A 71,578-nucleotide genomic window follows, 5' to 3' on the forward strand; every position below is an offset into this window, starting at 1 on the left:
TCACCCTCCTCCTTGCGATCCTGGAACTTAAATACTATTATGTAAAGTGAATCCATCTTACGTTACATAATAAAGGATGAGAGAGGGAGGAGAAGACACACACACACACAAGCATGTTCATCACAAAATGTTGAAGAACCTCCCATAACAATTAGTCTTTGTTTCTTTAGCCGTCACAGGGTCATACTGCTATCTATAACTACCTTCTTCTACTACCCATTTGGTATTTTCTTTGCCTGCAGCAAGCACCTCAGCTGCTGTGGATCTTTGCTCGAGAGGGTGACTCAAACTTTCATTCCTCAAGGGTCTGACCATTAGTAATCCTGCCTAAATTGATGTATTTTTCTATTGACTTTAATCCCAGGGCGTGGTCATACTGAGGTACCCCTAAAGGACCTCCTGTATTCCAGGCACCTTCTTCCTTACCGCCACTGTGGAGCAGAGGTCTGGTTCTCTCCTGATAACTAGGCTCAGTGGTGCCCAACCCACCAGCACAGTAACACACCACTTTTGTTGGTTGGGAGGTCTGAGGAACCCGCGTTGGCCATGTGGCTGTTTAACTTGCTCCTGTTGAGACCTGGAGAGGAGCAGAACGTGAGGTGGCAGGGGCAAAAGCAGAAACTTTGTTAATGGTGCTTGAAAGGAAAGTGACCACAACACTCGGAGCGACCAAAAGATCTTTATTGCAGCAGTGCAACAAAGAGAAAAGAAGGAAGGAAAGAGAGAGAGAGAGAGAAAGAAGAGAAGAGATGAACAGGGAGAGAGCAAGAGCAAGACAGAGACGGAGAGTGCGCGCAAGAAAGATAAAGAGCAAGAGAGAGAGAGCAAGAGAGAGGGGGGCCTGGCAGGAGGGAGTTTTTATAGCCCAAACATAATGGGGCCTCTGGGTCTGCAAGCTGCCTTGTTGGCCCAAGGGGGGTTGAGTGCTCAGCTTTGAGCAGGACTTGACACAAACAGGTGATAAAGGACCAGATAGAGGGGGGTTTGAGTGCGTGGGCTATCTTGCAGCCAGCATCTGTTCAGCCTGCCCTGCAGACAACACAGTTCAGCCTGCTCTGCACCCAACAGTGCTCCCTTTTTGTTTTTCTAAGTGACATGGGGGACAGCGTAAAGTCCTCTGGCTACTTCGTGCTTAATGGTGGGCGGCGTTAGACCTAGAAGGGGAAGCGGAGGAATGTTCAGGGGACAGGTCTGAGAACACCTGGGCAGCCAGAAATAACACTCAGTGGCTACAGACAACTACTGTGGTAGGGGTAAAGTCCATAAAAGTTCCTTGAAACCACAAGTCCTCGATGGCATCAAACCAGTCCTGGATGGAGGAGATTCTTGGTATCAGCCACTGGTCCTGTAGCAGGGACTCTAGGAAGTATTGGAGGTGGCTTGGTTGAATCCAGTAATGTTAAGGGTGACAGACTGATTGCAGCCAGTGGAAGGGCAATCGCCTTGACCCATAAACTGGGAGTGGGTGGTGTCATCCTGGTGTCATGTCACTTGGATGTAGAAGCAGTATCTGTGGTTTGAGATAAAAACTTGAGAGAGAGTAATGATTAGTAAAAGAAGAAGAGGGTTGGCGAGAAATTTTGAGTTTGGTGGGCATGGTGGAAGTCCAGGACTGGACATTTGGAACAAGTGCCTTTTTAAGACATGGTGGTACCAGGGGGAGTTTAGGTACGATGCTTCCTTGTGGGGATACTGTAGAGCAGACAGAATAAGCAGAGTGGACCTGCTGGAGAGTAGTTCTCATTCCTATGAAGTGAAAGAGGGGTTGTGAAAACTGGAAAAAGGGGTTAGAAAGGGTTTTAGAAGGGCACAGAGTCTCTGGAGCCAGAGGAGTTGGTCATGAGTTGCAGGTCTCCATCTTGGGCACCAGGGCTGGTAGTCTTAAAGAAGTAGTTGATTGACCAGCTTGTTGGTGAATTTGTGTATCTGATCTTGCAGGAACTTCTGTAGGCAATTTAATAGACATGGTCCTATTAGGAGAAACAGAGAGAGGACTAATAGGGGTCCTGTGAGGGGGGGAGCCAAGGCCATACTTGACTGAACATTCCCCATGGAGCCTGTTGGCTTAGTTGCTGTCTCCTCTTTTCTAACTGTTCTTGTCCTTCATTACTCCCAGGAATGACTGTGTTTTGGCTTAACTGTTTTGGGTAGGTATTTAAGATCAAGTTGGTCAAAATTGACTTTATTTCTATCTATTGTTAAGAGTCAGCCGAGTTCCCATAGGGGTCACTCGTGGGGAAACTTGAGAGCAGCTTCTCAGTTCTACTAGTGCCATTTGCGCTAGGATGGGTCCAGGTCTTGCTTGACCATGTGGCTTCCCTTGGAAGCATCAGGGATGTCTCCTGTCTCCAATGACCCTCCTATTCACAGCAAGTGCACTGATTGGCTTTTCATTCTCCAGTGGTCTCAATAATCTCCCTGATCAGGAGGTTATGTGGCCCAGAGTTGCAAAGCTCTTTAGAGAAGTTCCCTGTTCCCTGGATTCAGACTGACTCAGAGGGCCAGAGCCAAATATTGGTTTTCTTGGCCATTTTAATTTAACTTTAAGTCTTGATCATAAACACCCAGCAAAGCCAATTTCACCCTAAATTAAGAGTACTGGGCTTTAGCTGAAGTCTGGCCTACTTTGTAGTCATTCTGACATGTAGTAAGATGGGAAGAACAGCCTTATCTCAGGTAAGGCTAAGATTTATAAATCTTAGGTAAGATGTTCTAGTATTGAAGCTGATCTTTTTTTTAAAAAAATATTATTTTATAAAGTTTACATATATGTTGTTGCTTGATGTCACATGAATACTAGGTAATACAGTATATTACATTTAAATTGTACCCAGTGTATAGAACTTTATATTAATCTTATTGATAACAGGTCCAGTTATAGAACATTAAATGATATGAATAAATCTTCAATAAGTTATTTTTATAAGCCTAAAATAACCATGCAACCTTTTGGAGAACACCAGCTTGATATAGTTTTTTAAAGCTTCTATCTTTTTTTTTTTTTAAGAGAGAGTGAGAGAGGAGAGAGAGAGAGAGAATTTTTAATATTTATTTTTTAGTTCTCGGCGGACACAACATCTTTGTTGGTATGTGGTGCTGAGGATCGAACCCGGGCCGCACGCATGCCAGGCGAGCGTGCTACCGCTTGAGCCACATCCCCAGCCCTAAAGCTTCTATCTTAATGACTTATATACCTGGAAAATATGAACACATTTAATATACAAAGAAGAGTAATAGTACCACAATTACTATTGATGTTTTTATATTAATCAAGTTTAGCTTTTAAAGAAATAACATATTACAATATTGCAAAATAACAGTTGTTGTTTAGCCATAGTTGTATATACAGACCTTCTTTAGCACTTAAACTCTCTTATTTAGTTAATAGACTCTCTTATCCAGAAACACATTTTCCTTCTATTAAATCCATAGCTAGAACCTTCTCATTTCTCTTTCCTATCTGTAAACTCTTTTTTTATTCACACTTTGAAACAATCCTTGTAAATTTCTGAATTTAGGCAAATTATTCCATTTTAACAAGAGATATCTTGTTATTTGCAACACACAATTAATCACATCTGTTGACCATTTCGTGAAAACATGAACAATGTTTAGGTATATAGAATTGGAGGGACAGACAAGGCGAGGCACCTAAGATAGCACCCAAGATAGGGAAACAGTCTTATTTGGTTGCAGCCAGATTCAGAGGGCACTGCTTCTGTTGTAATCAATTAATCCCCTGAACCCCAAGTTTAGGTTGTTTCAGAATTTTGTACCCAACATGTAAGGGAAGGGGCTCAGAAGTCCACAGTCTGCAGAAGTTCACAAAAAGCAGTTTTTTTTTCCTCTCTCTGTTCTGGGCAAGTTAACCCTTCAAGGACACTTGGGAGGGGGAGAGCTTTGTCTTCCCTTTCTCTCCTCTTCCCCCCACCCTCCCCACCCCTGCCAGCTGTTATCATGGAGCCCAGTTGGGCTTCCTTATCTTAGACATGTAGCCTTCTCTGTGAAGCCCCAGCTCAAGGCCAGAGGCCTTGTTTTACATATTTTGTGAAAAACTAGTAAGGGGGTGTCCAGCTTTTCGAGTGCTGACTTTTCCAGCCAGTGACCAAGTAAAACAGGGCAACAGGAAAATAGGAAGTTTATCTACATTTGCCGCAGTCTTGGCTGGGCACAGAATCACGAGCCACTCAAGCAGGAACAAAACTTTATTTTTGAAAAAGCCGCCAATCGTCTGTAGGCGCTGGCAAGCCGCAAGCGGTTTTCCCACGCGTCTGTTCACCGGAACCGGAGGGCGCGGACCTCCCCCGGAATTTCCTCCTACTATCCTTCCCCAACCAATGAGAACTCTCCAGGAGTCCCGTAACATGAGTCCGGTAGCAGGCCCACGTGAACAGCAGGAGTCCAATTTCCATATGAATGTAAATCTTAACATAATCAAATCATCTCAGTGGCTAGCTGGCGTTACCTAACAACCAAAAGTGCCATGCATCATATTATTTGCTTGTGGCTCCTAGCATACATTCAACTTTTTTTGTAGAGATTCTTTTGCTGAAAGTCCTAAAATCAGCCATGGTGAAGATTTCTGGAGAAGATCAGTTAAGCCTTTTCTGTGGGCCTGGGTAGGGAGGGGGAAGACGGGAAGGCGGGGCTGAGAGCAGCTATGGATCTGAGAATGAGGAAGGAGTGATGTAAAAAAATAGGATTTTCCCTAGCAAGCAAAACTTGAGCAGCAGAACAGGTAGAGCAGAGGGGAGGATGGGAGTGAATATCCCAAAAGCCTGTAAGGGACAATTCTTAGTAACCTGTTTTCGGTGATGACAAAGCAACTTTAAAGGCCATTTTCACCAGATCTCTGATAGGGGTCCAAGGGCTCTCAGCTTGTTTGAGCTTTGGGTTAGCTGGTAAGAGGACCTGGTGGGACCTGGTGTGGGCGCTGACAGAAGAAGAGAGGAGTGAGTGGGTGAAGGGATTTCTTCAGTACCTGCTACCTCAAAAAAGAGGCAATGGTTTGAGGAAAGGCGGTTGTTTAGTTTTTGATCTAGTGAGTGGAGAGGAGAAGTCAGGTTGTTCAGGTGAGGGAGACAGTGGAGGGGCTGGGGCAGAAGGTTGAGGGTGAGGACCTATTTGAGCCAGGCCATAGGGTGGAAATTCATCAGTAGGGTCAAAAGTAGTGGATGAGTCTGGAGGAGGAGAAGATTGGGGATCAGTGGTTGTGGGTGTTGGTTTGCAAGCTAGAAAAATTTGCAGAGGTCTGCAAGAGGTGCAGAGAGCACAAGCAAGAAGAAAGCTTTGATGTAGCAGCCTTTTACCCATTTTTTCAAATGCTCACAGTAATTGTAGAGATCCCTTAGAATGGAGGGATCGAGGCACCCAAAAGGGAGGCCATCTGCTTTGGTTGTCTAAGGGATAAGTGGGCCAGGCCTGGGTGCTATATTTGATCAATTTTGGGGGTTTGATGTCTGGTGTCAAGGAGAGAGCTTTGAGGTTATCCAAGAGGCATTGTAGGGGAGAGTCGCCCGGCAGAGAGGACACATTACCCATGTTGCAAAGTAGTATAAGGAGGAGGGAAGGGGACGCAAACTTGGTATAGAGGAGAAGGAAGGAGACGCAACTGTAGTATAAGAGAGAAGGAGGAAACTGATTTATTGGCAAAAGGGGCGTCCCCACTAGAGCCAAAAATCAGGAGTGCCTTAGTGGCAGGTTCGAGCTGCAGAGATTGGTTGTCACCGAATCCTAGTCGAAGCTCTCGTCCTGGACGGAGCCGGAGCAGTGGGAGACCTTGGCCAAGGCTTTTCTTTTCAGGACCCCTCCTGGAGAGGCCGGAGACTCGCAGGGCCACAGGGCCGGAAAGAGGGGAAAGAAAGAGACAGGGGAAGAGGGAGGAGGGGGAGGGTAAGCGTCTCTCTGGCGGCTGAGTCTTGAAGGTGTGAGGACTAGGACTTTAGGAGAGCCACCAAGATGGTGAAGGTCTGGGTGGGGTGTGATGTTCAGTTCTCTGTTATGTGTTCCTGGAGGTTACACAGTCCTTCGAGGGAGACCTACAAAGCCTATGCTGGGAAATTACCAGCTGGGAAGGGAAGGGAATAATTTTGAACCCAGGAGTCTAATCTGCCCTAGGAAGGAGTCCCTGAGGGCCACCGTGGCCTTGAAGGCTGTGGTGGGGTGTTTTCCTCCCCGCAGGTGGGCAAAGAGGTTTGCCGGACAATCAACGGTCAAATCCTCCTGACATCACCTTTGGGTTTAGGACTCCAGGAAGAGGAAACTCACCAATCGAAGGTCGGTGGTGGATGGAGTTCTGGCAGTCGAGAAAATGGGTTCAGGCCTGGGTTCAGGCCATCCGGTGAGTGGCACTTCCGAAGGAAGAGGGACCCAAAAGTGGGTTTTAACCCTCTCCCGGGTTTCGGCACCAATGAAAGGAAAGTGACCACAACACTCAGAGCGACCAAAAGATCTTTATTGCAGCAGTGCAACAAAGAGAAAAGAAGGAAGGAAAGAGAGAGAGAGAGAGAAAGAAGAGAAGAGATGAACAGGGAGAGAGCAAGAGCAAGACAGAGACGGAGAGCGCGCGCAAGAAAGATAAAGAGCAAGAGAGAGAGAGCAAGAGAGAATGAGCAAGAGAGAGGGGGGCCTGGCAGGAGGGAGTTTTTATAGCCCAAATCTAATGGGGCCTCTGGGTCTGCAAGCTGCCTTGTTGGCCCAAGGGGGGTTGAGTGCTCAGCTTTGAGCAGGACTTGACACAAACAGGTGATAAAGGACCAGATAGAGGGGGGTTTGAGTGCGTGGGCTATCTTGCAGCCAACATCTGTTCAGCCTGCCCTGCAGACAACACAGTTCAGCCTGCTCTGCACCCAACAGTGCTCCCATGCCCACCCTTGAGTCCTGGCCAGGGGAGAAACAGTGTCATGCACTAGTGCTGACTCACAGCAGTACAGCCTTCTCAGGAGGCTGGCCTCAGCCCTGCCCAGGAGGTGCTCTAACTGAGTTGGCTAAAGCTGTTCCACTCTTTGGTTGAGCCAGATGCTGCAGGGTGGTAAGAACTGAATTTCACAAACATAGGCCCAAAGCTACCTTCACCTGATGCTAAGTGATCAGAAGGCCCTGTGGAACATGGTGGTGTAGAAAGTATTGCCTGAGAAGTCGTGCACGCGGGGAAGGCGAGTCCGTGTCCAGAGCAGGTGTCTGTTCCAGATTAGGTGTTTATTCAGGACTGAAGTAGCCCAGTATTATTGGGCTGCCACTAGCGAGGTGACAAATCACTCCAGGGAATCACCCGTACTGGGTGGGCACTCCGGGCTGGTCTCGGCTGCTGGCAGACTGGGTGTCAGCAATGACAGCAGCTAGGGCTGACTTGGTGACTCAAAGTCCACCTTTCTGAGCTCATGCATAACCTTCTCCTTGCCACATGACTCACATTTTTTTTTTTTGCTCATTCAGAGAGTCTGTCCGCATACCTCTTCTCCAGACCTCTCTGTCACTAGTTTTACAACCATGTCCCTTCTGAGTCTCTCACCATCCAGCCTCCGCCCGTGCATGGGTACACTAGCACATGCTTCACCATCTTTCCTTCTTGTGGTTTTTTTGGTACCAGGAATTGAACCCAGAGGCCCTTAACCACTGAACCGCATCCCCAGCCTTTTGTATTTTTTATTTTGAGACAGGGTCCTGCTGAGTTGCTCAGGGCCTCTCTAAGTTGCTGAGGCTGGCTTTGAACTTGCAATCCTCCTCCCTCAGTCTCTTGAGATGCTGGGATGACAGGCGTGTGCCATTGTGCCTGGCCACCATTTTTCCTTCTAAGTGAAATGAATAAGCGATCTCATTTAAGAAGTCCCTACAGGGAGGATACCCTTCAAAGACATCCTGGAGAGGGCTGGGTGGCTGCGGCTCACTTATAGGCGGCACTGGCATGCTAAGCAGAACCCTCTAAGATCAGGCCCAGATTTTCTTGTTCTCATTCAACTGATGATGGAGAACTGCCCACGAGACCATAGCTGCAGATGAGAGAAAGTCTCACCCAGCAGGAATGGGAACCGTGGGCATTAGGTCACTTCCTCCTGTCACTTACCCTGCCTCGGGGGCCTGTGAGGACTGATCTCATGTATTTCACTTCCATTGGATAACGAAGCGCTGCTGTGTAAGCCCGATTTTATGACTTGGTGAGTCAGAGAGCGCCCAGTTCATGACGGGCAGCTCAGGTGGCAAGGTAACAATGTGGCTCATGATGAAGCATTCAGATTCTACTGAGGCCCAGGAGCAAACCCAGAGCTGTTTCTCAGAGGGAGAACAGTTAGCTGAAGCCTTTGCTGGCATGAAGCCTCTCAAGGCTCTTAAGGGCCCGCGTGGCAGTTCACTCACAGGAGCCTACAGAAAGCTCGGAACTCAGCCGTACCTGCATGGGAAGCTTCAGCACCCTTGAGTCTGCTAGACCATGTGACCCAAGTGACAGCAGCTTGCCTAGCAGCCTGGGGCTGTTACAGATCTGTTTCTTATTTTGTGAGCCTCTCTAAATTAACAACTCTGTGTGACATTGGTAAATGTGTTGGAGTAGCACATGCAGATGAGGCACATATTATCTCCAGAATCCAGAGGCCCAGAGGTGTTGGGCTGGTTTTCTGGATGCAGGAGAGGCCAGACACAGCAACTTAAGCTTCTCCTTAGAAGGAAGGTCTCAATCATTGGACCCTTAAAAAATGAACTGGGTAGAAGGTCCCTGAACTTCTTTTGGGTGCTGGGGATAGAACCCAAGGCCTTGTGCACCCTAGGCATGTGCTCTACCCATGAGCTACACCCCAGTTCAGGGCCCCTGAATTTCTGTCAGATTTATTTCCCATTCTCTGACATGAAATTGTCCTGCCAATGAGTCCAGAGTCATCACCCACCAGCATAAGGTCATCAATGTAGTGGGCCCCTTCGATGTCATATGGGAAGGAATGCAATCAAGATCCCTGCAAACTAAATTGTGACCCGGAGCTAGAGAGTTGATATTCCTAAAGCAGGGTGGTGAAGGTGTGTTGTTGGCCTCTTCAGCTAAATACAGACTGCTTCCGACTGTCTTTAGAAACAGATAGGGAGAGAAAAGTGTTTGTCACACCAGTTGCTGCATGGAAAGTACCAGGCGATAGGTTAATTTGCCCAAGTAGTGAAACCACATCTGGTAGGCAGCAGCTGTGGGAATCACTACTGGGTTAAACTCATGACCTTCTCTTTTCTGCACAAGTCAAATAGGTGGGTTCAGTGGGATCTGGTGGGGATCCTCCTTTCATCTCTCATGTCTCTGGTGGTGACACTGGTCTGTATAATCTCTCCAGCTATATTGCTTTGGGTGACTATTTTCCCAGGTAGAGGCAGTTCCAGTGGCTTCCTCTGGGCCTTTTCCACTATAATAAACCTCAGCTTACAGGTCAGGGTGCCCAGGTGGAGATTCTGCCATTTGCTGAGTAAGCAACTGATTCAGTGGGTCACAAGTCATTACCACTCTTGTGAAAGACGACGAGTTCTTTGGAAAAGGCAGAGATTAACAGTATCAAGTTTGGGCAATGCAGCAAACTCCTTCCTGAAGAGGTGCCTCTTCTTTATTCCAGGAGCTGTAAATCTGTAAATGGCCTCAAGCCTGGGAATTGATCATGGGACTGGGACTGTTTTTTTTTTTTTTTTCCTATTCAAGTTGGATTTTTGCTCATGTACAGAAATCCAGTAAAATTTTGCTTCTAGATCTCCCATCTTCAAGGAATGGGCTGACCAACCTGCAGTGTCCCAGGTCTGTCGGTTATGGTGACCATGAACACCTGGTCTCTAGTGAGTAATGCCATCGTTTGTTCAATGGCCCACCTTCCCTCCCTCGTGCCGTCCCTGTTCCGACTGTCAGGATCCCATTTCTTCTCCATCGGTGCCTTCGCTTTAATAGCACAAACCCCATGAAGTTGGGGATTTAACTTGTGATGTCATTAGCCAGTTGCAGAATGAGACTCTGCATTTGATTTTCAGCCATCTTAGCCCTGTGGCTGCAGGATAGGAGGGTTTCTGGGAGGTAAATAGAAAATTTTCAGCTTAATTATGTGGCCCAAAGCTGACCCTTTTTGCCCCCCATTTTTGTTTAGCTCCCTTAGGAGCAAGGAGCAGATTTCATTATACTCACTAGTTTGACAAAAGTGACCTGATGTATTAAATACACAGTCACCGTGTACTTTGCCTCTTATAAGTATGCAATTAAGAGTACTGCACGGTGACATCATGTGTCTCTAGTGCCATATCATGAAGTCACACTCTTTCCTATCGGAAATAGTCTTTAGCACCTTTAAGTCTAATCAGATTAGAGAACAATTCCAGAAAATCCAGAATCCATTCATAAAGTTCATTCTTAAGATTCTGTTCCTATAGAACCATTTTTGGTTCCCAAGTCTGTATTTTAGTTCTTGAAAGAAATGAAGCCATTAGGGAGTGTGTGTGTGTGTGTGTGTGTGTGTGTGTGTGTGTGAGTGTGTGCAACAGTCCTGGGTCTGAGAGCCGGCTGGAGGTGATCCTCAGTCCTCTTAAGGCTGATTAGATGAGCCCCCCCCACCTCCCCATGCTGTGGAAGGTATTCTACTTAAAGTCTCAAAGTTACATGTTTATCACATCTAAAAACTACCTTCACACAGCTCAGGAGGCTGAAGCAGGAGGATTGCAAGTTTGAGGACAGTCTTGGCAACTTAATGAGACCCTGCTCAAAATAAAAGAGCCTGGGGGTGTAGCTCAGTGGCAGAGCAGCCCTGGGTTCAGTCCCCAGCACTGAAAACAAAACAAAACCAAAACAAAAATACCTGTCTTCACAGCAACATCTACTCTGGTATGTGACCAAGCAACTAGACCTCTATCAGTCAGGATTCTCCAGAAAAGAGAATCAATTGTGTGTGTGTGTGTGTGTGTGTGTGTGTGTGTGTGTGTGTCTTAGTACAAATTGTGCTGTACGGCAGAATAATGCAGACATAGTAATGAAGAAAGATTTATTTGGTACAGTTCTGGGTAGTAGCAAGCAGCAAACAGTGACAGGCCTGGCAAGGTCCCAGGTGTTCTTTAAATCAGGGTCTTCTTTAAACTACTGTCAAAGTAGACAGAGAGCAAAGGGTGGTAGTTAATTGGTAGAAAATAAACAGAAGCAAAGGAGCTAACGGGAAAATACATCAAAAGAAAAGGAGTCATGAGACTAACTCTTGACAGGTCCGTTGATGTTGACGTGAAGCTAGGAACTGTGGCTGAAGTTGTCATCATGGGTCTGGGAAGGAAGGTCCCTATCATAGTGCAGGTGCACTAAGGTGACTTGTCACCAGCTATGGACCCCAGTGCCCACATTAACATGGGCCTGACTTGTAGAGGAAGCCCCCTTAAACAGGATGGCCATCAGGACAGTTCCAGAGAGGACCAGCTAAGGTCAAAATCTCCACTGCCCGACGTGAAGAAGGAGGAGGTGACCAAACACCTTACTGGCCAAGAGTACAGAAGGGGGTCCCCAGCTCTCCTGGTAAACATCCAAGAGTAATAAAACTGGGGACCGCGTTGTCTCCTTTGTTGTTCTCTGCTCAGAGATAGCACGCTCTCTCTCTCTGTCTCTCTCTACCCCTCTTTCTTTCTTGTGCTCTCTGCTTGAACCTCAATTTGCTTTTACTCTACTTTCACTTATAAAGTTCTCCTGCATGGCTTTTGGCATCTGACTTTAAACTTTCTTTTGTTGGAACACAGAACCGAGGTTTCAGCTCCCTGCTTTCCTGTGACATATTACTTGGTGCCTCTACTTAGACGGAGAGCCAACTATAGGAGCCTCGCTCATCTCCCAGCCTTGGTTGGGATGATGTCTAACTTGACGTCTTGCCTTTTGCCTTGGACTTCTCTGTGCATTTTCTTCTGCTCAAAGCTCCCCAGTTTGTGGTACCCATAGGCTCTGTCTGTCATGTGTCATTTTGTTGCATTTGCTCAGCTTTTTATGCAGTCAACAGCTGCAGCGACGTTTTATCTGTTCTGGGGGCATGTAGGCTTCTGCTCTCTCTTGCTTCTTGCCGCATTTTTATGATTTTGAGCAGGGCCACTACGGAGGCGAGGGGCCATCTCCACCACTTGGCTGCTGCCTTATGGTGTCCACCTGACTCGCTTTGGGAATGGGCATTGTACAGGCTTATGTGAGAAGCTACATTCAGAATCTGGAGGGTACGTAACCCGTCACCTCTATCTACTATGATCCTAGTTCTTTGTTATGGCATTTGTCCTGTGGTCATTTGCTCTGTTTCCAACATAGTGACACAAAAGCCTCCCCCCCCACTTTCATTGTCCAGTCTAAACTACTCTTAAAATGCAACCAGAAGGATTAAGGAGCACTTCCCCAAGTTATTGAAGATGTTTCTCAAATTAGATTACAAGCCTGAGTGACAGAGGGTTCAGCAGGTGAGCCATGAGTCGCGGAGCTTGGACAGGCATGCCGCACCACATTCTCGGGAACCAAGGCAGGGACACCTCCTGGTTCTGGGTTCAGAATGGAGTGTAGGGGAGGGACACCTTCCTATGTCCATCTCTCTTGGACGTCCGTACTGCTGAGGGATGTCTGGGGTATGGACAGACTCTGGCTTCATCTTACAGAGGGGAAATACTCCTGCACAGGGTTTTAAGCCACAGTGGTTAGCGCAGATAGTCCGGCAGGCTTCAACCTTGTTCCATGGCCACTCGTGGAACAAATTACTAGGAGACCAGGAAAATAATGGCCAAATTATCCGAGGATAAACTTTTTGCCTCTCACTATCAAAACAGCAGTTTCTCTGCTCCTTATCTGCCTGTCTGATACCCATCTGGAATGTAAGCTGCATAAGCAAGTGTCCACATCAATTTGAGACCAGAGGGGGAAAAAAAATGTCACCTTCGATTCCAAGCTGCTGTGGGACAAATCATACTGTTTTCTTTTTTCTTGTACTCGGGGATTTTTGCTCTTTCAATCAATTCCTCCCTAAATGATTTTCTCTTCTCTCCAGATGGGCACAGGGAAGAAAAATGGAAAAATCCTGTGTGTACAAGTCTTATTTAAAAAAAAAAACAAACCTTTTGCCTGAGGACTTCCCAGGCTCCCACATTCTTTAAGTATTTGGGCTAACTCTTACCCTCTCCTTAACCCTAGGGCATGATCCATTCTCTCAGATGGAGTCCTTACCCTTTACCAAGGGTGAGCACGGAGCCTTCTCCTGTCTGTCAGTCCTCGTGGCTCTCAGCGAGAGCATCTGCTGTAGCAATTTCTTTCTCAGTTTCATAGCAGACAACCTCTGGGCCTCATGAAATATTTTTCCTGTGTGATTAGACTTTTGCCCACTCCAGATTCCATGTTAAATTCCGTGGTATTTATATATTTGGTCTTTGTCCCTAGTTCCTGGAAGTTTCTAAAACCTTTGGGCTTCCCTGAGGGACAGGAGTGCCTTTTGCTATTCATTATGGGTCTTTCCTCATACTTGAGTTTGGCTCAGGTGGCGGCCCTAATTCCAGAATTAGCCAAGAGAAAGACCAAGGGTCCAGAGGCTGGGAACCTCCAGCCCCACCTACCAGCTACCAGGGATGGAGGTGTGGGCAGCTGGAGACTGAATTCTCTGTAATGAGACTCAGAGCTTTCGGGTTGGGAAGTAAATGCACTGGCCTGATGAGAGGGTGACAGTCTTCGAGAAGCTCTGCGTACTTTCTACACCTTCCTTACGCATCTCTTCAGTTCCTGAGTTTTTCCTTTCAAATAACTAGTAAACACGAAATAAGGTGCTCTCCTGAGTTCTGTGAGCTGTTGTAGCAAATTATCATACTTGAAAGGGGCCAGGTATTTTTGAGACTCCCCTGATTTGTAGCCAACCCAGACGGAAATGTTGCTTCCTTGGGGACCCAAGGCTTTGGGTGGCATCTGAAGTGAAGGCAGTCTTGTGGGACTGAGCCTGTGCCTGTGGAGTCTGATGCCAACTACCTCTAGTTAGTGTCAGAATTTAATTAAACTCTAGGACACTCATTTGGTGTTGGAAGGTTGGATCATCAATTGGTGTAAGAAAAAACCCCACGCATTCGGTATCCAAAGTGTTGTGAATGAAAACAGCACAGAACCCAAGCAAACCTTTGACACACATCTCTTCCCCACGTGCTAGAGATTCCATTCCTTGAATGTCCTGGGCCAAGTTCCAGTTAGCTCAAGACCACTGCTGTCTTTGAACTTAACCTGCAGGAAGATGTTCCTAGAACAGAAAGATAGAGGATGGAGGGATGGCAATCTTGTAGCCCTCTTCCCTCGAGCGTCAGTCTCCTGAAGGACTGCTGCCCATATAAGCCTGTTGTGCAATGCCTGGAAATGGCTGCTTCACAGTTTTGTTGATTTTTACTACAGTTGTTCTTTTGGCTGAAGGCAGCCGGGCCTGCTACTAAGTTGGGCAGAGTGGAAGTTCCAGGTACTGAGCCCTGAACAATCACTGTGGCTATTGTGCAGAAGTTAGCAGACTTCTCAACCAGAAGCCCACTCAGGGGGGTCTAACGAATGGGGTCTGGCCACTGGCACCAAACAAAAAATGGGAAAAGTAATGGTGTAAAGCAGGAAAGGAACTTTAACCAGCATGGCTATCCCGGGTTGACGAAGAGAGATCTGTGCCCTTTGGAAGGGCTGACAGTGACTGAAAGGGGAATGGCAGGGGAAGGGGTGAGGGCTAGCATTCCTGCCGGTGTCCTTCATTGTTGTCATCCCAGGATAAGACAGGCAGGGCTTCTTCTGTGATAAGAAAGCAGCTGTTGCCAGGGAGTAGTTTCAACTCATCACTAGATGTTTATGGATCAGGCCTGTTTTTCCTGGAATTTCAGGTGACTCATAGCTAAGGGAATAGATGCAAAATAGAGGCTGACTGCTAAATCCTCAAGCCTGCAGGTGGCTGCCCCTTGGATACCTGCCGGTGAAAGTGAGAGTAAGTCCCTGTTGCATAGACAGTGGACCAAAGGACATATGACAGAGGCAGGGAAGAGGGTTCTGAGTGAGTCCTGGAGTTGCTGGAATAAGCTCATGGCCTCACGGATAGGAGAAGGAGGGACATGTGTTGGTTATCTAGGGGTTAAAAGGGAAAAGAGCCAGCCTTCCTTTGGGGGATCTGGGGCAAAGAGTTAAGGATGACTTCTATGGTTCCTGCTTGAGCATCCTGAGTTGGTAGCCAGAGATAAGGTCAAAGTCTAAAGTGTGTTCACATGTGCTTTTTATAATAATAATAATAATAATAATAATAATACTGCATTTACAAAGCGAGCAGAACTCTATTCAATAAAGATCTTGAGGAGCCTACTCAGTGTGTGATCGTATGCCCACAAGTGGTGCTCAACAGGCCCTGAGGACACATACATCAGCATACGCAGGATGTACGCACTGCTGTACTCAGTGAACACACACAGAACAGAGGAACCAACATTTCAAAGCTGACCTTGACTTGAACACCCCCTCCCAATCCTCTCAAGGTGCAGGTCTAGACAGGTGGGGTCATGTCAGGGTCCTTCATCTATGTCTGGAAAGCTTCAGCCTAGACCCATCTCACCGACACCCAGGGGGAATAGTGAGGAGCAGAGTCCACATGGAGGAGAGAGCGCCAAGTGGGGCTTGCAGAGCCTGTTTTTTTAAGGGAGGAAAACCACAGAGGTACAATGACATTCTTATCCCTTGTATGATATGATGATAAGCAAGGTGCACGCCGTCAACTTGACTGACCACTGTTGGTATTGACTTTGGTCACCAGAGAAAACGTTCATCTTTCTTCTTCAAAAACTGCAAAATCACTGTTTTATTCTCCTTTCCATGCCGAGATGTTGGCAGAAGATCATAACGCACATTCCGTATTTAAGGAGTGGGTTGTTGCGCTCCATCTCCTGGAGGGCCTCATCTCCTTTTGGAACAGATTTTCATCTTGAATCCATAGTAATCAAGGTGGTGAAAATGAAGATATTGAAGGCTTAGTTGTAAGAAGCCCATGATGACAGGTGACATTAAAAATGATCTCTCTCCTTATTAAACCCATTGTGCATAAAAATTAAGCACATTAAATACTAATGTATATAATATTGACAGGTTTTAGATTACATTTCATGCTGCAGACTGAGAAATATCTCATTTTTCAACCTCAATTGTATCATTTTGGTTGAGTCAGCTTTTTCACTGCAGTGACTAAAAGAACTGACATGAATGATTTTGAGGAGGAGAAGTTTATTAGGGACTCACAGTTTCAGAGGTCTTGGTCCATAGACAGCCGGCTCCATTCCTTGGGCTCAAGGTGAGGCCGAACATCAAGGCAGAGGAGTGTGGCAGAGGGAAGCAGCTCACACGGGGATCAGAAAGCAGAGAGAGAGAGAGAGAGAGACTCCACTGACCAGATGCAGCATATATACCCCAAGAGTGGGCCCCCAATGACCCACCTCCACCAGCCACACCCTAACCCACCCAGTTAATCCAATCACAGAAACATTTCACTGATTGGATTAAGAGTCTCATGCTTCGATCATTCCTTCTCTAAACCCTTTCACTGTTCCACTCCTGAGCTCTTGGGGGACATCTCACGTCCAAACCATAACATCTTTCTTCTAAATGCCAACACTTCATAGAACACTGGGTTGAAAGAAGGACAGATCAGGGGAAGTTTGCTTTGACACAGCAAATCAAATTTCTTCACATGATTGTCTTTGGATTCAGGATTCGACTGTCTCTACCAATGAGCAAAAATGGACCCAACATTTGGTAACATGAAGAAATCAATCTGAAATAACAACGGACCGACCCTTCTCTTCATGGTTCTTAGGTAAAGATGGCGGCATGGTTTGCCCATCATCCTGAGCAGTGGAACGGTTCCAATGGCTCTGGTCTCCCAGGAAGCTCTGCAGGGAAGGTTCTTGCTGAGAAGCTGATGAATGTTCTTCCCGGGACTGTGTAGGAAAATCACAAAGTCATCTCCATGGCCAAGTTGTGAGACTGAGAAGCATCAAATTCTGGAATGCCATAGCACTCACATGAAAGACTACGATGGTGTTGGATGCCTCTGTTGTAACTAAACACATTTTTACTGAACATTATTTGGTCACCATGACACAAGCCTGAGAGAGATAAGGCTGTTGCTGACCCGGAATATAAGAGGAAGTGTCTGGGGATTCTTGTGCTCTCTTTCCATCATGTCCACCTGTTTTCCTGCGACTGGCAGGGAGGGCCTGGGCCATGCCTAGGACATGTGTTGTGTAGAGTGAAAAATCCCAGAGAACTCCGTAAGTGTTCCAAAACAAGAAAAATTTCATCTTTTTAGTTACTAAATCAATACAAGCAAATCCTTTTATCAGTTTGCAGAGTTTTCAAGTTAATCTGCCAAAAAAGAAAGGCACCAGTAAGATAATAAATTCCTTATAATACTGATGGGGGTTCACCACTGGCCTCTTCAGAAAAGTGATTTAAAGAGTATGAAACCGGGGGGGGGGGGGGGGGGGGGGGGGGCTGGGGATGTGGCTCAAGCGGTAGCGCACTCGCCTGGCATGTGTGCGGCCCGGGTTCGGTCCTCAGCACCACATACAAAGGTGTTGTGTCCGCCAAAAACTAAAAAATAAAGATTAAAATTTCTCTTTAAAAAAAAAAAAGAGTATGAAACGGCACTGCAAAAGTTGTCTACTGAAAACAGAATTAATAGTGTTAGGGCTGGGGATGTGGCTCAAGTGGTAGCGCACGCATGCACTCGGCCGGGTTCGATCCTCAGCACCACATACAGACAAAGATGTTGTGTCCGCCGAAAACTAAAAAATAAATATTAAAAAAAATAGTGTTAAACCCCTGGACAAATAAACAAATGAAACAGACCTAAAATCAAGAACACTTGATTGACAAGTTTTGGAAAACTAGTCAATCATAAAGTTCATGTCTCAAATCACTGGGACAAAAAAAGAGAGAGACTTTTCATAAGTAGTTTTGGGACATGGTGTGGGTATCTGGGAAACTGAGGCCAGTTTTCACAACACACACAAAAAGGAACCCTGTAAAGATAGGAACTAGAAAGAAGCCACGCAGGGTCTCCCTGTCCTGGCTGCTTCCGATGGGAACTCTGGGAGTGGACCCTTCTAGAACTTTCCTTCCAGCTGTGCCCCTTCCTCCCCGACTCAGTCACCCCAGGGGCTGTCAGGGTCAGGCCTTGCACCTGTGCAGAAGCCTTGGCCTTGTACCAGAGACCGCCCCTGGCTAGCAGGCAGCTTCCAGGCTCCTGCCCTGTCCTGTTTCTTCCTCTCTGGTTGCCTCATACAATCCCTCCACTTCAAAAGAGACCACACCTGCCTTCTCCTCACCCCCAGCGACCTCTGTTCTATGTTTGGAAAGTGTCTCCAGGCAGTAAGCCCTGGTGACCCTGTGGCTCTCAGCTGTTGGCATCATCTTAGGAATTCAGCCCTGGTGCTGTTTTCTAAAACCTGGAAACAGCTGCCTCCGGGATTTTCCCACTGCCTTCCCTGCCCCACGCCTTTGGGGGACTTGGAGTTGAACTCAGGGCCTGGTCCTCCAGGCCAGTGCTCTGCACGGAGTCACATCCCCAGCCCTTCAGGTCACTGTTCCTTATGGTGGAGCCGCAGGCCTGCTGGACTGTGCCCTTGGGCTCTCTGCTTGTGACATCAACGTGCTCAAGGTATCTTGTCACTCCATCCTGTAGGATTTCCTACCATCTGGATTTGACAGATGGCGACCTCACGACCTCATTTTACTCCTTCATTTATCTTCTGTATTTTCTATGAACTTTTTCTTTTTATTTTAGTTGTAGATTGACTCAATGCCTTTATTTGTTTTTAGGTGGTGCTAGGATTGAACCCAGTGCCTCACATTGGCAAAGCAAGTGCTCTACCACTGAGCTGCAATCCAGCCCCTGTGAACTTTTTTTTTTTAAATATCTTTAGTGTAGATGGCCACAATACCTTTATTTTGTTTAGTTTCTTCATGTGGGTGCTGGGGATCGAACCCAGGGCCTCATGCATGCTAGGCAAGCGCTCTACCACTGAGCCCCAGCCCAGGCCCCTATGAACTTTTAATTGCAGCTACAGGTTTGTTTGTATTTTCTTTCTTTCTTTTTTCTTTTTCATAAAAAATTTCCAATATTGTACAATTTTTTTCTTTTTTCTTTCTTTCTTTTTTTTTAAGGGGGCTCAGAGCTGGGGGTCTGCAGGAGTGGGTGAGTCTTGCTTTTTTATAGACCCCAGAACCCCCCACCTTCCAGTGTACTTCCTTTTGCTTCAAAACAGAAGACACAGAAGTTGTGCATAGTGATATGAAAATCAGGTTCAAGTGTTGTGTGCTGAGCCAGCCCACGGAAAGTTTCCCAGGAACCTGGCTAGATACGTGTCTTTGTTAGAGTCACAGAGTAGTGCTTTTTCTAATCATACTATTTCTCCTCCGGTTACTAGATGCTTTTTTTTTTTTTCTGAAATGAAACATTGGTGAGTGAATTTGTTTCTAAATAAAAAGAACTTGATGATCAAGTTCAAATGCTTCACGACAAAAGGAAAATGGAGACTTTGCAATTCAGACCAGAGACAAAGGGCTAATTTAAATATTCCACTGAATCCTGAAAATGACCAAGATATAAACCAAATATGCAATAAAAATTGTATAAAGATATGAGGTTATAGTTTCTAGGAAAAAAAAAATTACAAAGCAGGGCTTGTTGGCTTGTCTGTAATCCCAGAGACTTGGGCGGCTGAGAAAAGAGGATTGCAAGTTTGAGGCTAGCCTCAGCAACTTAGTGGGGACTTGTCTTAAAATAAAAAATAAAAAAGGGCTGGGGATGTGGCTCTGTGGTTAAGCAGCCCTGGGTTCAATCCCCAGTACAAAACAAAAACAAAAACAACAACAAAAAAAACCCCAACCAACCAAACAACAACAACAAAACAACTTACAAAAGGCTCTAACACAAAGAAAAATAATTTCACACTTACTCACAGTAAGGTAAATGAAACCAAAGCTATAATTCCACTTTCTTGACTATTACAAGGACTATGATTACAATTTTTGTTGGTGAAATTGTGGGATAAAGGACACTTTTATACATTTCCTTAAAAAGAAGGTACATTTACTCTTCCTTTTTATATCAACAATTTCAAATTTAGAAATTGCTCCTCCAAGTATACTTGTGCATTGTGAAATGTTATATTTATAAATTGTTATATTTATAAATGTTATATTTATACTTTCTACAGTAGCAAAAATACTAGAAGGAGCCTATTGATTATGGATTAAGTAAATAAAGTGCATCGAGACATGGAACAAGGGGCAATTTTTAAAAAAATAAGGCTCTTTCTGTAGTTATCTGGAATCATATAAGAGGTTGTTAGAAGAAAACTTGGGAGAATTCTTTCCCAACTTCTTTCAAGAATAATGTGCCTAAGACAAAAAGCTCCAATAAAATAAGTGAAATAGTTGATAAAATTGGCTACCATAAAATAAAAATCTTCTGCATACAGCCAAACAACCAAAGTCAAAAGTTGAAAATTGAAAAAGTATTTCCAATCTATATCATAGATCAGTCATTAATATCCTATAAAGATATAAGTTTCAAAACTCATGAAGAAAAGCTTCCAGAAAAGAAGCAAAGATAGGAGCCCATGTGAATTCTTGGGATTTGATGAGATGGGACAGAAAAATGAATAGTGAGATATGATAGCTCTAAACTGAGATTGGTTAATAATCACATATGTAAATAAATGGCAGTGCAGTGGCGCATGCCTGTAATCCCAGGAGCTGGGGAGCCTGAGACAGGAGGGTCACAAGTTCAAAGCCAGCCTCAGCAAAAGGGAGGCCCTAAGCAACTCAGTGAGACCCTGTCTCTAAATAAAATACAAAATAGGGTTGGGGATGTGGCTCAGTGGTCAAGTGCTCCTGAGTTCCATCCCTGGTACCCCCTCCCCGCAAAAAAAGTAAATAAGATGAACACTCCTAGAGTAAAAAGCAAGACCTACACATATATTCTCTAAAACATACAATCTGAATATGAATGCACACATATGTTAGACAATAAGGAGATGGAAAACAGATACTGCGCAATCATAAGCATAAGGAAGCTGGAGCTTTCTTATATTAATTCAAATGAAATTTGAAATTAATTCCAAAACTGCAATAGAAAAAGATGTTTCATAATGAGAGAAGGCCAACTCATTAAACTGTCTCAGCGATTCTAAGTGTGTATTCACCCATAACAAGAGCTTCAAAATACATGAAGCGAATTTTATTAGAACCGAGTGGGGAAATTTGCCAACACAATTTCTAGTTAAAGAAACAAGAAAAATAAGAATAAAAGAATGTTGATCTAATACTGTAAGTCAACCTGTTCATTGATATTAATAAAATGTTATGCCACAAAAACACTAGAAGACATGTTCTTTTAAGTGCATATGAAATGTTCACCAGGTTAGTTCTTATGCTGGTGAAATAAATTCTAATATGTTTTAAAACATTAGGACTGTTTAATAATAATGATAACTATCTAGGGAGGGAGAGAACTTTGGGAAGCAATGGATTTCCTTGGTCCTGGGGGTTGAATCGGAGGGGTACTTAACCACTGAGCCACATCCCCAGCCCTGTTTTATATTTTATTTGGAGGCGGGTTTCACTTGCTCAGCCTTTGTGAGTCCCTGAGCCCAGCCACATGGGCTGTGCCCTTAGACTTCACTTCCTAGAGGCCGTACCTTTAATGCTGTCACACTGCCCTTAAGTTTCAACACATGAATTTTGGGAATCAGTGGGTGTATGGCACTTTGAAAATATTAGTCCACAAAAAAGGAACCCCCAACTCTAAAAAAAAATGGATGATCATATTACCATATTTTATCAATAGGCTCAAGATTAAAATGTTACTTTACCAAATTGACATAAAGTGTTATAAAATGATCACACTTTGATTTGAAATTGTGACTGATTTCATATGCTCATTTTTTACTTCTGTGAATTCTGTCTTTATTTATACGTAGTTCATGAAATAATTTGTATTTCTCATATATTTTAGGATATTTTCCTAGGTTGTTTTTTCTTTTAAAATATGCGGGCTGGGGATGTGGCTCAAGCGGTAGCGCGCTCGCCTGGCATGCGTGCGGCCCGGGTTCGATCCTCAGCACCACATACCAACAAAGATGTTGTGTCCGCCGAGAACTAAAAAATAAAAATATCAAAAATTCTCTCTCTCTCTCCTCTCTCACTCTCTCTTTTTTAAAAAAAAAATATGCTTTATTATGCCTGAGGGATTTTTAAAATTGTCATTTAATCCACTTAATTTTTCTTAATTTTTGAAATTTACTTATAAAGCCTTTCCAAAAAATATGAAATTTTGTTATAATTTTACCAATTGTTTAAGTATTTTAGAATTTATTTTATTTACATGGTAAGACTGGAAACAACTTTATAGCCTCAAAATAATTACTTAGTTTCCACAACACCTTTCTGCAAGTTTTTCTCAATTTCCTACAAAATTATACTACCAAATATCATGGGGTTTTTGTTGTTGTTTTGGGGTACCAGGACTTGAACACAGGAGCACCTCAGCACTGAGCCATATCTTCGGTTCTATTTTGTATCTTTCTCTACTACAAAAAGCCTCAAAGGTGTTTGCATTCACAGTCTCCAAGCACCTGTACCACTACCTCTAGATTCTGCCTACCCAAGGTAACCTCAGCTAGAGTTGCCACAAATCCAGACTCAAGGTCACCAAACAGCCTTTTCCTGTGCAAGAGAACATGAAGGCTGCAGCCCATACTGGAGGCACAATCCCATGTGATGGGTGTACACCTGCAGCCATATCCATGCACACTGCCAGATGTTGGACTGGCAGTTGCACATGCACAATACCACTTCCAACACCTGCCACCAGCCACTGCTCGCCATATTTAGCAGCCTCTGAAGTTACATACACGTGTCACCAGCTCTGTTTCATGGTGTTATTAACATATGTAAGCACCCAGAGTCCCATTAACCATCCCCACCACCATGTAGCTTTGCCTGAAGAGAGTTGTTCTGTGCCACTGCACACGTTTCTCCTCAGTTCCACTCACAAAAAAAATAGTGCATGTTTACAGCCATCCTCAACACCTCCATGTCCCTGCCACCATACTTCAATTCACAGGTGAGGTTTCTAGCTTTATGCATCCATGATCAGGCCCCAGATCTGTAGATACACAGCAGCCAGGCAAAGCTCTACTTCTGGTCCTTCCCTGAAGCCCTATGTGTCTACAATCAGATCTGATCTTACAGTCCTGTGCTTTAACAAACTAGGTCCCACCTCATAGGCCCTCTTTGCCAGCCCTGGCTTCTGTCCTTGGTCCTAGCTTTTCCTTACTACTTCTCTGCCCACAGGTAGCCTGCCTACATTGCACATGCCTGCAGCTGACACTGCACCAAAGTGTGCACAATGCCTGGCCCATATGTCTTTCACCTTTTCTAGTCTTCTCTGCATTGATCTAGAGGCACTATCTATGACCCAGCTAGTCCTCATAGCAACTCTAGATTTCCCATAGCTCTAGCCACCAATGACCATGAAGGTTCTCATGTTACCAACAGTTGTGCCTGCTAAAAGAGAAGCAATGCATCCTTCAACCTCAGATAACAAAGATGTTGCTCCATGCCACTAGACCAGTGCTATACTAGGTCAGCTTGTCCTCCCGTACTGCTCTGCAGGAAAAAGCTTTTCCATCCTCAAATAAGTCCTTAAGTCTGGAAGAAGTAATGGTTTCTTCAAATGTGCATGCACCTTTTCAAGCTACTAGGGTCAAGAAGAATCAGAGAAACGTGGTAACACAAGGAACACAAAAAGTCTTCATTAAATGAATGGTCCAACAAAATTAGAGACCTTGATATAATGAAAATGGGAGAACAACATAACAGTTGGGTTAAAACAAAATCAGTTCAATGAAGAAAGTTTATACCAGGAGCCAACCCATGACACCCACCCTGATTCAGGCACAGATGACTTCCTATTCCTCTTAGAATAAAGTTCAAAATACTCACCATGGTCCACAGTCCCCATGACCAGGCAATGATCTCCGTAATCCTTTTGTACCCTCCCTTGATCTCGCTCCCTCCCCTCAGGGCCTGTGGCATTATTTCATATCCCTGCACTTCATCCAATGCCTCTGGTAGCACCTTGCTCCCACTTTTCCTGCCATCACAGGACAATGAAGCCCTCACTCAGAAGCAAGCCAGTCTTGGAACCGTGAACACTGAATGCCTAGTTTGTGTCCTTTACAGGGCCTTCTTCATTGTATTTATTGTACTTAATTTGTTTTACCCCTAAATATTAACTGAAATGAAGGAGACCAGACATACTATCTTGGACACTGTTCTAACCTACATAACTGACTTGCACTTTATCTTCCGACTCAGTCAAATTTGCAAAATGAGTGAATAGATGCATGGAGACACTCATGGACTCTCTGCTTCTCTAGGCTTTCAGGTCAGGACCTCTGCATAGGGCCACATCAGCCAGTATCCCTCAATCTCCCTTGATAAGCTTTTTCATTGGCAAAAATAATTTTGGCAAGTCATTTTTTTAAAGAGATAAGCACCATACTTAGGTTCTCATACATGCTAAAGCACTCTACCACTAGGCCATATACCCAACACCTGGGTCAATGCTTTTAAACAAAACAAGATTCCTATAAAATGGTCTAGTGTTGGGGGGCTGGTTGAGGTGACAATTGGAGGGAGCCATATATGGAACACAGAGTTTTCGTGGCAGATGAAAGGCCTTGTGAGGACCACACTGCATACTCTTTGCACTGCTGAGGTTTGGGGAAACCTTTCTGTACCATGCCCACCCAAAAAGAAAAACTTGCCAGCTTAGATTCTTCAGAACTAAATGGAAAACATTAATCAAATAGACTGAACAGACATCTATGGACTATTTAATCCATCAACAATAAATTCATTTGCTTCTCCATGAAACAATGACCATTCTTTGAAATAGCTGTCCTGGGTGGCTCACACAAGCGATGGTGGAGGGGGTCTGTGTGGCTATCGGGTAGAGATGAAGGAGGGGTCCAAGGGCCAGTGGCGTCTGTGCCACGAGCTCGTGCCTGGGCCTGAGTGTGTGGTGGATGGACTGACTCCTGGGGAGACCTACCATTTCCGAGTGGCTGCTGTGGGCCCTGCAGGTGCTGGGGAACCTGTGCACCTGCCCCAGATGGTCAGGCTGGGTAAGTAGCCATCTTGGTCCTGGAGAATGCCCAGCTTCTCCAAGGTGGAGGGAAGAGTTGGCAGGGTGAGGTCTGGACCCTGGAATGCCCCCACACCTGATGTGGCCTGTCCTCCGTGGACACTGTTCCCCAGCAGAACCAGTGGAGCCTGCTCCTCCCCCGCCCCCTACCCCTGTGAGCCGGCAGGTGGTGGCCGGAGAGGATGTCTGTCTGGAGGTGGAGGTGGCAGCTGAGGCCGGCGAGGTCATCTGGCACAAGGGGACGGAGTGCATCCAACCCAGTGGGCACTTTGAGGTCCTTTCCCGGGGGCGGCAGCAGACACTGGCGATCAAGGGCTTCAGCGCAGAAGACCAGGGCGAGTACCGCTGTGGCCCTGCCCACGCCCTGGCCTCCATGGAGGCTGCTACCTTCCAGGGTGAGTACTAGGTTTTGGGCTGGGAAACCTTGAATGTGGAAGGGGGTGGCCTGTCCCACCCCATCACTTTCTCCCGGGAGGTTGTCAGTGCCCCACCTCGGAGCCTGATCCAGGTGCATTCCCTGTGCATGTGTCCCACCCCTGCAGTGTGGGCCTGTGAATCTAGGCCCAGGCTCACTGTGCAGAGCCATTTTCTGTTCTGGTCACCACATTGTCTGTGCAGGAGGTGAACTGACATAGGGAGGGAAGACTGAGGCTCAGTGCTTCTAGACCTGGTAAAACCAGGTGCCAAGTGGGGAACAGAGGTCCAGTGATAGGCTTGGGGTCACAGCTCCGCTGATACCCTCCTGCTCTCCTCAGTGGTGCTGACCCCTGGCTCTGGGGACGAGGCGCCCACACAGCCCAGCCTGCCCCCTGAGGCAGCCCAGGAGGGTGACCTGCACCTGCTGTGGGAGGCCCTGGCCAAGAAGCGTCGCATGAGCCGTGAACCCACGCTGGACTCCATCAGTGAGCTTCCAGAGGAGGATGGCCGCGTGCATCACCTACGGCAGGAGGTGGAGGAGGTGGCCCCTGGCCTCTCTGAGGGCTACTCCACAGCTGATGAGCTGGCACGCACTGGAGAGGCTGACCTCTCGCACACCAGCTCTGACGACGAGTCCCGGGCAGGCACACCTTCCCTGGTTACTTACCTCAAGAAGGCTGGGCGGCCTGGGGTCTCACCCCTGGTCAGCAAGGTGAGCCTCTACTTGGCTTGCAAGGGGAGGCCCAGTGTTTTACCCTTGCCACTACCACCCACGTGCTTGTCCCTCCTTCCACCGATTTCTCCACCCGTCCATCATCCATCTACTGCTAAAGCCTTTTCCTATAAAGCTGGGGCCAGTCCCTCTGGTGTCCCTCATTACCCATCAGTCCCCAGTGGGGACTGTATAGAGTGATTTCAGGGAGTTGGGCTTGCTTTGTGATAGCAACAAGAGCCAGCAGGTACCTCATACTCCATGAGGCTGGCACAGTTGCCAGGGCCTGAGAGGCAGAATGGATAGCCGTGCGGAGATCAGTGCTGGGCCCTGGTCTTGTGTGTCTGGCCTCGCGGCTCCTGTCTCACTGTGATACTGTGCTCTGTGCCCACAGGCCAGGGCCCCAGCACCCTCCTCTGTGGAACCACAGAAGCAGCAGGAGCACCCAGCCCAGGTGCACCCACCACCGATAGGTCTGAGTGCTGAGGATCTGGGCGACCCCTCCATGGACAAAGCAGCAGTGAAGATTCAGGCTGCCTTTAAGGGCTACAAGGTCCGGAAGGAGATGAAGCAGCAGGAAGGACCCGTATTCTCCCACACATTTGGGGACACTGAGGCCCAGGTGGGGGATGCCCTGAGGCTGGAGTGTGTGGTAGCCAGCAAGGCTGATGTGCGAGCATGCTGGCTGAAAGACGGCGTAGAGCTCACTGACGGGCGGCACCACCACATCGACCAGCTCGCAGATGGGACATGCACCCTGCTGGTCACTGGCCTGGGCCGTGCTGACACTGGTCGCGACACCTGTCAGGTGAGCAACAAGTTTGGCTGTGTGAGCCATAGCGCCTGTGTGGTGGTCAGTGGCACCGAGAGTGAGGCCGAGAGCTCCTCCGGGGGCGAGCTGGATGACGCCTTCCACCGCGCTGCCCGGCGTCTGCACCGGCTCTTCCGCACCAAAGGCCCAGCAGAGGTTTCTGACGAGGAGCTGTTTCTTAGCGCTGACGAGGGTCCCGGGGAGCCAGAGCAACCTGCGGACTGGCAGACCTACCGCGAGGATGAGAATTTTGTCTGCATCCGTTTCGAGGCCCTGGCCGAAGCTCACAGGGCAGTCACCTGCTTCCGAGAGATGTTCACCACCATGGGCATTGGGGTGGAGATCAGCCTGGTGGAGCAGGGGCCCAGGGGGGTGGAGATGCGCATTGGCAAGGCGGCCCCTGCCCCTGCAGCACCTCCGGAGCCAGTGTCCACTCAGCTGACTTCTGATGCCGCTGAGTCCAACTGCTCCACAGAGTTGGGTCTGGAGCTGGAGTCCAAGGGGGTAGAGGAGGAGTGAGGCCAGCAGTGGCCAGCACCAGCTGAGAGGTCCAGGGGTTACCTGGGCTCCAGCACTCTGCAAGTGCAGCCTCCGAGGTGTAGAAAGTCCCGACTCATTGAACAGAGCTGAATTTGAATCCTAGAGCTGAATTTGAATCCCAGCTCTGCCTCTTATTAGCTGTGTGAGCTTAGGGAAGCCACAGTCTATCGGAGCCTCGGCTTTCATGTGGGCAAAATGGGAATGTGAATACTTACTTTCTGGAGAGTTTTATTTATTTTTTCCCGAGGAGTCTTGGAGATATAACCCGTATAGAATAGGCACCCACTTCCACAAGGCACTTCACTTCCATTTCACCCACTGAGTTACTTATCAGCCACGCCACATCTCTGCAGGGACAGGAGGTAGCTGGGATCAGTTACCCTGGCACGCCCAGAAGTTGCTCTCCTACACTCCAGATCCCGGACAGCCCTCAGCCTTCCGCAGTTACTGCTCTTCCCATCCCTGTCTAGCGCTTCATCCCTCTTGCCTCCTGGTGGCCTGGGCAGCAGGAGAGACTTTTAGAGAGCTGGGAAGAGGGCTAAGCCTAGCAGGCAAGCTTCAGGGTCTGTGTCACGTCAGGTCTGCAGGTGCTCCCACATGGCCTGTTGCCGGGCAGCTCACACATGTCAGACCACCCAGCTGGTGTGATCGGTGTGTTTGTGGCCACAGGCGTGAGTGGCACGCCCAGGCTAACATGCTACATGCCCTGCCTGCTGTTCTAGCCCCCGTGTTCCTGACGGAGCTGCAGAACCAGGAGGTGCAGGATGGGTACCCCGTGAGCTTCGACTGTGTGGTGACGGGCCAACCTGTGCACAGTGTTCGCTGGTTCAAGGACGGGAAGTTGCTGGAGGAGGATGACCACTACATGATCAATGAGGACCAGCAGGGTGGCCACCAGCTCATCATCAGTGCTGTGGTGCCCACAGACATGGGCGTCTATCGCTGCCTGGCGGAGAACAGCGTGGGCGTCTCCTCCACCAAGGCTGAGCTCCGAGTGGAGCGTGAGTGCACTCTGGGGGTCTGTGTTACCAGGGTGGGGATGAGAGTCTCCTGAGCAGGGCTGGAAGAGTGATCCAGGGCTCTGGTCTTAGACCAGATAGGAGTTAGGGCCTCCAGGTCTTAAGCTGGTGGAGACTTCCCTTGAGCCAAGCTCAAGGCCACAGTTCCCCCGGGAGCCCAATGGTGGAGGGTGGAGGTCTCTTGTGTCTGCCGAAGGCCTCCAGGCTGGGGAGACCAGGAAGGTGTGGAAGAGGAACCAGGGGAGCCCAGCTGCTCAGCCACTGCCTTGGGGCTGCTCTGGAGCCCTGGCTATTGCTGCAGGAGACTCTTGGGCATGCGGGTGGCTGCTGCCACAGAGTGTCAGGACACTTGCTCTTTGTTTAGATTCCTGATGGTGCTCATGGGCCTGGGATCTCCTGGGTGTTGAGGGTTTCTGTTGTTCTAATGAGGTGACTCTTGCAGGGTTCCTGTAGCCTTGGTGGGCAGGCTGTCCAGGAAGACCAAGCTTTGACAGGAAGCCTGGAAAGGGCCCCACCCCATCCACTGAGGATGGCATGTGACATAGCTGGAGTAGGGTGCCCAGGCTGTGGGCCTCAGGGAACTTCGGCCTGATGGAAACAGAGGTGCTGGCAGGGGCTGTGCCCACCACAGCTTGCCCGACATGATCTCACATCTGGCTGCTCCTGAGGTGTCCTTAAGTCACCTTCAGCCTAGGCAACAGGACCCTTGGTTGGCTCTGTGAGCTGCCCTGGCAGGTTAACCCTGCCCCAGGGAGACCATGGGTCCTGATTTATATCCACTGGGTCCACCCCAGCGAGGAGCCTGGGCTTCTGACTAGCCGCTGAAGCAGGTTGTCTTGGGGCCTGACCTGTCCCCAGGCAAACAGGGTCAGAGCTGAGCTGGGCTAGAGGACATGCAGCTGGCAGGTGCCCTGGCCACAGAACTGCTGCTGGTGTGTGTGGGGTCGTGGTGGAGGCTCCCCTGCATACAGGCATGCTTGGAGCTGTGGCATGGTGGGCACTGATGGCTGGTCTCCTTCCAGAGCTGAAAGAGCTCTTCACGTGTTCCTGATTCCTGACTGCATCAGAGGCATGACCTCGGTCTTTCCCTTTCTTGGCCATGTACTTGGGGGCACCGTGTCTGGCCTGATGAAGGCTAGGGTCTCTGCTCTTTCTTGACTGCTTGGGCTTCGCCACACTTATGCAAGTGCTGCCTGAATGTGAGTCATAAAGACTCACATGTGTGCTTTCTTCTGGAAACTTGGTGGTAGCTCTTAAGTTGAGGTCTTTGATTCCCTTGGGGGGAATTTGTGAGTGTGAGGTAAGGCTTCAAGTTCACTCTTGCTCAACACCATTTGTAAAAGACTATTTTCTTCCATTTTGTTGTCTAAGAAATCTTTTAAAGTCCCCCAATTTTACCTGAACGTCACTGAGAACGTGGCAAGAAGGGCCAGGGGTCTCAGCTGCCATTCAGCTCCCACTGGCCCTAGGCCCAGGGCCACACCTCCCAACCATCCTGCTGGGGTAGTGTCTCAGCATGGGCACTCTGGGGACTCTCGCTTGGCCCACAGTGGTGGAAGTCCAGCTTGTTGCCCCTTCTTGGTCAGAAATCCAAGTCTCTTTCTCTTGGTTTTGAGGCTTGTGTCTCCAACCTCTCGTGCCCTGGTAGGATGGAACCAGAAGGTTCTGCCACTGTCCCTGTCTGCTGTTCCTGGAGACTCAGGTCATATGACGTTTTGTGCTGGGCCTAAGAGGCTTGCAGTTAGTTATGGGTGTGGAAGAACGAGGCTGGGAACAGCAGGGGTGGGCAGGCCCAGGAGGGCGCGTCCCCCTGAAATCCCAAAGTCCTGAGCCTCCTCCACTCACTTTTCCTCCCCAGTGACCAGCACAGACTACGACACTGCCGCAGACGCCACGGAGACCTCATCCTACTTCAGTGCCCAGGGATACCTGTCTAGGTGGGGCCACACAGACAGCGGCCCAGGGCCTCCCGGGAAGTGGTGATCTGGGCTGGGTGGCTTAGATTGACTTTCCCAAGCCTGCAGCTTTCAGTCAGACCCTGGCCGTTTCTGTCCCTCTGCCCCTCCACTCAGCAGACAGGGAACCTCAAACCCATCCACCTCTGACCTTCACCCCGTGGGCCCTCCCGCCTGGACCCTCAGCCTGCTCCACTTTATGGCTACCCCCTTATTTGTCTTTTTTGCCAGCCGGGAGCAAGAGGGAACCGAATCAGATGAGGGGCAGCTGCCCCAGGTGGTGGAGGAGCTGAGGGACCTCCAGGTGGCCCCTGGTACATGCCTGGCCAAATTTCAGCTCAAGGTGAAAGGTAGGGTGCTGGGGAGTGGGCACCGTAGCTGGAGGGAGGCCAGGAGCTGTCTCCCGTTGGTTACACATGGGAAGGGCCTGACCAGTGGAGGTCAGGAGGTCATGTGTGCCTGCTGCTGGGCAACAGGAGGCTGCCACCCCACCCCCACACCAGAGGCTGGCTGGCCTCTGAGCAACCTCTTTTCTGGGCCTTTGTCTGTCTCCCATCGAAAGAGTATAGTGCCCATTGAGAATGGTCCTGTGCTGACCACTCTCCTCCATGGGGTAGGCTACCCAGTCCCCAGATTGTACTGGTTCAAAGACGGCCAGCCCCTGTCTACATCAGCCCACATTCGCATGGCTGACAAGAAGACACTGCACACCCTGGAGATCGTCTCTGTCACCCGGGAGGACGCTGGCCAGTATGCGGCCTATATCAGCAATGCTGTTGGTGCTGCCTACTCATCTGCCCGGCTGCTGGTCCGAGGTGTGTGCCCTGAAGGAGTGAGCAGTGCCACATGTACTGCATGCCAGGCCCCATCAGGCTGGGCCCAGCCCATTGCCCCTATGCACAGTGGCACAGATGGCAGAATTGCCCCACAGGAGCGGGTGCCCAGTGGGGCTTGGACACCCTGAGTGATGAGCAGGCTCTTGGGGGAAGCAGATGAACACTGGGCCCAGCAGACCCGCACAAAGCCCCAGTGGCAGCTCTGACAAGAAAACTCCTGTGTCCTTATTTTCCCAAACGTTCTGAGCACTGACAGCTGACTCCCAGTTTGACCCATACTGGTCCTGCGGATAGACTGTTGCTGGGTCCTCCTCCTGCCTCTCAGGGTGGAGCCCCAACTGCCATCTCCCAGTGCCCATGTGGTTCCAGGCAGGGCCCCAGACTCCCAGTGGGCACAGGGAGGGTGGGGATGTCACACGGATGTACACTGGAGTGTGAGTTCTTTGGCCTCTTGGCCAAGGTTTCAGGCAGGGTAATGGACCTTTGACCATGGGTGGGGCCATGCCCAGGTCCCCCCACTGGGCAGTAGGACCAGGACCTTCCCACGTGTAGGGAAGCAAGGGAATCTGTCCGTGCTGCACATCTGACTCCCTCTGCACTTTTCAGGTCCTGATGAACCAGAAGAGAAGTCAGCATCAGGTGAGATGGCCCTGTGGGCAGACAGAGGCTGGGTGGATTGTGGGCATGAGGCCAGAGTGGACCAGCCCTGGGCCTGGTAGTGGTGGAGGTGCAGGAAGAGGGCTCTCTGGGGCCACAGGCACAGGCCGCAGAGAACTACCTGGGGTTCCCAGAACAAGGACATCAGGACATGGGAGCTGAAGGAGGGGTGCCGGGTGTCCCCATGGCTGTCCTTGCTCTCCCAGATGTGTGTGAGCAGTTGGTGCCACCCCACATCCTGGAGAGGTTCACCCCCAAGAAAGTGAAGAGGGGCTCCAGCATCACATTCTCGGCGAAGGTGGAAGGTGGGCATCCTCACTCCCCGGAGAAAGAGCACCCCCCCAGGGCCCCCATGCCACCCTCCCATGGGTCGCCCATGCCACCCTCCCACAGGCCACCCATGCCACCCTGCATGGCCTCCTGCTCCACCCCTCATATCACTCTGGCCAAGCACCCTCTTCTGGAGGCCCATAGCCAGTGGGACTGTGTACCCACTGAGCCCTCTCCTGCCCACAGGATGCCCAGCCCCCACCATACACTGGCTCAAGGAGGAGGCCGAGAGAGGCGTTCTGTGGATTGGCCCCAACACCCCAGGCTACACTATGGCCAGCTCTGCCCAGCAGCACAGCCTGGTCCTGCTAGATGTGGGCCGGCAACACCAGGGCACCTACACGTGCATTGCCACCAACGCCGCTGGCCAGGCCCTCTGCTCTGCCAGCCTGCATGTCTCAGGCCGTGAGTAGGGAGCCTGGGTGTGGTGAGGAACCAGCTTGGGATGTATGGCCTTCACCCACCTGTGATCCTTCTCCTGCAGAGCCCAAGAGCAGTCTGGGCCCAGTGGTGCAGGCCAGTTTGGCCTGGAACCTCAGCTCTGCCTGCATGGTGTACAGATGGCCTGCGGGCCCTGCCCAGAGCCCTCTGTTCAGCCCCTCTGAGGGATGGTGCTTGGAGGGCAGGCCTGTCCCCCAACCCCATGGGTGACCAAGTGCTGAGAGTGGACAGGGAGGTGGGCTTAGGCATAGACCCTTGCCAGGGCTTCTTAGGGACAGTGCAGGCAGGGCCCCCAGGGTGGTCTAGATGTCCTGGGTAGGGGTCCCAGCCCAGGACTCAAGGTGTCGGAGTACAGGACTGGTCCTGACAGCTCCCCTGGATCTCTGGACAGTGCCCAAGGAGGAGGAGCAGGAGAAGATGAAGGAGGCTCTCATTTCTACCTTCCTACAGGGGTGAGTGGGTGCCCTGACTGACTTACCCAGGGGGCTAGGGTGGTGTAGCCCTGTGGGTGGCCACCCCCTTCCCTGTGCAGCTTCTCCACACTGTAAAATGAAGTTTTTATGGGCCCCGTCTGGTGTGGAGCCCTTGATTGTGGTGTCCTGGCCCCTAGGCCCCCTCTGTGGGGAGCAGAGTGGTGGGTCCAAGCTGGGCTTGCAGGACACCCCTCCTCCCCTCAGGACCACCCAAGCCATCTCAGCACAGATGTCAGAGTCTGCTGGTCTCACCGGCCTTGCTGGGCAGAGGAAAGGTATGTCCGGGTTGGGTGCAGGGGGTGCCGCCCTTTGGACCTGAGCAGCCTGGGCTCTGGGCAGGTCCCTGCCCTCTCATGGCCAGCTCCCAGCTCTGGTTGGAGTCAGAGCTGTTCTGACCTCTGTGGTCAGGGGGCCCAGGCCCAGTGGGCTATGTGGAGGTTTGGGTTCCAGATGTTAAGAAGAGCCACAAAGTCACCTCGGCCCCCACAGCCCCAACCCCGCCTCAAGCCTGATGCCAGGCTGGACCCTGCCCAGCGCTGTCCTCAGCTCCCTCACCATCTGCCTGTAGCCCTGCCTGCCACCTGCTGCCTCTTAGCTGTGCTTGCCGTTCTCTGGCCACTTGCTGCCTCTTCTGTCCAGACCCGCTCCCTTCATTCTCATCCCTGGTCACAGGCTCTGCATCCTGCTGACCTCACTGGTCTCTTCCTGCTGGCACCACCTCATGGTCTCCCTGCCAGGGCCTGGCCTCCTGCTCACCGTCAGCCCCTAGGAGAATTGCAGTGAACTTTTGGGGGAAGCATGACCCCACAGTGTTGCGTTTGTTCCCCCAGGGGAGGCCCTGGTAGCTGAGGAGGCCCATGGCCACCTGTCCCTCGCTAAGGTGGGCACAGAGGAATTCCTACAGAAACTCACCTCCCAGATCACTGAGATGGTGTCGGCCAAGATCACACAGGGTGAGGGGGCCAGGATGGGCATCCAGGGTCCCCAGGGGAGGCTGGGACCCTGTGTCCTCGCATGGGGCCTAGCTAGGACTCTGCGCCTGGGAGCCCTGGAGACTGGCTGGGTGGTAGGCAGTAGGGGGACAGCCTTCCAGGGACATCACAACCCTTGTGTTCACCCAGCCAAGCTGCAGGTGCCTGGAGGTGACAGTGATGAGGAGTCCAAGACTCCGTCTGCCTCCCCCCGGCATGGCCGGTCGCGGCCCTCTTCCAGCGTCCAGGAGTCATCCTCGGAGTCAGAGGATGGGGACTCCCGAGGAGAGGTGGGTGGGCTGGGACCCTTGGGAACAGGGCTGAAGAGACGATGGGAGGCTGCAAGGGCCTGGTGCTACCAAGGGAGGGGCATCACCCCCAGAGACACCAAGGGACACCAGAGGTTGGAGCAGAGGGCAGGGTCTCTGCACGTGGGTTCCTGCAGAGCACTACCTCTGATGTCCCTCTCACTGCCATCTGTGGAGAGTGCACCTTTGCCTCCAGAGCCCACCACCTCTTGGGTTGCAGGGGGCAGTGGGCAGCAAGGCGCTGTGAGCAACCACAGTCTAGGCGCCCATCCACGTGGGCAGGAGCCAGCCCTCTCACTGCCATCTGTGCAGAGTGACCCTGGGGGCTCCTGCCCTGTGGCCCTGGACTGGGTACCTCCTCGGCCCCTGGACTCAGCACCCTCCCCTCTGTGCTCTTGGGGGTTTTAGGGGGTTGGGAGAACCTCTCCCTCCTCAGAGGTGGGGGGCCATGGGGGGCCTTGGCAGGCCTCACCCCTCTGGCCCCAGGATTTAGGCCCATTTCTCTTTATCAGATCTTTGATATCTACGTGGCCACGGCCGACCACCTACCCCTGGGGGCTGAGCAGGATGTCATCACACTGCGGGAAGGCCAGTATGTGGAGGTCTTGGACTCAGCCCACCCGCTGCGCTGGCTTGTGCGCACCAAGCCCACCAAGTCCAGCCCCTCCAGGCAAGGCTGGGTGTCACCAGCCTACCTGGACAAGAGGCTCAAGGTATGGTAGTCCGGAGCTGGGGGAGGGTGCCAAGGCCCTGGGATCCTGGCCCTTCGCCAGAGAACCCTGGAAGTAAGGGACAGGAGCCCGGTGGCCACAGAGGAGGTGGAACAAACTGGTGCCCTGGGACAAACTCCTGTTTCTCAACAGCTGTCTCCTGAGTGGGGGCCCAGTGAGGCCCCCGAATTCCCCGAGGCCGTGTCCGAGGATGAGTACAAGACCAGGCTGAGGTATGTGTTGGGGAGGGTTGAGGGTGGAGCCACAGCTGGCTGCTGGGCCTCAAGGGCCAGCTGGCGTTCTGCCCTGCTTCTTCATGGGGGACCTGTGCTTGCTGAAGCTGTGTGAGCCTCCTTAGGTCACGGTCCTGCCCCTGGTGTCTGCAGCTGTGCCCTCCCAGAGCCTCGTGCGGGAGGGCTTCCTGGGGAAGAAGTGGTGCCCTTGCTCCACCACCTACCCACTTTCTGAAGCTTGGTGACAGGCTCCTGATCACAGGAACCCCGTTTAACTGCAGTGCAAGGGAGCAAGCTCTCCATGTGTCCCTAGTCCCCATGTGGAGACTAGGGACAGTGGGAGCAGGGCAGCTGCTGGGCACCCCCTGATGCCACTCTTCCGCCAGCTCTGTCATCCAGGAGCTGCTGAGCTCAGAGCAGACCTTCGTGGGTGAGCTTCAGTTCCTCCAAAGCCACTACATACAGCAACTGGACCGTGCTCCCCGAGCACCAGCAGCCGTGGCCAGCCAGAAGGCAGTCATTTTTCGCAATGTGCAGGACATCAGTCGCTTCCACAGCAGGTAGGCAAGGCCACACACATGCATGTGAGGTGCACGCACAGCTGTGGGTCAGGCCTCGTGGAGGGTGACACTCAGCAGCTGGGGTAGGAACTCGATTTACCCATGGGCACATCCCACTTGTGTGATGCCCCAGTGACAGACGCTCGCCATATGGGTTGAAGGCTGCAGAATACCTGCCACCCATGAGCACTCACACAGGCCCATGTGCATGCACATGAATGTACACGGGCACATGGGAAGTCCCATGTGCACACCACATATGCTCACGCACCCAGCCTCAAATGTGCGTGCACATGTGCTTGATATGTGTGTGCACATAGTGTACATGTGTGCACACATACATATGTGAATCCTGTACAAAAATGTGCATACATGCTGGATACACATAGATATGTGCACTCACATGCATGCTGATCTCCATGCACGTGCACTCTTGCACACTCACACAAGCATTTGAGTGCATGTGTGTGCCATGTGCACATCCACAGACACATTCAGGCAAACACATGCACACATATTATACACACATGCCACACATGCATGGTCACATCTGCACACTTGTGTATACATGCACAGTCACATGCATGCACACATGCACCCACACACGTGCACATGTACATGCATGTACCCACATATACATGCTCACATACTACACATCTGCACACTCGTGGGCAAGTGTACATACCCATGCACTTCTGTACGTGCCCACGTGTCTGCACACCCAGCTTAGTATACTCAATCTCACAGGCCCAGAACCCACTCCTGGGCAAGAACCATAGCCTCTCAAGGAGAGGGCCCAGGACTGGGCTATGAGCTGTGCCTGACCCTGTCCCTGACCCTGTCCCTCTCTGTGGCAGCTTCTTGCAGGACCTGCAGCGCTGTGACACAGATGACGATGTGGCCATGTGCTTCATCAAGAACCAGGAAGCCTTTGAGAAGTACCTGGAGTTCCTGGTGGGCCGTGTGCAGGCAGAGTCTGTGGTTGTCAGCACGCCCGTCCAGGAGTTCTACAAGGTGCCTGTGCCTGGCTCCATGGAGTTGGCCACCGGGCTCCTCCCTGGCTGCTCCCAGGCCTAGTGCTGGCCTTGACTCCCACCAGAAAACTCACTGACCTGAAAGTCCCCTGAGGCTTAGCCCTTGTCTGTGCTCATGGCCTTAGTTCATATTCCCTAATTTCTTCCCCCACAGTCCCCAGGGCCCCTTGAGCCTTGTAGCTCTGTGCTCCTGGGCTGGCCACTTCACTGCCCAAGTTCTGTGCATGCCTCCGGCTAGATGGTAACACAGCCATTGTCCAGGTTCAGGGCCAGGTGTGAGAGTGCCCCTGAGATGTCCTCTACTGTCAGGATGCCCTAACTGGGGCTGTGCTTTCTTGCCCGAAACCCGCCCTGTGGTGCCTACAGAAATGCGCTGAGGAAATGCTGTCCGCTGGGGACCCCTCGCAGCCACCCCCACCCCCACTGCAGCACTACCTGGAGCAGCCGGTGGAGTGGGTGCAGAAGTACCAGGCTCTGCTCAAGGTGGGAAGCCCTGTCCTGCCCCAGCCTTGAATATCCAGGCCAGGCCTTGGGGCTGAAGCCGTCTGGGTCCTGACCCTTGGTCCGCCTCAGGAGCTGATCCGCAACAAGGCCCGGAACCGGCAGAACTGCGCCCTTCTGGAGCAGGCCTACGCAGTCGTGTCAGCGCTGCCCCAGCGTGCTGAGAACAAGCTGCATGTGTCCCTCATGGAGAACTACCCCGGCACCCTGGAGGCCCTGGGGGAGCCCATCCGCCAGGTGGGGGGACTTGCGTCTGCTGCCATGTGGTGGGGTGTGGCTTTTGTGGGTGCTGGGCTCATAGATGACCCTGGGGTCTGCGCCCAGGGATGGGGCCAGGCAACCACAGTCCAACCACATCTACTCATACCCCAGGGCCACTTCATTGTGTGGGAGGGCGCACCAGGGGCCCGCATGCCTTGGAAGGGCCACAATCGCCATGTCTTCCTGTTTCGGAACCACCTGGTGATCTGCAAGCCCCGACGAGACTCGCGCACCGACACCTTCAGCTATGTGTTCCGGAATATGATGAAGGTCTGTGGTGCCAGGGGCTGGGGGTGTCATGCAGGCCAGTGGAGGTTTCCCTGTTCCTGGGCTCCAGGGTGGCCACTGGAGCAGAACTTGCCATTGTTCTGGGGTGACCTGGGCATGGCCCTACTGGACCCTGTCTGTCTGGGGATGCTTAGCTCTGTCCTCCCACTAATGTTGCACCCCTCAACAGTTAAGCAGCATCGACTTGAACGACCAGGTGGAAGGAGACGACCGTGCCTTCGAGGTGTGGCATGAGCGGGAGGACTCTGTGCGCAAGTACCTGCTGCAGGCGCGCACAGTCATCATCAAGCACTCCTGGGTGAAGGAGATCAGCGGCATCCAGCAGCGCCTGGCCCTGCCTGTGTGGCGTGAGTGTCCCTGGTGCTGTGCTGGGGTGGGGACCTGAACATCACTTAGATGCCCAGAGGGCTGCACCCAGGCCGGGCACGTGGGCATGGGTTGTTTTTTGCACTGGTGGCTTGGTTCTCCCCTTGTTCAGATCTAGCTGAGGGACTGGTGGCTTTGGCCTCCCAGGGAGCCCCAGAGCAGGTGTTGAGCTGATCCTAACTCAAATGGGGGACACAAAGGGATGTAGTGGGGACACGGCATAGCTCCAGACTTGGGGTATCTGACCAGGTCATGTTTGGGTGTGATGGTCTTGCACCTTGGTCTGTCCCTGCCTCGTGCAGCCACACCCAGCTTAGTCAGTAACCAGGCCCTTGGATGTGGGGCCACTGCTGTTGTTGGGGGCAATTTGCCAGGGTGCACCCAGGGGACATAGGCCTGACATCCCACCCTCAGAGTCCTCAGACCCCCACATGTGTCCTCAGGTCCTCCGGAATTTGAAGAGGAACTGGCTGACTACACGGCTGAGCTGGGGGAAACTGTAAAGCTGGCACACCCAAGCCTATTGTCAGCTGGTACAAAGGTACCTGCCAGGGCCTACAGACTGATCCTTCACAGGAACCCCCACCAGGGGTGGGCCGCACGGGGGCTGAGGACAGCATGGGGTCTGGTCAGTGGGCTGGGCATGGGGAACAAGAGACAGTCCAGGCCTGTTCAAGGGCAAACATCCTGGGGATGGACAGTGAACAGGTGGTGCCATGGCCACCCTGGGGAATGAGCAGGGTGAGGAGTCAGCACAGGGCCGAGACAGACATGCCTGAGGGCAGCCGAGAGAGCACCAGGACCACAGAGGGGGCCACAGGCAGGCACCTGGGTGCAGGAGAGGCCTGTGAGCTTAATGGGCCAGGAAGGGTGCTGATCACACTGCACCTTCAGGGTCACGGAGCACAGGCCTTACATGGCTCAGGGATGGGAGCTGCCAAGGTCAAGGGAGGTCAGGTGTCTCCCAGGCCTGTCTCAATTGACACTGCCACAGGATTGGGGTCCTGAGACCATCCTCACTTCCTGCACCACCATAGGCTTGGGGTCCTGAGACCACTCTCACTTCTGACGTCCAGTTCACTGGTCCCCAAGGTTGCCTTCAGGTTCAGTGATTCACCAGAAGGTCTTGGAGTTCAGAGCTATTATGCTCAGGGTTAGCATAAAGACAAGACTGCAGCCCCTGAGAAAAAAGAAGAGCACTTCGGGAGGGTCCAATGTCACCACTTATGAGCTGCCAGCCTCCCGCTCCCAGTGCAGTGAGGAAGAGCACCTTCTCCTCCCAGTGACACCTGAGAACCCAAACAGACCTATGCCAACCAGGAGGCTTAATGAGACTTGACGTCAGCATTTGTCACTGGAACTCTGTCAGACCTGCATGGCTGACCGCTCATGTGGCTGACCTCAGGCTCTAGTCCTCCTGAAGTCAAGATTAATGGCCTGAAGCCCACTATGAATCTCACATTAGCATAGAAGACAACATGGAGCTCCACTAGGAAGCTCATTGTTAGTGTAGACGCCAGTGTGGCCTGGGTCATCCATCAGGAATCTCCTCATTGGTGTAGATGCCAGTGTGGCCCAGGAATCTCGTTATTGCCATAGACACCAGCGTGGCCCTAGTCATCCACTGGGAATCTCGTCAAAGGTGTAGACACCAGCATGGCCCAGGTCACCCACAGGAATTTTGTCATTGGCATAGATGCCAGCATGGCCTGGGTCACCTACTAGGAATCTTGTTGGCGTAGATGCTGGCTTGGCCTAGAGCATCCATCAGGAATCTCATTATTGGTAGAGATGCCAGCATTGCCCTGGTCACCCACCAGGAATCTCATCATTGGCATAGAAGCCTTCGTGGCCTGGAGCATCCTCCAGGAATCTGTTCATTGGTGTAGACACAGCATGGCCTGGGTCACCTACTAGGAATCTCATCATTGGCATAGACACTGGCATGGCCTGGGTTACCTACTAGGAATCTCGTCGTTGGCATAGACACTGGCATGGCCTGGGTCACCTACTAGGGATCTCCTCAATGGCATAGACACAGAATGGCCTGAGAATCCCCCCAGGAATCTCATTGTTGGCATAGATGCTGGTGTGGCCCAGGTCACCTACTAAGAGTCTCCTCATTGGCATAGATGCCAGTATGGCACGGGTCACCCACCAGGAATCTCCTAGTTGGTGTAGAGGCTAGCATGGGCCAGAGCCTCTTCCATGAATGCCATTGTAAAATAGAGTGTCCAGTCTGGCCCTGAGCCACAAACCCCTAGGCTAGCCCATCTGTTGTGGCCCAAGGTTCCAGAAAATCCGAGGCTCTTCCCTGGCAGACTGTTCTCGGGTCCCGAGGCACCTTGCTGGTGCCAGGGATCAACATGATTCCTTTGGGCAGCACGGAGCATTGACTACATGGAAACCTCATGGTCTTGTGAGCAGCAGGGGGCATGGTTCAGATCTGTCATCTGTCACCTTGGCTGTAGTGCCAAGGGCCTGCTTAGGGACATGGCATCATGTTGGTGGTGGCCATGGTTGCATCCTGGATGCATTTTGAAGGCAGAGCCAGCCAGATTTGCTGATGGGTTGCATGGGGTGTGTGGAAGAGAGATGGCATCCAGGGAGCAGCACAGGGGTTGTGGACAGCAGAGGCCACTGGTCCTATTCACAGAGGTGGGGCAGACCCACAGGGAGGCAGGCTGGTACATCCTGAGCTGGGCAGGGAGGAAAGAAACCCAGATTTGTGAGGTTTTGAAGAATCCAGGTGCCCATTGGGCTCCAGGTGGTTATGGAGGGGATAGCTTGAGAATAAATCTAGAGCTTAGGAGAGATGTCTGGCTGGAGGTGAGAGATGGCAGGCAGGTCCTTGGCATACAGTGTGTCTGAAACTATGGGTCAGGTCTAGTGCACAGCCCTCAAAACAATTCCAGCAGCTCAGGAGACTGAGACAGGAGGATGCAAGTTTAAAGCAGCCTCAGAAACCTAGCAAGGCCCTAAGCAACTTAGTAAGACCCTGTCTCTAAATAAAATGTAGAAAGGGCTGGGGATGTGATTCAGGCCCTTGGGTTCAATCCCTGATGAGAGAGAGAGAGAGAGAGAGAGAGAGAGACTGAGGTCAGTTTGAATGTGGAATGAGTGTGAAGAGATGAGGTTCAGGCTTCAAGGCTTGGGATCTGGGATTCACAGAGTCAGAGAGGTGAGGAACATAAGTGAAGGGGCGGCAAGCCAGAGAGATGGGAGGGACCCCAGGAAGCTAGCGAGGAAGGGCGGCCAGGCAGAGAGGGCCCAGGAGTGCCCAGAGCTCTGGCCAGCCCCCAAAACAATGAATGAGTCCAGCTTCCCTTTCCTGGGTGATGAGGCTAGCAAGCTGCCATGTCAGTGGGCTTCAGTTTAGCTAGACCATGCGAACCCAAGCCCATGAGTGGAGACCCTTGGATCCAGATTCTCATGGAGTCAGTTGCCTTGCATCAGGGAGTGGAGTGGAGAGCGGAGCCCACCCTGCCCTTGGGGGACATCCACTCATTCAGGAAGCTCTCTTCCTTTTGATGAATGCGGCTGGGCAGCCCTTATCTCTTGTTCCTCAGGGAGTCCTATTGGCCTATCCCTGAGTGGAAGATCACAAGGCCTCACTGGGTTGGGCATCTGGTTTCCTCCAAAGCCCCACTGCATGCTGAGAGCCGATTTTCAAAAGTGGTATCTGACAGCCATGTCTGGCAGGGGATAAGTCCCAGACCCAGGGGACGCTTCACTCATCAAGGGCTCTAGCCGAGAAACGGTCTGTCTCAGGAACGTGCGACGTGTCTTGGTCTGTTTCCTGATGTGCCAACAAGACACCTGAGTCTGGGTTACTTATAAAGTGAAGAGATTGTTTGCAGATTGAAAGTCCAAAGGGCATGGTGCCATCTGGTGGGGTTCCCCTTGGTGGCCTCATGACTTCGTGGGAGTCTTGCCAGGGGAAAGGAGCAGTTGCAGTGACAGGAAGAGAGGGGCTCAGGACCAGGCTGGCTTTTATAGCAGCTTGCTGACCTCTGGAGACCAGCACCCATCCCTTCCCAAGTCAGTGCCCTCAGTGACTGATTTCAGTTCTGCCGGACCCCACCTCTCAGGAGGGCAGCGCTCCCAGGGCACCCCATTCAGAGCCACTCCATCCAGAGCTGCTGGGCTTGCATGACCTATGTATGTGCCTACCACCTGGGGCCACGGGGGCAGCAAGTGGATAGAGCTGGTGGTGATCACTCTAGCGGCCAGCTCCCTTTGGCCATTTCTGCTGGCCATACAAGGCCATCAAGTTGCGATTCATCTTCTCATTACCTTGGCCGCCTCTGTGTTATAGCAAGGCCTGGCACTTCCTCTGCCAGCCACGCAAAGGCTGGGAAGTTGGGGTGTGGCGTCCACGCTCTACTGCCAGGTCTTTGCGTGGAGCTGTCCCAGCTTAGCTGGTTAACTGTCAAACCAAATGGCCATGCCACTTGCAGCAGCCCCTGGGTCAACAAGGGCACATTGCACTAGTGGCCTCAGGAAGACCAGCAGGATGCCTGGCTCCCCCTGAGCAGAAGGCTGGTGCTAAGGGTCCACCATGTGTGAACTCAGAGTCACACGCAGTTTCAGGCCAGAGTTCAGATGCAGACATTATCGCCATGGCACCCAGAGGTCCCTGTCCACAACTGGGTGTCCTGGTGCCTGTGTCCAGCAGAGCCATGGAAATCTGAGTTCCTTCTCGAAGCCCCCTGCAGATTGGATGGGTAGAAGGGCCCTCCATCCCTCTGCATGCTGTGATGAGGGACCAGGTGTGGGTGGGAGGGAAGGGGTGTTAGGCAGTGGATTATGTAGCTGTAGGCTTGGTGGGATTGAGTGAGAATGGGCCCATAGCCAGGGAGCTGGGCATGATCAGCACATGGGAGGTCCGCAGGGAGTCACACTGGGGTGGTGGGGCTACCACGGACTTAGCTGTCCATGTGGATGTCTTCTGTCAGGTTCAGGTCTTTCCACCTGGCCCTGCCTCTAGCTAATGTCCAAGGTGGACATAGAGACACAGAGACAGAGGTCTGGGCCACACCAGAGAGAAAGAGAGAGAAACAGAGACAGACCCAGAGAGGTGCAGGCCAGCCCCAGCCTCTCATCCACCGGGGCAGGCTTACAAGGTCCCTGCTCGACGACAGCCCTCACTCCTCCCTTCTAGATGGGAAGCCAGTGGAAGTGGACCCTCACCACATCCTCATCGAAGACCCAGATGGCTCCTGCACCCTCATCTTGGACAACCTGACTGGGGTCGACTCTGGCCAGTACATGTGCTTTGCGGCCAGTGCCGCTGGCAGTGCCAGCACCCTGGGAAAGATCCTGGTGCAAGGTGAGCCTGGAGGCCCGTGGGGCAGGGAGACACCCTGACCAAGCCCACCACGTGGCTCTGGTGGATGGGTGGAAGGGCCCTCCATCCCTCTGCTTGCTGTGATGAGGGACTGGGTGTGGGTGGGAGGGAAGGGCAGGCAGGCAGGCATGTGGGGGTGGAAGCCCTATGTGGTCATGGGCTCACTTAGGGCTCAGGAAGGAATGTGGGGGCTCAGACACCCCCAGCTCCATCAGAGTGGCTCCCTGTCTCTCTCCACCCTGCAGTCCCCCCACGGTTTGTGAACAAGGTCCGGGCCTCGCCCTTTGTGGAGGGAGAGGATGCCCAGCTCACCTGCACCATTGAAGGCGCCCCACACCCTCAGACCAGGTGGGCCAGCACATGGTGGGGCAGCAGGGGAGGGGCTTCAGGCTCTTGTCTGCAACACAAGGGTTGTGCAGCTGTACGGGGCTGGGCACAGTGACTGTCTGATCACTGAAGAGAGGGCATTGTGGGGCTGAGACCCACTGGGCATGGGGCCTCTGCCACAAGATAGCATGGCCAAGCTGGATGTGGACATCCACAGGGTGGGTTCACCAAGGACTGTAGAATCTGGGCCAGGGCAGCGGGTCTGCAGCACAGGGAATGTCACACCCTGCCTCATGGACTCTTGGGACGGGTTCTAGGTGGTACAAAGATGGGGCCCTGCTGACTGCGGGCAACAAGTACCAGATGCTGAGTGAGCCCCGCAGCGGCCTGCTGGTGCTTGTGGTCAGAGCAGCTGGCAAGGATGACCTGGGACACTATGAATGCGAGGTAAGACGGGTGGGCAAGGGGCCTCATGGCCAGCTGTCCACTAGGGCTTGACAAGGGAAGGGCCTGGGCCCTTGGCACAGGCCCAGAGACACCAGGCCACTGTCACCCATCATCCCCAACCCACCACACCATGTCTGGCCTTGCTCCTCTTCCACACGAGGCTGAGCCCTGCCACCTGCCATTGTTCCCACCCTCTCAAAGAAGCCCTTTGGTTTTTGCCTTTCTAGGGAACCCAGTGCTGACCTCAACTTTCATCCATTTATGTAAAAAGTAGTGTTAGTTTCCACCTTTTCCTGGTGTCACATAGGTGGGACCCTACAGAGGGAAGAGCTGCCCTGTCCCTGTTCATTGTCCGGAGGCCCAAGGCTGGGGCTCCTGAAGGCAAGGCCCAGTCTGAGCCTCTGGTCTTCAGGGCCTGTCCTGGCACACAGTGACATTGAGCAGGTGTGTGCCCGCTACAGGGCCCCCAAGACCCCCAGGCTCCAGTCTCTGGCTCTTGTCTAGAGGCCAGCCTCCTGCATGTGGGCCCCACATGCAAGTTCCAGGAGGCAGGGAGACCCAGCCAGCTCTGCACTTCAGGGGCTCAGAGCCACACACGGCCAGCAGCCATCTGCACAGCGCAAGATGCCTGGGCGAGGCCCTGGCTGGGAGCCCTGTCCCCTTTGGGGGACACAGTCTCAGTGGGGACCTCAAACTAAAGACCACCAGAGTGGACAAGAGACAGCTAGGTCCCTTGAGGATAGGGGTCCTGAGTGGTTTCTGTCCATCCTGCAGCTGGTGAACCGGCTTGGCTCCACTCGTGGTGGTGGGGAGCTGTACATGCAGAGCCCTGTGCTGCCGGCCTGGGAGCAGCGCCACAGGGAGCAGACTGTGGCTGCCATAGAAGGTAGGTGCCACCGAGCCTGTTGCCCATGCTGCCTAGGTGGGTCCTCAGGCTTGAGCCTTGTGTCACAGCTGCACAGCCAGCCAGGACTGGGGGGCAGCAGACCCACCATGTCTCAGAGCGGGTGCACTTCCTGCAGGGGTGGCTGGGCAGGCATTTTGGGCAGATGACCTGGCTAGAAGAGGAGGCTGCGGGGAGGAGACCAGAGGCTGCAGGCCACGTGGTCTCAGAACCTGTGGGGCAGGCGGAGGTGGCCAGGAACCCGGAATGAGCGCTGGAGAGGCTGCTTTGTGGTGGGGAAGTGTGAGCCCTGCCCCTGGCCTGCAGGATAACCCCCCTCTGACCCAGGGCAGCCTTCCTGGCAGTGCTCACACAGGCCTCCTGCAGGCAGCAGCTGGGATGGGCTGCACTTCTAGAGAAGGGGGTTTCCCCCTGAGGGCAGAGGCAGGACAGTAGGACATCTGGGGAAGGGCGTCTACACTGAGGGCAGAGGGCAGGACAGTAGGACGTCTGGGGAAGGGCATCTACACTGAGGGCAGAGGCAGGACAGTAGGACATCTGGGGAAGGGCGTCTACACTGAGGGCAGAGGGCAGGACAGTAGGACGTCTGGGGAAGGGCATCTACACTGAGGGTAGAGGGCAGGACAGTAGGACATCTGGGGAAGGGGCATATACACTGAGGGCAGAGGGCAGGACAGTAGGACGTCTGGGGAAGGGCATCTACACTGAGGGCAGAGGCAGGACAGTAGGACGTCTGGGGAAGGGTGTCTCCACTGAGGGCAGAGGCAGGACAGTAGGATGTCTGGGGAAGGGGCATCTCCACTGAGGGTAGAGGGCAGGACAGTAGGACATCTGGGGAAGGGGCATATACACTGAGGGCAAAGGGCAGGACAGTAGGACGTCTGGGGAAGGGCGTCTACACTGAGGGCAGAGGACAGGACAGTAGGATGTCTGAGGAAGGGCGTCTGGGTATAAACACACTTGCCTGAGCATAGCCTGTGCAAGCAATGCACACAGATAAACACACACAAGCCTGAGCACAGCCTGTGCAAGCAATGCACATATATAAGCACACACTGCCTGAGCACAGCCTGTGCAAGCAATGCACACATATAAACACACACAAGCCTGAGCACAGCCTGTGCAAGCAATGCACACAGATAAACACACACAAGCCTGAGCACAGCCTGTGCAAGCAATGCACACATATAAGCACACACAAGCCTGAGCACAGCCTGTGCAAGCAATGCACACATATAAATGCACACACACACCTGAACACAGCCTGTGCAAGCAATGCACACATATAAACGCACACATGCCTCAGCACAGCCTGTGCAAGCAATGCACACTTATAAATGCATACCCACACGTGAGCACAGCCTGTGCAAGCAATGCACACATATAAACACACACATGCCTGAGCACAGCATGTGTAAATAATGCACACATATAAACACACACTCCTGAGCACAGCTTATGCAAGCAATGTACACATATAAACACACACATACTGCCTGAGCACAGCCTGTGCAAGCAGTGCACACATATAAGCACACACACACACTGCCTGAGCACAGCCTGTGCAAGCAATGCACACATATAAGCACACACTGCCTGAGCACAGCCTGTGCAAGCAATGCACGCATAAGTATGCACACACGCCTGAGCACAGCCTGTGCAAACAATGCACACATATAAACACACACAAGCCTGAGCACAGCCTGTGCAAACAATGCACACATATAAACGCACACACACTCCTGAACACAGCCTGTGCAAGCAATGCACACTTATAAACACACACATGCCTGGGCACAGCTTGTGCAAGCAATGCACACATATAAACACACATGCCTGAGCAAACACATGTACATGTGCTGATGTGCACATACATGTATACACACTTGTGTGTGTGAATGTGTGTGCAGCGTGTCTGAGCATGCATATGTGTGCAGACAAGTACACCTGTGTGCACATTTGTATGCAAGGTACATCCATGTGCAGGCACACAAATGTAGCCAGTGTGACCTCCAATGCACACACACACAGACAGTGTCTAACTCTTGTGCTCATCATCTGCGACAAGCTTGAAATGCCATAAGTTGCCTAGGGAAAGCCTGTCTCAGTGTTGCAGTGCAGTGAAGCAGAAAGTCCCCTGGTCCAGAAGATGTGGGACCATGTCCCAGTACAGGCCGCTTGGCTTTGCTGGCCACCTCCTCCACCTTCCCATTGAGCAGTGAGAGGGCTGCTGAGCCTGGAGATGGCCTGCAGTAGTCAAGCCCAGGCCTGCCCAGAGGTCAAGGGAAGAGGCCTCAAGGTGGTTGGGAGTAGGTGCTGCCTGGTTCCAGATGAGTTTCATCCTCTCTGGAACTCCAGTCCCCAGCAGCAAGATGGAAACATAGGCCCCATGGGCTGGCTTTGGTAAGGGCAACAGCTGGGAAAACCAGGAAAGGCCACACAGTTGGGACAGCTGCCCTTCACACTCAGACCTCAGGCACCCACCACATGCATGGGGCTCAGATGTGCCACGTGCAGCACTCTGGTGCCCCCTCCCCTGGAGACACTCACCACATGCATGGGGTTCAGATGTCCACATTCAGGACTCTTGTATCCCTCTCCCCTGGAGACACCTTTTGGACTTGAACTCATTTTGTGGCAAAGGCATCAACCATCCTGGCCCCATTGTGGCTGGTGGCCCACTGCACGGCCACAGGCTACTCTTCCCTTTCCCTAGGCCTCAGGGCTATGTTGGGCTACATGTTTGAGGAATTCACAGGCTTATGTCAGCATGAGGAAAAGCCTGGGCCCTTTTGAGTAGGCAACAGATGCCAGCTCGTTCTCCTCCCCACAGCTCCTGTGGCGCTCAGGAGGGAGAGTGGGCTATCCTTGGGGTGCCTGCTGTCACACCCCAGCCCCTCAGGGCAGACGCTTTCACCCGTCTGTAGCTGAGGAAACTGGACCTCCTAGCTGAGACAGGCTGCCCAGGGACACATGGCCAGTGCTCCTAAGCCCAGCAGATGGCTGCACTGCAGTGCCATCAGGGAGTCAGCCCCAGGCACTGGCTTCTCTGTAACCCTTGCTATTCTGACTGTTTTCTTTGTAGTCACTGCGCAGGCGACTAAAGTCCCCAAGAAAACCGTCATCATGTAAGTGCAGGCGTGTTCCTAACCCGTCCTCGGACTGCAGTGCCCTGCATGCCACTAACCTTCCTGGACCTTGCTGTGTGTCCTGGCCACTTGCAGTGGCTGCACTAACAGCCTGGCTCACTTCTGGCCACCAGTGCCTTGCAGATTTCTCACACAGCCGTGGCCTCAGGTCCCTCCACACATCATGGCTCTCTTGCTCTGCACACAACACAATGGCTCACCAGAGTCGCACCACTAGGGTGGGGCTAGAACTGAGCCACTTCCCTCAGAAGACTAGAGACAGACTCTTATCCCTTGGTACCCCAGGTCTGGGACGGTATCATCCAACAGAACTTGCTGCAGTGGTGAGAGTATTCTCTCTACACTGCCCAGTGTGGCAGCCACTAGCCACATGTGTCTGTTGAGTACTTGAAGTGTCTAGTGCAGCTTAAGAAATGAATTTTAGGGGCTAGAATTGTGGCTCAGTGGTAGAGCACTTGCCTGGCATGTGTGAGGCCCTGGGTTTGATCCACAGCACTGCACATAAATATATAAATAAAATAAAAAGATCCATTTACAACTAAATTTTTTTTTTTAATGAAGGCATTTTAGCAGTCTCCAAACCCAAGCCTAACCAAGGTTCAGGGAAGTGAGGAGGCTTAGGGTGGCTCCCAGAAGTCAGCTGAGAGCCCATTTCCCCAGAGCCATGCCCGTGGGCTCTTTGTCCTTCAGTACCTTCATGCTGTAGAAAATCTGGGCATGTTGGTGAGCTGACTTGGGGGATCAGAGCTGGGTGAACTCACAGAACATAGGCTTGCTTATGACCTGGACAGTCCTGGAGACTTGCAGAGGAGGTATGCAGGTGGAGGTGTGGGGATCTGTAGGCAGGACTGGCTGAGGATTCTATAGGTTACAGGCTGGGATGCTCCAGGATAGAAACCTCCATTCCCCAGGGGCTGAGCAGCCGCCAGAAGGGCCTGAAGGTAGCTGTGCTACAGAAGAATTCTGTCATCAGAATTGATGAGGCCCTGGGTTAACTCTTCCCTGACCTCCCTTCTCCCCAGAAGTAGGCTTCTCCTACTGTGCCACCCAACAGATGGGAACAGTTGGGTGGTAGAGTGCCATCCTGGGTACAAGCAGGTGTTCTAGGGCCTCAGACAGGTTATTGCTCCCTTCCCTCCACAGGAGGAGCATTGTAGAGATGGAGCCAGATCCCATTTGGGAAGCTTCAGAGGCGACCTGAGGGGGACTGGGGATCAGAAACATTCTGGGAAGTACCCACCTTCATCCTGCAGAGAAGGCTGTGCCCCCTCAGCTTTGGCCCTCAATAGGCCACCAGGAGCCTCAACCTCCCCACCAGTCAGTGGAGTAGGAGATTCCCTTCCTCCTGGACAAGAGATAGGGAATGTAGGGTTCATCACTGCTGTGCACCTTGAGGGTGCCCATGTGTCTCTGGACCCGTCCCTGGGAGCAACTCTTCCTGGAGCCCCGAAGTTAGAGCAAGAAATAAAAATAAGTGCTGAGAGAGAAAGAGAGATAGGCAGTGCCTTGGTCAAAGCACCAAGTCCTGACCATGGGTAGATCCTCAGCTGAGCCCCGTGGACTTGCCTCCCTCAGCTGGAGCCTGCTCCCTGCTCATGGCCCACTTTACCTCAGCTCCTGCTAGAGCCAGGATCACTGGCAGCAGAGGAGGACCTGGGCTAACCAGTGCATTGCTGACCCTTGGATCTGGGCATTTTTGAGCCTTTCCCCCTGTCCATGCCTGTAAAGGGGATCAGAACCACTGAGGGCCCTTGCTGAGACAGGCCAGGGCTGCAGAGTCGCTGGCCCTCCCAGCATGCACTCCTGAGCTGTTGGCCTTGAGCTCTGCCCCTCCCATCTTGGGAGATGCCAGCCAGGCAGGGGACATGGCCATGTGGAGCTCAGTGTTCAGCCAGTCTTCCCCTTGGCCTGATGGGGCCTCACTGGCCTTAGATCCAGAGGCCAGGAGCCCAGGCCACAGGCCAGCAGCCTGTCACTTGCCAAGGACTTCACGACATGCGGGCACTTCCTGGTAGCAGGCTGGGCACCCTGCCTGAGGTACAGAGCAGAAAGCCTGCTGAAGAGGGGGACGGGGAGACAGTGCAGTGGTATGTGTGGGCACCCATAATAGCACTCATGGTGTGGAAATGTCTTGTCTTTTCTTTTGCACTCCGTATTTTGGGGCATTCTGTTGAATGCATACTTTGCAAATTGCCTGCTTGCGGACAGAATCACCCTTTGGAAATGCGTTCCTGTGATAGTAGGCGCTACTCCATCCGTTGCAGGCACATACCTGGTTTACTTGTTCTCCTGTGCATTGAGATGTTTTCTGTTTTATGATTCCATAAAACACTCCTCTCGTCTGTCCTAGTGCATAGGTGCATACAGCTGACAGCAGGTTGCTAGGTCAGGGGCATGTGCACACATTCTGCCTCACACACCAGGAGCAGCTAGGCAGCGACGCCCCATCCACTCAACCAATAGCCATGAAATTACCTCCTGTTGAAAGCTGATTAATGCTACGGACTGAATTGTGACCTACTGCCACCAAATCAATATGTTGAAGCTCTCATCTCCAATGGGATGGTCTTTACAGCTAAGGCCTTTGAGATGTTATAGGGTTAGATGAGGTCACAATGGTGGGGCCCCAATAATGGTATGAGTGGCCTTATAAGGAGATGAAGATGTAAAAATACCAAGACAGTTCCCCTCCCCTCTTCCCCCCCCCCACACACACACATGGTGAGACAATGGCCATCTGAAATCCAAGAAGAGAGCCCTGGCCAGGAACCAACCCTGCTGGCGTCTTGATCTCAGACTTCTAGCCTCCAGAACTGAGAATATTAATTTCAGTTATTTGAGCCACCCAGACTATAATATTTTGGTTTTCATTGAGGGGGCTACCAGGGATTGAACTCAGAGGCACTCGACCCTGAGCCACATCTGCAACCCAATTTTGCATTTGATTTGGAGACAGGGTCTCACTAAGTCTCTTAGCGCCTCTGTTTTACTGAGGCTGGCTTTGAACTCATGATCCTCCTGCCTCAACCTCCCAAGCTTCTGGGATTACAGACGTGCACCGCCACATCTGGATGATATTTTGTTATGGCAGCGTGAGCAGACTAATACAATACACCTCAACTAGGAAACTATATATTTTGTGGGTAACGGCAAAAAATTTGTTGCCTTAGTTCATAAATTTTTCCCCAAATAGTTTTTTTATTTCAATTGACATTTATTTCACAGAAAGTTGAGTTCATCAATCTGAATTGGAGTGACATTCCTGCATTAACATTATTTTTTAAATTATGTTAATATTCCAGGCCTTGATACATCCAACTTTTTATAGTTTACCGTAAGAAATGTTGCAGAACCAATGGTACTTTCTATTTTTGTCTGTTGGTATTACAAATATCCTCTACTTGTGCATTAAAAAAATAATAATTACAAAACATTGTAAAATTCTAATTTAAATCTCATATTACTTGGATAATCTTTATTATGACTTTACTGTGGGTGCTATCATTGGCTATATAAGATTACAAGTTTTATATTTAAAAGTAATTAATATAGTATCATCTAGTTTTGACAAAAGTCACCACAACTTTATAGAGAATGTTTTCCCTTCTTTGAGGGAAAAAAACAAAAACAAAAACTAATTCCTTCTTCTAGTTAAGCTACCTTCCAGAGTGTCAATAACTTTCTGAGATTTACTATAGTTGCTTTCTTATAGATTGTAGAAATAAATAAAGACATACACTTTCATCTTCAAAAAAAATCCTTTCTAATAAGTTTTTCCCCAAGAGTAAATGTCACATTTTTTATCATATGTAACTGATTCATAATTCTGTCTTATGTTTTCCCATCGATGATTACAATTTTTTATATTTGAATTATGAATTTACCAGGATATAGTTGCCCATTCTGATAAAAAATGTTCAGTACTTTCACCTTTTAATGACTTTGAAGTAAGATTTGCATTCAACATTTACATAATTAACAACAAAAACACACTGATTTTTTTCTGAAGACAGAAAGTTATTTCATTCTAGAAATAGACATTATCTGCTTCATTGTAAGTTATTGCAATTTTTAGATTTTTTTTTGGTACATTTTACAAATTCATTCCCAAACCCTTCACCAGAAATATAAACCTTTCGTTAATACTTTTAAAAAGCACCAAATATTCTTTCAGTTTCATTTTTTCCCCTTGAAAATATAGCCTTCTGGAACCCTTTGCCAGTTATTCCCTTTTCTGTTCCCAAGGCTACTGTCCCCTGTAGTCTCAAGACACCATGTCTTTAGGGACATGCTTTTGACCTTGATCTAGTATCCTCTTGATATATTCCTTTGTTTTGCGGGAGTACATTCCACAGTAGCTTTCTGAGAAAAGGTATTTGCTAAGTGAGTTCCTCAGGAACTTGCATGACTAAAAGCACAATCTGTTCACCCTTCCCTTGAGAGCTCAGCCTCCCGGGACTAGCCAGGGTCTAAGTGAGACATGGATTCCCAGTCTTGGGACCCAAATCACCTCTGATTTCTTGTGGAATGTCTGAGGTTCATGGCTCTTAGCTTAAGTTCCTTTTTCCTCACTGTAAGATGTTGGGCTCTTCCTCCATCTGTGCATTTTGACATTTTAGGATCTGTGCTTTGGGGAGGGTCGTTTTTCACTCTGCAGGGAACTCAGCAAGTTCCCTCCAACTGGAAACTCAGGCTTGGCAACGTGCTTCTTGGTTTCCCCGATCCCCACGGGAGGGATTCCTCTGTTCAGGTGCCGACCCCCGGGGTCATCCTCTCATGCTGTTTGCTTTCTATCCCACTTCCCTTCATTTTCTGTTTGTTATCTGGGAGATGGTCTCTATTCTTCTTCCATCATCTCCACTAAGATTTTTATTTCTATGTTCATATTTTTTAGGATTTAAGACCTGTTTTCATTGCAAGAATATCTCTTTTTGTTTTTCCTTTTTTTTTTTTTAAATTTCTTAGGGGTAATATTTCCCTTTATTTTTTGAGGATTAAAGCAGGTTTGGGGAATTTTAATTTTCATCTTTAGTTACTTTTCCTCTTTTTTCCCTTTTATTCCCCCCCTCTGTTTTGCACTTGAACTTGATCTCTTCTCCTCCTGTCAGGAGCTCTCTTTCTTCAAGTCTCTGATGGTTGGTGGCATGTTCTTAAAAGAATGTACTGAAGAGCTGACAGGAACACCCGGGGTGGGCGGGGGGACAGGCAGGTGGCTGGGGGTTCCAGAAGGTGGCTACGAGTCCCCTGAGCCATTTCACCCAGGACTTTCTTTCGTCTTGGGCTGGAGTTTCTCTGGGGTCACTGGGTCCCTGACCTGGAGGTGGGTGCATGGATGCCAATGTTCCTGGGGAAGAGGGGCAGCGCAGGTCAGCTCCTAGGAGGATCCCTTTCCCAGGCCCCTGCTGCTCCATGACTCAGCTGCCCTCAGCAGGGAGTGGACAGGCAGGCGTGTGCAGGCCAAGGGCAGCACGGTGTGCTGCAAGGCCCTGGGACTCGGGTTTGCAGGCTTCCCATAGGAGCTCCCTAACAGTCCCGTGTGCAGCAGCAGCTACATCCCTGACTTCCAGGATACCAGGTGCTGGCGGCCCTGCTCTCTCTGTGACACTGAATCCTTTACTCCTGGTCTGTCTCATCTCCAGCACCCAAGATGCAGTGACCTCTGCCTTTCTCTCTGCCCTTGTGGATCTGTGCCTTCCTTTCAGGCCTTCTCCATCTTCTGTAACTTTGGGAAGAAAATCAAAGTCCAAGTTAGTCCAGTCCTTTGTTTTCAGAATTTGGATAGCTCGTGATACCTTGCATTGAGACCATTTGTCTTTCCTCAAATGAACAGATATATATTATTAATTTCAAAGAAAAGTGGTGGGCTTACTTGTGTTCTTAGTCGAATATTGGAGGCAATTGTTACTTGAAAATTGAGCCATCCTGGGTACAGTGACACATGCCTGTACTCCCAGCAGTTGAGGAGGCTGAGGCAGGAGGATCACAAGTTTGAGGCCAGCCTCGCCAATTTAGCAAAGCCCTAAGCAACTTAGAGAGATTCTATCTCAAAATAAAAATAAGAAGATAGGGGGGTGTAGCTGAGTGGTAAAGCAACCCTGAGTTCAATCCCCAGCACAAAATAAATTAAAAGTTGGATCATTAAGGATTGAAAGTGGTAAACACTTATTTTATCAGAAGAGGCAGTGCCAAAGTTGATGGTCCAAATATAGAAAACCCGTAATCACCAATGAGAAATGTGTAGCATACGAGAAATCGTTTGGAAATAAGCTTATCAAATAATAGTAACAAATTAACATTTGGAAGGCATCATCACAACTTAAAAGCTTTATGGCGTCGTTAAAAAATAACTTGGCCATTTCAGGCATAACACACTTATTCAAATTTTAAAAACAATAAGTTTGAATTGTGGGCAGTATCATTGCAGTCTCAATTTTTGCAAAGTTTGTTACAAAATATATATTTGACTGAAATAAGGAAACAATGGGGAAGCTACTACATTAAGACAGTAAATTTTCAATCCTAACTTGGGAAGATTCCAATCTTTGGCTAAAAAAAATTTTTATGATTTACTTAAATTGTAAAATCTAATATTTTAAAGATAACTTCCTGGGTTTGTGATGTTAAAACTATGTATATCTCAAATAAATTTTTTAAAAAACTATGTATCTCACTTTACTGTCAGTGCTCATAAAACATGGTTCCAGTGAGAAATAGTTAAACACACACCTGCTGTAGTTTGGCCCTCGAGTGTCCCCTAAGGCCCCTGGTTGAAGGCTTTGGGGCCAGCTTGTGATGCTACCGGAGGTGGTAGAAGCTTTAGGGGGCAGGGCCTAGTGGGAGGAGGTTAGGTCATAAAGAGGGTGCTCTTAAAGGAAACGTTAGGGCTCTGGCCCTTCCTCTCCTCTCACTTTCCCAGGTACCATGAGGTAAGCCGTCTCTTCTGCCACATGCCACTGCCATGATGCTCTGCTTGACCACAGGTCCAAAGCAACAGGGCCAAGCAGCCATGGGCTGAAACCTCTGACACCATGAGCCAAAATATACCTCCCTTCCTTATAAGTTGATTTATCTCAGGAATTTGTTACAGCAACAGAAACCTGATTCACATGGTATCTTATTTGGTGTTGTCTTGATGGCACAATGTAACATTTCAGTCCAGCTAGATGCTAGGGGAAAAAATTAAGTTGGTTTAATTTACTACTAGCCACAAAGCTGGATTTATTTATCTCTGAAAAATGCAGTAAAAACTATAAGTCAGCTAACTCCCTTTATACCTCATCACAATATGCTTTATTTTTTCAACCACCTATCAAGTAAAGAGGATCAAATAATTCATGTAGAGAAATGGAATTAAAATAATGAAAACTGGAGAACTATTTGACTCACAGGGTTATGCTGCAAGGCATTATGGGACCATGCAGATTCACCCTAGGGAAGATTGTGACGTGGGAGTAGATAAACATCGGCAAATGAAAACTATTTTAGAGACTTAGCTTGACTTAAAGAAAGTCTCCATTGTTAGAGCTAACAGATTAAGCTGAGAAACAGTAAACGCAATTAAACATATAAATCAGAATAAATATATGCATAGAAATATAGCAGAATCTATCAAGTCCTGAAAGATGTGAGACTGCAAATGAAGCAAGCAAAATCAAATATCTAGTCCAGGAGAAAACCCGTTCGGTGGTCTGAATGTGCTTTGCAAAAACACACGTGTTGTGTGGTCAGGAGACTGGCAAACACACAGGGAACTCAACGTTCTTTCCAACTGCTGGATCATAAAAGTTGACCGCATGGCCATCTGTGGATGGAAGGTGAGCAAGAAGGCATCGGATGAAGACCACCGAGCAAACCTTTCATTCGTTCAATAAGCCATGTTCAGTGATCTTGGCCATCCGGGAACCGTGTCGTAGGGAGCCACAGCTGGGTGAATTCACCAGGTTGGTTCAGCACAGGCTGAGCCAGGTTCCTTCCAGGAGGAAAGCAGTGGAGGTCAGGTCTCTGTGAGTGGGCCCTCAGTTAAGGGGGAGGTCCACCAGCTAAGATGGAGGTCAAGAGGTATTTCGTGCAGCCTCCTACGTCCAGTCAAGAGTCAGAAATGGGCCCCATTGAGGACCTGGACCAGACCAAGGATGGTAAAATCAAATCTTCAGCAGATGACTCGAATCTTCTTAGAATGTTTGGCTCCGTGTCTGTGCGACTGATTTCACCCTTTGACATACAACTTTATTTTGTTTTGTTTTTGGGTGCTGGGGGTAGAATCCAGGATCTCACACATGCTAGTCAAGCGCTCTACCCCTGAGCTACCTCCCCGGCCCAAATGCGATTTTTAATAGAGAGTTGAGTCTATTGAGAAAATAAAAGTCAGTTTTAATCTTGGGCGTGCAGGGTGCTCCACCCACCCACTTGCATTGCCATGGGTTGGCAGACCTGTGAACAGCCCTCTTGCGCTGGGGTCTGGCCAGCTAACGCACTCTACAGCCCTGGTGTGCCACCTGCCCTCCCCAGCACTCCTTGGCCACTCCTCACGGTGTTGCCAATTCCCACTGAACCTCTGGGTGCCCCTTCAAGGGCCTCTTCCCTTCCCCCCCACCACAGCCTGAGCAAGCTTCCCCGTTGGGAATTCGCAGGTAGTTCCAAGGCCCCTCCAAGCCTGCTCCCGTCCTCAGAGCACAGAGAGGCTGCCACGCCTGAGAGTTGGGAATCCTTCCACGGGCTCTGTCTTCCTCACCTACCCGACTTGGTGGCTTTCCTAGCCCGGTACAGATTTCTGACTCCTGCTCCCAGCTGTCCCTCCTGCGTCACTCAGACGAGGGAGAGTCCCCTGATGCTCTGTGCCCAACTGCTCACCGCAGTATTCATTCTGTGGCCTGAGTCATCCTGAAAACCTGCACATTTGTCTGGACAAGGTGAGTGCCTGGTTGTCCTCTGTCAATGAGGTGGGTCTAGAAGTGACATTCCCCAGCTGTCTCGTTCTATTTGTGCTGCTGTAAGAGGGGCACAGACCCGGGGTGACTTACAATGGACAGACAGTTCTGGAGGCTGGAAGTGCAAGATCAAGGAGCCACGGCCAGCCCCGGCCTTCCTTCTGCCTCCTAACCCGTCAGAAGGCATCCCCCAGGGAGACACACAAGAGGGGCGGGAGGAGGGCCCACACTCGCCCTCCTGCCTGGACCCTGTCCCCACATAATGACTTCCATCCACTCCCAGGGCGGAGCCCCCAGGCCTCATCACCTCAAGGCTCCCCCCTTCCTGCCCCCCATGGCTCCCTTCCCTGAGCGGAGCAGGTCTGCTTTCTCAGGAGAAGGGTGAGACCCCTGAAGGTCTGGGTGATCAGATAAACTGACACACAGATGAAGGCATTCCAGAAGCTTCCAGCTGCCCTTCACTGTCCTCTGCTGACATCAGACACTTGGGGGCAAACTCCCATCAGGAGCCCAACAGAGGCAGCAGATTTGTGGATCCCCCCAGCTCCTCCTCCTTGACTCCACTCTGGAATTCTCCGCCATCCTACTGTACTCATCGGCTCACCCACATCTAGCCGTCGGCCTGCCATGTCCACTGCCCCACAACTGTCCTAGGGTTTTACACCCCTGGCTGACCTTGGCCTATACAAACCACTCTCCTAGTTTCATGAGAGCTTTGTAGAATATTTGACATCCCCTGAAGATACCCGTGCTCTTTGAGGGGGACAGGGGGAGCCCTGGGGACTGAACTCAGGAGCACTCAGCCACTGAGCCACATCCCCAATCCTGTTTTGTATTTTATTTAGAGACAGGGTCTCACTGAATTGCTTAGCACCTTGCTGAATTGTTGAGGCTGGCCTTGAACTTGCCATCCTCCTGCCTCAGCCTCCCAAGCCGCTGACATGACAGGTGTGCACCATCAGTTCTGGTTGCTACAGCTGCTTTTCTTGCTGTCCAGAATTCCCAGCTCCATTTGGCTGGACATCAGTCCTCATGCTTCAGAGTCGCAGGTTGCTCTGCTGGGCAGGAGCTGAAGATCCCAAGCAGGACGGACTCCTGAGCACCAGGCCACGGACCGGTTAACATTCAGGGTGTGGCCACTGATTTCCCTGAAGAGGAGTGGGAAGGCCTTCATCCTGCTCAGAGAAACTTACACAAAGATGTGATGCTAGAGAACTACAGGAACTGGGCCTTCCGGGCCAGGACCCCTCATCATACCCAAGAATATTCACCAGAAAAGGGCATAAAACATAGATTCCACCAAGTGATAAGTGGGGAATATAGAAGTTGTGATCTTGACTGTTTACAACAAAAGAAAATATGGAAAACTACAAGTGAGAGTGAACACCAGAGATCATATCAAAAATCAGTCCCTGTTCACCACCAGAGAATTCATCCTGAAGAGAAGCCCTACAAATACAAACAATGTGGCAAAGAATTGAGTCAAAAAAAACACAAAAGGTCTTATTTACCACAGAAGAATCCACACAGGAGAGATGCCCTACCAATGGGCAGAATGTGATAAAGTTTTTAAAGGAAAATCAATCTTTATTAAGCAAAGCAGAATTTCCACTGGAGAGAAGTCCTACAAGTGTGAATAATGTGGCAAAGCTTTTATTTTTATTTTATTTTTTTAAAGAGAGAGAGAATTTTTAATATTTATTTTTAAGTTCTCGGCGGACACAACATCTTTGTTGGTATGTGGTGCTGAGGATCGAACCCGGGCCGCACGCATGCCAGGCGAGCGTGCTACCGCCTGAGCCACATCCCCAGCCCAGTGGTAAAGCTTTTAATCAAAAATAAAATTTTACTCACCACAGCAGAAGTCACCCTGGTGAGAAACCCTCAAAATGTGAAGAAAGTGATAATAATACTTTTAAAGAAAAATCAAAGCTTATTAGCAACCAAATTTTATACAGAAAAGAACCCCTACAAATGGAAAAAAATGTAGCAAAGCTTTTAATAAGAAATCACCTTTTCACCCCTAGGCTATTTATTCTGGAAAGAAGACCTACGAATGTAGAGAATGTAGAAACATTTTTGATTATATATCATACATTACTAGACATCCGAGAAAACACGCTGGAGAGAAGCTCTACAAAAGAGACCTTGGTACCATTCCTTTAAGGATGGGTCAACATTTAATCCTCACCACAATCATCACAGCCGAGAGACATTTTTGAAATGTGAATGCTGACAATGTGACAATGCTTCCAAAATTTATTCACCACTACTCAGCACCAGAGGACACATACTGGTTAGAGAGAAGACAAATAAAAAAAATGTTTCTTAAACACTACTGATTTCTAGAGAATTCATTGTGCCCAGAGACCCTAAAAAAATAATATTTCCAAAACTTATTCAAATTTTAAATTCATTGAACATCTGAAAACTCATACCAATAGTGAACATTGAACAGATTTTGTCCAAAATGTATGCCTTATATCACAACAACACATTTACAATAAACACCTTGACAAATGTGAGTGTATAGTAAAGTCATTGCCTATACATTACACCTTGATGAATATGAGGATCAGTAAAAGACAGAACTCATTTACATATAGAAAATGAGTAGTTGTCTTTAACTTTTGCTTAAATTCATTAAACATTATCCAGTTATTTGGTAGAAATATCAATCATAAATATCATATATGCATGGTGCAGAAACATCATCTTTGAAAGCATATAATTTTTTTAAATCAAAGATTACTATTTTCACTTTCAAAAGTGAAATTATAAGAAATCTATTTTTTTGATATTTTACACTGAATTGTAATGTTTTAAACTTTTTTTTTTTTGGTACTGAAGTTAAATTTAGGGATTTTTAAACACTGAGCCACATTCCTAAGCCCTCTTCCCCCTTTTTCAAATTTTGAGACTGGTCTTGCTACAGTGCTTGAAACCACATTAAGTTGCTGAGGCTGAATTTAAACTTCTGAAACTTCTCAACTTCCCAATTTGCTTGGATTACAAGCATGGACCATCATGCCCAGTTTACAGTGCATTTTTTTTTTACCTATATTTACCTTATGTATGCAATATGTCCTTATAACTGAATATTTGCTTATATGTTAACACTCATGTATTGAATCTTGTCATTAAATGTCAGACATCACAGTGTTCCACTTGACTAAATGTTCTATGTAACAGTGAAACATACTATTGAGTAAATAATACTCTAGCATCTCTGAATACTTTTACACATTTTAATCAAACTTAATGGGAAATATAATTTGCATAAATCAGATCATTATAATTTTTTGTTCTGTTTGTATTTATGGTGAAATTAAAAGAGTTATAAGAAGGACATAGAGATAGAAAAATAGCCCCAGATTTTCACATCTTGAATTATAATTTTTTTTAAAGAGAGAGAGAGAGAGAGAGAATTTTTTAATATTTATTTTTTGGTTTTCGGTGGACACAACATCTTTATTTTATTTTATGTGGTGCTGAGGATCGAACCCAGCGCCCGGCGCATGCCAGGCGAGTGCGCTACTGCTTGAGCCACATCCCCAGCCTTGAATTATGAATTTTAACATTTTAACTTATAGAATGAAAGCCTGTACAACTCTGGAAAGACGTAAAGTCTCCAAATCAGGGGTGTTATAAACACTCAGGAGACTAGAAGTCGCAGTGCACATTCTCTTGGAGGGAGTCGTTGAAAAGAGAGGTGTTCTCAGAGCTTTCAGGGAAGGTCAACAGGACACCCGCCCATCCTGGCTCTTGGCAAGTCACGAAAAAAGAGGGAGGCAGCCAAGCATTTCCCACAAACTCCCCAAGAGTAACCCCTGAAGAAACTTGACTGACCTCCAAAAATTTAGAAAAATAGCCCCATACGAGACTACCTATATAGTCTTGAACATCCCACGAGAAAATAAAGCCTGAAACACGTTTAAAATGACATTTACCCTTCCCACAGTTTATTTTATTAGCTATACTTTGACTTTAGAGACCTCTTTTATTCTACTTTATAAGCACGATTATACTTCTTAGATTATAGGATAGGATATATATGGCATTGCCTCCCAAAACTTCTGTCCAACTCAGTTCTTTTAATACATGATAAACTAAACCTCTCACTTTTTAGGTCATACAGCTCCAGTGGCACATGCCACCCACCAAAAACAATATTTATTCAAAGGAGCCACTAGATTATCTCTAATCCATGTCACCTCACTCAGGAAACTATTTTTTAATTTACATATGACAACTTTAACTCTGAACGTTAAGAGAAAACTTTTAATAATAAAGTGTTAAGAAAAATATTAAAGATCTTTAGAAGCAAAAAAAAAAAAAAAGAATTCTCAACTCCACTCCCATGTACCTAACTATTCCCTGTCTTATTCCATTTTATGTTGCTATAACAAAATACCTGAGACTGGGTGAAATATAAAATAGAGATTTACTTATGTATAAGTCTGGCCAACCACCAGAACAGGAAGTCCAATAAGTGTCTGTTTTATACATTACACCAGTACAGTGCTAGGGCCCTAGAGAGGGGCAGAGAAGTGAAAGGGAGCTGACCCGGCACAGAAGGCACCAACTACCTGCCCTTGTGAGAACCAACGCACTCACCCAACGCTTCACCCACTCCCACGTGACAACGTTCTCCCATTCATGAGGCTGGAGCCCCATGGCCCTGCCCCAGCCCCACTGCTAAAGTTTCCACCACCTCCAACACTGTGAAGTGGGGACCAAGCTTCAGCACAGGAACCTGACTCAGACAACCCTGGTCTGCTCTAGTTGGCTTTCCATGGCCTTCACCAAAGCACCCAACAAGAGCCACTTAAAGGAGGGAAAGTTAATGTGGGTTCATGGTTTGCAAGGTTCACTCCACGGTTGGCCAACTCCATGGCTCTTGGCCCAGACGGAGGAAATCCGCTCAGTTTATGGTGGTCAGGAAGAAGAGAGAGAGAAAGGAGGCTTGGGCAGACACAGTCCAGCGCGGTCCCGGTGACCCACCTCCTCCCGCCGTGCCCACTTGCCTACAGTGACCACCCAGTAGTCATGGAAGTGACTGGTCCATCAAATGGATTAACCGACTAATGAGGTCCCAGCTCTCATAATCTAATCACTTTCATGGCTGAAAATTTCTGCATTGCCTAACACATGAGCATTTGGGGAGGCATTAAAGATCCAAACCGTAATAATATCCAATTACGGCACCTTCCAAAACCCACCTCGAGCATCACGGCCCCTTACTCCTCCAGGAGAAAGTGCTATCGTCCGGGAAGAGCGCATCAGCAGGGGGCTTTGGTTGCAAGCTAGAGACCCTGAATCTGGTGTACTTCCAACAGACAAAAAGTATGGAAAGACTATTTGGTAGATCACAGTCATGGAAAAGCTGGCCAGCTGGGCATTAAGAAGCTTGGGATCCTCTGGGCACAGTGGCACATGCCTGTAATCCCAGTGGCTTGGGAGGCTGAGGCAGGAGGATCACAAGTTCAAAGCCAGCCTCAGCAACTTATCAAGGCCCTAAAGCAACTCAGAAAGACCCTGCTTCTAAATAAATATTTTAAAGGGCTGGGATGTGGCTCAGAGGTTAAGTAACCCTAGGTTCAATCCCTGGTACAAAAAAAAAAAAAAAAAAAAAAAACCTTAGGGATCCTCAGAAGAAGGGTGACCTAAACCAGCTCTTTGGAACTTTCTTTTGCATAGCTCAGCTCTGACCCTCTCCAGTTTTGCATATCTTGGCTGAAAACTGAAAAGTTTGAGGCAGAATCTGACTGGCTACCTGGGATCCTGTACTCTCTCATCATCAGGGTGTACTCTGACCCTGAACTGGAGACAGGCTCCTTCTCTTGTCCAAGGAAAGGCAAAGGGATGTTGATCTCACCACCCTGGGGAAGCTTGAGTTCTAATGGCCCTATCTTATCCACATGTACTTATGGATGTGAACAAGTTTCTCCAAGAAATATAGAGATAGAGACCTAGAAAGGGATAGAGATGGAGAAAGAGAGAGAGGGAAATGAGGTGAGGAATATGGAGAACCGTGCCACCCTCCGGCAGTACGTCCTATTCTACTGTAGACATCTGGATTCATGGGACCAAGCAAACCTCATCCACCTCAAAATAAATCAATTTCCAACAAAACTTTACGTCTGTGTTTAAAATATTTATCCAAATCCGTAACACATTTTTATTGCCTTTCTCTAATAATTGGACTACCAGCCCACCCCAATCCAGTATGACCTCATCTTGAGAGCCTTACCTGAATTACATGTGCAAAGACCCTATTACAAAGAAGATGTCTTCACAGGTACCGGGGAATAGGGCTTGGACAGATCTCTTTTTTTCAGATGTGTCGTATTTTATTACATTGATAAACTATGACTTTTTTCTTTCTTTTTTTTCTCATAATTGTGATTGGTGCATTATGATTACATACAATGGTGAGGTTTGATGCTACATATTTGTATTCGCACATGATATAATAATAATTTGGCCAATATCATTCCCCAATATTTCTCCTCTCCTTTCCCTGCTCCCTTTGATATTCAAGAGATCCCCCCCATATTTATTTTCCTTTTTCCTCCCTCGTTTTCATATAGGAGAGAAAAAATATGACTCTGGATTTTCTGAGTTTGTGTTATTTCGCAGAACATTATGTTCTCAAGTTCAACTCATTTTCCTGCAAATGACATAGTTTCATGTTTCATTGATGGCTGAATAAAACATATATGTTATCATATATGTGTGTATGTGTGTGTGTGATCATCGCATCTTCTTCATGCATGCAATGAGAGACACCTAGGCTGATTCCGTGGCTTGGCTGTTGTGCATTGCGCTGTATAAACCTGGGTGTGCATGGATTGCTATCGTAGGCTGACTTGACTTCTTTCGGATAAATACCAAGGAGTAGGATAGCTGGGTCACGTGGTGGTGACTTGGACATATGTTTTGTGAGGACACAATCCAGCTCAATACAGTCCCTGAACATTAAAAAAATCGGGACATATTTTGTGAGGAAATTGATATAGAGATATGAGTTCAAGGAAAATATGAATAATGTAAATTTCTGAATATGAGCTTTATGTTACATTCTTTTTGGTACTGGGGATTGGGGCACTCGACCACTGAGCCACCTCCCCAGCCCTATTTTGTATTTTATTTAGAGACAGGGTCTCACTGAGTTGCCTAGCACCTCGCCATTATTGAGGCTGGCTTGGAACTCCTGTCTCAGCCTCCCAACCCACTGGGATTACAGGCGTGTGCCCCAGCCCCTGGACTCTAAAAAAGATAATGATGAGGGTCCAACGCTCTAAAGGACTGTGTGTTAGAACTTGCATTCTTTATAACTATTTAAAAATGGTTATCATGAATTGTGCTGCTATAAACATGTTTAGTTAGCAATTTTATCAAATGCCTTGAAGTCCATGATTTCAAATTTATTACAGGGGATTTGCATGTTATTTACTGTTTTCTGCAATAAGATCATTTATAATAATATAATCTTATATTATAATAAACATAATATAATGATACCATTATAACAATCACATCATATTATATTTATATAACATTAAATATTACTAGAGGGATGCAATTTTGGTATAAAATAATCATTTATTATATTATAAAAAAATCACTTGGTGCACCCTGCCATAGGACATGTGGGCCTCTCTAAAGGGTCAGCAGCCACCACCAGGAGAAGGAAGCCCTGGGACTTCTGGAGTGGGGGGGTGCCCCCAGGAACCTGGCACGTCCTCTCTCCAGCGCGTGGAGCACAGGGCTGATGGCGGAATTCAGTGCCACGTTGCCAGGCTCTGGCCTCAGGAGGGAAGGGCTTGTTGTCCCTCCTGGGCTCCAATGGCCCTGCCCTGGCCTCCAAACAAAGCCAGCTCGGCTGGCCCTGAGCCTGGTAGCCGTGGGCTGACATGATAGGGCAAAAAATGACAACCCAAAGATGTCACTGCCCTGGATCAGCCTCCCTCACGGGCGTCACTCCCCAGCAGCTGACTGATGGCTTGTCCTTGTCATCGCAGCATCCAGGATGACCCGGGGCAGTCTTTTCCTCTGTCCCCCACTTCCAGGTGTCCCCTTTCCCACGTGGCGGATCCCCCAGCAGGTGCTGTGTGAAGCGATGTCCTGGTCCCTGTTGAGGACAAGCGTCCTGTGGGGACACGGCACACAGAAGGCTGTGCCCCCGGCCGTCTCTGAGGCTGCTTGCCAACGACCTCTCCCTGTGCCTCTGGGGACGCAGGACTCGCTTCTCCATGCCCTGTCCCCCAAATTTCAGGATGATCCAAATGGACCATTTGGTAGGGGAAATAAAAACGTCAGATATTGGCAATTTTCTTTAGTCCATCTAAATTAAAAATGATAATGACCAGGAGAGGTGCCCCAGAGCGCACTGATGTTCGTGTGGAACAGCGTAGGACCGCCATGCGAGTCATGTGCCATGATAAGACCGTGGACAGAGGCTGAGGCCAAGGGAAACTTTCAAAGAGAAACGTGAGGAGACCGCGTCAGATCTTTTGAAAGGATCATCCTTGGCCGCAGTGACTGATCACAGGAAGGCGTCAGTCCCCAGTTGGACAGTTGCTGGGCAGGTGTCCTTGGAGAGGGTTGTCTCTGAGCACGCCTGGGGTCCCGGCTGCGACTTTTGTGACAGTCCCTGTCAGGTGATCGTGTCCCACAGCCCTTCCTGGATGACCACCGGCTTCATTAACTTCTGTATTCATGTTGACACAGGGAAGACCGTTTTGGTTCTGGCTGCTTTTGAGTTTCTTTCTGTCTAATGTCATCTGTGGAGCCCCCTCCCCAGTGGTGGTGAAGAAGCCCAGCCCCTGGCGCTTGCAGGGCCTGATGCCAAGACACTTTGCTGACAGTGCAAACGCCCGGGGAGTGTCCCAAGAGCAGCCCATCGGGCTCGTGTGTGTGTGTGTGTGTGTGTGTGTGTGTGTGTGTGTGTGCGCACGTGAGAGAGGGAGAGAAGAGACGGAAGGAGAGGGGCAGAGAGAACAGAGAGAGCTGCCGTGTGTTAAAGGGGTGGGACACGGTCATCCCATCCCACCGATGCGCCAATTGCCACATCTTGTCCTCCTCAGTGCTGGTCCCTAGTCTCCCTTTCTGTCATCAGGATGTGATTGACAGCAGCTGGGGTGTGGCTCAGTGGTAGAGCACTTGCCCCCCACGTGTGAGGCCCTGGGTTCCGTCCTCAACACCACGTGAAAATAAATCAGTGAATAAAATAAAGATATTGTTTACATCCATGACTAAAAAGATTTTTTTAAAAAGATGTGATTGACATTAAATCAGTACTGTACAATGTCAGAAAAAAAAGATAGCAATATATAATATTTCTAATAATTTAACAGCAATATTCACTATTTAGAGAAATAACCTAATTACAAATATTAGAAGAAAGGCAATCAGGTCAAAGAATAATGTAAAACAGTAAGTAATAGAGGACATGATTTCTTGAAAAAGTGGCAGGTTCCCTGACTGTTCTATTTAGTGTTGTGATCAGTATTTTAATGTTTTCTTAAAAGTTCAGCGTACGACTTCTAAGCAAGCAGCTACAGAGGAAAAGAATTGTCCCAGAAGAGGCCCTGAAAATATGAGTAAGAACATCTGGAATTTAAATATTGTAAACAGACCACAGTGGGGTTGTCCTTAGCCTGGCCTCCTTTCCAGGGGACAAACCAGAATTTAGTGAAGTGGTGAAGACAATTTATGAACTGCTCACGGTGGCCTTAAGGAATTCAGTAATTCCGAATCCCAAGTCATCCCCGTCTTTTTCCAAACCTAAATCCGACTCTTGAGGCCCTCCACAAATGCCCCGTTAGTTCTCCAGAGCCCCATAGGTGGTAAGGGACTGGAGGTATTACTGGGCATCAGCATTTGAGATGAACAACCTGGGGACCTTGGAAACACCCATCAGGAAGGGAGATGGCCGAGAGCTGAGGCAGAGAAGGCTCCAGGGAGCGGGTTAATGGAGTGGACTTCCTTATGCCCAGGGCGTGGTGGGCACCCTGGGAGGAGAAGGCACTACACTGAACCAGGCCAACCGTGTCCCCGCGTTGGAGATGGGCTTCCCGAATCCAGCTGTGTGTCCCCTGATCAGACAGTGCAGGACCCAATAAACCCTCAGAGAATAATGCAGCTTGATTCTGCCGTGAAAGATGAGCACACTTTCCTGGCTCAAGACTAGAACATTCCAGGATGAGGCTTTCGGAACCCTGCCGATTCCTGGCATTGTGGGCCTCCATGAACAACAGCACTGAGAAATATTGGTTAAAAAAGTGACCACTCAAAATACTTCCAGGGAAAGATCTCCCATGTTCCTGGAGAGGCAGAATTAATATTGTCAAAATGGCCATGCTACCAAAAGTGCTATACAGATTTAATGCAATTCCTATTGAAATTCTAATGATGGTCTTCATGGAAATAGAAAAGGCAGTTATGAAATTCATTTGGTTAAATAAGAAGCCCAAAATAGACAAAGCCATCCTTAGTGAGGAAGTCGAAACAGGAGACATCACAATACCAGACCTTAAACTATACTACAGAGCTATAGTTACAAAAACAGCATGGTACTGGCACCAAAGCAGACATGAGGACCAATGGAACAGAATAGAAGACACAGAGACAGACCCACATAAATACAGTTGTCTCATACTAGATGAAGGTGCCAAAAGCATACATGTTGGAGATAAGAGAGAGTCTTTAACAAATGGAGCTGGGAAAACTGGAAATCCATAAGCAACAAAATAAAATTAAACCTCTCTCTCTCATCCTGCACAAAACTCAACTCAAAGTGGATCAAGGACCTTCATAGCATTAGATCAGAGACCCCAGAGGAAGATGTAGGCCCAACTCTCCATCATATCAATTTAGGAACTGAATTCCTGAACCAGACTCCTAAAGCACAAGAAGTAAAATCAAGAATCAAACCGAAAAGCTTCTTCACAGCAAAGAAAACAATCAAGAACATAAACAGAGAGCCTACAGAATGGGAGAAAAATCTCTGCCACCTGCCCCTCAGATGAAGCATTCATCTTCAGGATGTAGAAAGAACTTAATAAACTTAACACCAGAAAATAAATAAATAAACAACCCAATCAATGAATGGGCAAAGGAACTTGAACAGGCACTTCACAGAAGAAATAGGATGATCAGTCCACAAATATATGAAAAAATGTTTAACTTCTCTAGCAATTAGAGAAATGCAAATTAAAACTATACCTGAGATTCCATCTCACTCCAGTGGAATGGCAATTATAAAGAATACAAGTAGCAATAAATGTTAGGGAGGGACTGGGGATGTGGCTCAAGCGGTAGTGTGCTCGCCTGGCATGCGTGCGGCCCCGGGTTCGATCCTCAGCACCACATACAAGCAAAGATGTTGTGTCTGCTGAAAACTAAAATGTAAATAAAATATTTTTTTTTAAAGAGAGAGTGAGAGAGGGGAGAGAGAGAGAGAGAGAGAATTTTTTTTTAATATTTATTTTTTAATTCTCGGCAGACACAAATCTTTGTTGGTATGTGGTGCTGAGGATCGAACCCGGGCCGCACGCATGCCAGGCGAGCGCGCTACCGCTTGAGCCACATCCCAGCCCAATAAAATATTTTTTAAAAAATGTTAGGGAGGATATAGGAGGACAGGTACACACATGCATTGCTGGTAGAACTGCAAATTGGTGTAACCATTCTGGAAAGCAAAGCAGTATGGAGATTCCTCAGAAAACTTGGAATAGAACCACCATTTGACCCAGCCATCCCACTCCTTAGTTTGTACCCAAAGAACTTAAAATCAGTATACTACAGAGATGCAGCCACGTCAATGTTTATAGCAGCTCAATTTACAATATGGCCATGCACCATAAGTGAATAAGAGATTGTGATACATCCCTACAAGAAAAGGCCACTCAGCAATAAAAATGGACAGGTGACCAACACCCGCACACAGGATGCGGATTTCAGAAACATGACACCAAGCAAAAAAGCCAGGCACCGAGGAGTATGCGCTGTCTTATTCCATGCATAAAAAAGAGGGAAAGTCAACGGTGTTCACAGATCAGCGGTTGTCAGGGACGGGCTGGGGGAACTCTAGAGAGATACAAGGAGACTGTGAGTTCAGGGGACTGTTCTGTATCTGAACTGTGCGGGTGGTTATTCATCTGTCAGAAACCATCAAACTGAATACATTAAATACAGATTGAGCATCCTTAATCCGAAAATCTGAAATTCAGAATGCTCCTGTGTTAGTCAACTCATCGTTGCTGTCACCAAAATACCTGAAAGGAACAACTTGAAGAAGGAAAGATGTATTTTGGCTTGTGGGTTCAGAGGTTCAGACCCTGGTTGGCTGGCTTCGAGGCAAAAGCATCAGGGAAAAAGAATGTGGCAGAGAAAACCTACTCAGCTTATGGCAGCCAGGAAGGAGACAGAGAGGGAGAGAAAGAAGAAGAGGAGGAGGAGAGAAGAAGAGAGGGGAGGGGAGGGGAAGCAGCCGGACACAGATATAGCACAAGACCACATCCCCAGTCACCTATTTCCTCTGACCATGCCCTACCTGCATACAGTTACCACCTAGTCATCCAGCTATCAATGGATTGATCCACTTGATGGATTAATCCACTGATGAGGTCAGAGCCTTAATTACTGCCTAACAGGTCACCTGTGAACCTGCATTGGGAGTCATGCTTTCAATACACGAGCTTCTGGGGGAATATTCCAGATCCAAACCATAACAGCTCCAAAATCCACAACTTTTGTGAGCACTGATCTGACTCTATGAGTGGGAAACTCCAAACCATGAAACTTGGCTTTGTGCACAAAATTATTTGAAATACTGTATTGGATTACCTTCAGACTATATGTATAAGGTGTGCATAAAACATGAATGAATTCCATGTTTAGACTTGGATCCACCCCCCAAGATCTCCCATCACGTGCATGCAAATATTCCAAAATCCAAAAATAAAAATAAATCAGAGCTTCCAAACACTGCGGGTCTTAAGCGTTGCAGTTAAGGGATATTTAACCTGGATGTGCCACTGACTGTATTAATATTATACCATAATTAATTACTAATTATTCTATTAATTTTTAAAAGTAAACAGTGCCTGGTTATTAAAGTGAGTGAATGAACAACCAAGCAAAGCGGTGCACTCCGGGTAGCCAGGTTGCCTTTCTAAAGACTGTCCTGGTCCAGGCTCTGGGGGTCAGGTGCACAGCCCAGGCCTGGCCTGCAGCTCCTGGCTCCCAGGGGCTGTCTCTGGCCTGGGATCCTTCCCCGGGGGCAGCCAACAGCAGTTCCCAGAGCACCCTCACCCAATGGCAGCTGGGAGCTAGGTCCACAGTCTCTCAGAGGGTCCCAGGGACTCACTTGTCCACCCCTGCCCTCTGTGGTCCACTCCTCAATAAAAGACAGGACCTATTCTACAACCGAGGGGTTGCTGCTAGGCTATGCAGCTAGCATCTCCCCTTCCTCTGGTGAACACCTGTCCCCTACCACCTGGCCAGATGGCCCCCGTGCAGGACAGCTCTTCTATCCTGACCTTTCCCTTGGGACATCATTTGGGAAGGGAAGGGTCTCCCCTGGAAGGGGGTCACTGGGAGTCCAGAGCAGCTGCAAGCAGTGTTCCAGAAGCCCAGAGAAGCCTCCCCAATGCAATAAGCAGGGACTGAGCAGCCAGGAGACAAGGAAGCAGTCACATTGTTGGGGGACAGGTGCCAGCCCTGAGTGCCAGTCCCCCGTGAGGCCGGCCTGCTTCCCTCCCCACTTCCTGATGATCTGGACAGACAATCCCCCTCTGCACCTGAGCTCCGCCTGTGAGGTGGCCAGAATAGAACTCTGCCT

At 49.4% G+C, this 71,578-nt stretch overlaps 1 protein-coding gene across 1 annotated transcript; it reads left to right on the forward strand.

The window, feature by feature from the left end:
- Positions 1–11,305: 11,305 nt before the first annotated feature.
- On the forward strand, positions 11,306–44,320 carry LOC308632040 (obscurin-like; the record flags this gene model as incomplete). Its single annotated transcript, XM_081263694.1, has 27 exons — positions 11,306–11,494; positions 24,951–25,179; positions 25,313–25,594; positions 25,955–26,328; positions 26,723–27,592; positions 28,401–28,680; positions 30,557–30,635; positions 30,885–31,003; positions 31,271–31,468; positions 32,096–32,128; positions 32,353–32,451; positions 32,663–32,881; positions 33,309–33,369; positions 33,595–33,665; positions 34,221–34,343; positions 34,512–34,651; positions 35,182–35,382; positions 35,533–35,612; positions 35,999–36,172; positions 37,030–37,186; positions 37,573–37,689; positions 37,780–37,944; positions 38,080–38,238; positions 38,426–38,603; positions 39,066–39,163; positions 43,787–43,954; positions 44,218–44,320. The coding sequence occupies 26 exons, from the start codon at positions 11,306–11,308 to the stop codon at positions 43,868–43,870; spliced, it is 4,779 nt and encodes a 1,592-aa protein (XP_081119820.1). The 3' UTR covers positions 43,871–43,954; positions 44,218–44,320.
- Positions 44,321–71,578: the final 27,258 nt, after the last annotated feature.

The sequence above is a fragment of the Spermophilus citellus genome (genome assembly GCF_964194105.1).
Source record: "Spermophilus citellus genome assembly, chromosome: 12".
Lineage (NCBI taxonomy): Eukaryota > Metazoa > Chordata > Mammalia > Rodentia > Sciuridae > Spermophilus > Spermophilus citellus.